Genomic DNA, 72,089 nt, shown 5'->3' on the forward strand with positions numbered 1-72,089 from the left:
TTAAAAGACCATGTGACATCATTTGCAAGGGTAGACCACGTGTCCATGTTAGAGCCCAGAGCTCAACAATTGAAATTACATTAAAATTACAAAAATTAAGTTTACAAATGAGAAAAGATATACTCTTATCAATGGGCTTTCGCCTTGTTTTAAGGGTAAATGGTTTTAAAATGTTGGTCCCAAGTGGTTTTTAGGCAGAGATATTAATATTTCCATGCCAGACATACAAAGCTCATATGTTATATATATTTCATAGAGATGTGCATATCTCACACTACACTTTTCATTCGTAAAAATAACCACACTTGTGGACAATTAAAAGACTTGGGCAAAGACGGTGGAACCCAACCACATACCCTTGTAAATGAAATCACAGGCTCCTAAACCTTTGCCGTGCTGTGGGTGGAAATCCCATCAAATGGCTGCAGGAATCATGACCATGCGCGTACTATCCAGCCACTCTGAACACAATCGATCTCACACAGAGACGTAGGTGGGGGATGGATGTTCGTAGACACGTTGTAAAACACCACAACAGGGAGAACTGGCCATCCTTGAGGATTCTAATCCACCGATACGCAGTTGCTCACCCAGTGTGTACACGTTGTGACGGGCACGTGAACCACAAACCCAACTTTTCCCACAGCAAGACCCCCAGTGCTAAGAGGTCATACCCACACACTACTTCAGTGTCGCAAAATCAATGGCTTTAGCTATATTGGGTACAGATGGCGCAAGCCTGAAACACTCTTAAATCTACAGCAATGCCTAGGTTCGATACGAATGCCTTGTTAAACTGGGCTCCACAAGCTCATGTATTTGCAGGTTGAGCAGAATCAGAATATTTATTTATACTGTCGGAATCCAATGAGCTTATAAAACTATTTTTTGTAGACGTCCAGCAGAGCATCAGAACCGGCCACTATGTTGTCCGATGAAAACTTGAATGGTGGCACACCACCGCAGTGTACGCTACTCGATGGGATATCTTGCCATCCAGAGAAAGTAATGCCCAGCCCAAAGCCATGGAAGAAGCGTGTCACGACTACATGGGGAAGATGTGGGGGGGGGGGGGGGTTGCCACAAGGTTGTTTGAAATTTTCTAAAAATGGAAAAAAAAAATATTTATGAAAATTACATTTTGTAAAATTAGACCCAAAAATCGCCCCAATGGTTCCGATTTTGTCGACACCTTTGAAAACGTTTGTGCATCATATGATGTATCAATGATGTGATTGGCTTAAGATTACAGCCACACCAACCAGCACGGTGAAGCATGATCAAATCAGCCCCATGACTGAGACACCGCATGGGCAGGCTTTCATCCAGGAGTGGATTGACAAAGGGCTGAAAATTACATTTTCCGGGAGCGGTCATCTGTATACTACGAGCAACCTGCAATGTTTTCATAGGTGAACAACAAAGTGGGCACCCAATACTGCTCATTGAAATCTCGATGCTACCAAACAGCTACAATGCAGCCTTGTGTAACTAGGCATTCTTATATCTTCAGAACGTTAGGCTACATGCGTCCCCCGTAAGCATATCCCTTGCCAAACACACTGCTGGGTTTTTTCGTCCAAAAAACTTGGAATTTCTAATTCGGGGTATTTTATTTTCTCAATAAACCACACACATGCAATCCAGATCTCATTTGTGGAGAGGTCGCAGGCTCACGAATGCCTGCTTGTGGCCAGATAATAAGATTTCTCACAATCTTAAAATTTAATTCAGTTCCAATTTAATTTTAAAAATACATCTCTTACACGGGCTGTTTTTCACTGATGTGTTTTGTAGACCACTGTCTGGTCTGCCATGGCTGCTGTATGTTCTGTAACTCCCGGCTTTTACATCCATGTTATGTAGTAAGAAAGTGAGCTTTTGGACACTGTGAACAAATATTCTTAACGCCATTAAACTGTAATGCACATACTTTCCTCTCGAAGCCTAGCACTGCGCTTTAACCTGGGTTCACACTTCAGCCATTAGTTGACCAATGAGGTTGCATGCAACCGAATCATGTAGACGTCTATGCAATCCAGTCGTGAGCACTTGTGCAATTGGTTCCTGACAGCAGAGACTGCTTTCAAGCAGTCTGAAGCTGTGTATTTCATCGTACGCTGCACATTTGGAACTTCTTGATGCTACAATCCTGTAAAAATGTCCTTTTTGCTCAATCGCTTTGCTCAGATGTGGACAAAACGTTTGCAGGCGATAGAGTCGTGCAATTTCAACATCGATTTGTTCGCACAACCTATGGCTTGAGGTGTGCACTCCTTTTTTAGACTGCCTCTTGGGGTTGGGGTAGATGGGCTGGAGATGTCTGTATAACCTCCCAGCAAGTATCTCAAGACACCAGGCCTTTACAAAACACAGAAGCCAGACAGAGATGGGGAACACCGGCCAGCCTGCCACGGTAAATCACACATCAGATGTAAACCAAACAAAGAAATGTAATCGTAAAATATCAAGTGGCACTGATAAACCAGTCTCAACTACTGAATTCAGGTAGACAGCAAACATCTTAATAGCTGGCTAGCCAAATCATGAGCCAGCGAGATTATCAACCGGCAAATCAGACAGCAAGCAGGTGGTTAGCTAACCAACCAGTCAGCCAAACAATCCAGACAAGCTTCCAACTGCCAAACCAACCAGCGATCCAACGAGTGAACGAGCCAAAGCCAGCACATGCAGCCAGCCGGGGAACAATCCAACCCGCCAAGTTCAAGAGGCAATCCATCCATCCCAAGCCCGAGCGCGAACGACAACTCCGTAAGGTTGCTCCGTCATCTTCTGCTGCCGACCACAAACACTTTAATATAAGCCACTCAAGCCAAGTGTGCACAGGCACCACTAATTGTACACATACAGGCACACCTCCTTAACGACTTCGCATGACTGTACCTTTCCAAACGAGCACAAACACAACTCTCTCAACGACCCAGCTTGGAGCATACTTTCTGAATGCATTATCCAAAAAAAACCACTTATTCTGATGCTATCCTGAACACCCCCTTCCCCCCGTCCCATTGACGCAAATCCATTGAAGCTAGCCACCCGGACAGATGTCTATGTGAACACAGCTATCGAAAAAAACCTCTCCACCTGAACCACTAGTTTGCTATGCCACTCCTCCACGAAATCACATTTTGCTACGAGCCTATTCTCAACACGGCTACTTTTGAACGCACCTTCATGTGAACAGATCGTGCTGTGACTATCTCTCCTCGTTAAAACATCTCCCCATAACACTAGTGTCAGCACACCTAGCTATGAGCACACCACCTTTATGAGAACAAACCTATGAATACCATCTATGCGAACACACCTCTCAATACTAGCCTGAGCACACCTAACTATGGACACACCATCATGTCAATATATCTATTAAGACACCTCCGTATGAACACCCGTTCAACCAGACTCCCCACGACGATGTCAACAGTTGCTGCGTTCTGAAATAATAGTGCCCACCGTCCATCCAAGGCTTGCCCTACTAGCTCAATACAGGCCAACGTGAACGTTTATCACGCAACAATACTGCTCACATCGTGTCCCCCGCATTACCCCCCCCCCCCACCACGATGGGAAAGGCTTCATGGGATAAATCCCACGAGATTTCTGGAAGCCGCCTACTTCCACCGAGTCCCGAGACAGCCTCATCCTTGGTTTCCAACCGCAACACTACCCACAACCCTACTCCACCAACACCACTGCCACGAATGGGCATTTCATCCTGATTATTGTCGAAAAAGATTAACCGTGTTCATGAACACACGCGCGCGCACGCACGCACACACTCACACGGCAGGTCAAAATAATCGTATCCTTATGCTCAAAATGGCTAAAAGAGATGCTCATCTCGAGTGGGAGACCTGAGCTAGAAGTGTCAATTACACATTAATATGGTAGGGGACAAGTTTTTTTTTTCCTAATATATATGTACGAGATGGGCACAAAATTCTGCTGGTCAGAGTAAAGTGTGGTGCCGATGTATAGCGCCAATCCCTGTTATCACAAGTGTATAAAATATGCAGATATCCGCCCAGCGGATTTTTTTTTTCTAAACCAATAAAAATTTGCATGATTGTTGTTGTTGTTGAAAATGAATGCACGCGACTCCACGTTGACGTGCATGGGGGAGGGGGGAGTGTGTAACACCCCGTCCGGGTGTGTACATAGATAGTCGGGGGGGGGGCATGCCTGTGTCACAATGTGCATGCGGCTGCAGTGTCGACCTGAATGTACCCTGAATGTGCAGAAAGGGTGGGGTGGGGGGAGGAATATCTGCCAACATATGTGTTGGTCTCGGGTGTAATGCACGTCAAGGTCTGCGGGTACGTGTCTTGCACACGTCAGCATGCGTGCAATTCTAATGAAACACCGGTGTATGCCTTTGTTTTTTTAAAGAACAACCCGCTGTGTTTCAGTAGATAATGAGCGTACACAATATTTAGCATGTAAATAAAATGTGAAACCTAAAGATTATAACACCGGCAAACAGAAATTCGGTATTCCGCATTCTGATCACGTCAAGATTTATGGTTTTGCAAAGTTTGCAATTCCATGCCCATCCCCTACATAAACATGCACATATACAAAAGTAGGTAACCACACACACTTATGTATACACACAAATATAGAAATGGTATGTATATATATACCAACATATGTAGAGAATATGCCGCATATATATACGGGTATATACTGCTGTAGAAAAGGGACAAATCCAATTTTGAATTGGGAGACGATAAAAACCACAGCGCCCAGTGCACGTATTTCAATATACAGGGACTCCTCGATTTAAGAACGAGTTAGGTTCCAGAGGTCTGTTCGTAAGTCGATTTGTTCGTAAGTCCAACTTTACTCCTGTCGATTCCAAACATGTTGTACGGCGTGTACACTAAACACGGGGCATGGCTTTAAAAGTTGTATAATCTCCTCTAGACGTAAATGCCACTGGTTCTTCATGTTCTGCAGATGCCACCACCGCCATCTATTGCGCAGCGGTTAAACTTACGACTCTCAGTCCGAACAGGCAACTGGACATACGGACAGGTTTGTCCGTATCTCTGAAAGCTCATAAGTCAAATGTTCGTAAGTAGAGGAGTCCCTGCATCGAACTAAAGTATCATCACAAGGAGGCAGCGTAAAAGGAACAGGAAATGCCCACGTTGCCCAAGATTTTGAGAACGTAACACATTGCTCTCCAAGTCTGTTATTGTTAGCAATTCATAATGTGGCCAAAAACCTCAAGGGAATTACATGGTCAAGATGAAATAAAATCCTCGAAACATGGGAATCCTGCAAGATGTTGCAGATTTCCTGGGTACGATCCAAACACACACATGCCTCTCGTACAAATTTAACCCTCACCTCTCGTGACCCGTGGATAAGCTCGGCTGTACAGGGCCAAATGCGAAAGAGCAACGGGAGGATTCATCCCCTTTCTAACATTTTCGAAAAAATGATACAGTATACATAGCACGCGCGCACACACACACACGCATTTATACATTACATGTATATGCATATACTCCCGACATCTAACATCATGAATAATAAAATATACGTAATGTAAAATGGCATTAACTTCACGTTGTATTATTCTCGCTAATGCAGCATTATCTTAAAATCATGCCTAATATCCCATGAAATATATTCTATATGTGCACACTACAAACTGTACATTACAATGAGCAGAGCTGAGCCTGGGAGACGAGTGGCGTGGCCAACACAGGGACTTTCACACGAAGCAAGGAGAAAACGCGCGTGTGTGAGTGAGTCTCAGTGCACAAGGGGGGGGGGGGGGGTTTCCACCTTTTTGGTTGACCAAAGCCAGAACCCACAAGGTGCAAGCTGCGCAAACACAGGTCCAGCTGCGTAGCACGGTTGACGACGTACGGCGAGAAAGAAGTTCTCACACACATGTACGAGGCACTGCGGCCAGCAATGCAATTTGGTTAGAGACGCATTATCAGACCCATCATGCCGGTGCCGCATCAAATCTGCAAGGGTCGAGATTGTGAACTGGCCAGATTCAAAACCAGAGAGATGGAAACTATTGTGCACCGATCACTCAAACCTGTAAGAGTTTTGAAAAAATTATTTTCAATTCCAGTTTTTTATATAAAACTTTTCTTTCTAAACACCGGGGCAAACAATGACATCTACCTTCACCTTTCTGAACAACGGATACAGTAGTAAGCATGAAACGATTCACACTTGGCCCCCTCTCTCTCTCCATACCACTTCAATTGTATGACTTGTGGAGGCATCATCAAAAAGGTCTTGGCTTCACAAAAGAAAATTCATTATCTTGTACTGTCCATGTCTTTTGTACTGTCGTTTGTATCATTTCATTTGTACCGCGTCTACATTGTCTCCATTGCAGTTTGTATATTAATACTACAAACAAGAAAGAACAATCGAGACCTTGCCAAAGCACTAAAGCAGACCGCCCGTCTCCGTGGTTCCATCGTTACGGTTTGTACGGTACTATTAGTCTCATTTACAAAATCTGAACTGTCTGTTGTCATTTTAAACTTGTGGCTTATTTGTTCTATTAGCTATAAATGAAACTTGGATGAACTGCGGGCTACGAATCGAACGTAAAAAATATTCCAAAATGCACAAGTCAATGCACGTATCGCAAACTTAAGAATTCGAATCGACGAATCTATGAAATGTTACATCCATTCCAGGAGCCTACTTCCCCAATTGTGCCACCCCCTCACCGCAAAACAATTTTCCTTTATCCTCACATATCTCTTCCCCTGACAGCAGGCCAGACAGAACCCCAGACAGACGGCCATAGAGAGAACCCGAGCAAGACAATGGGCATAAAAGGACACTCCCCCTATACACCAAGTGAAAGAGGACGACACACAATCCTGGCACAAACACTACGTCTAACACACGACCCTCCCAGATGCCAGGCAAAACAATGCAGCCCTCCGAGACACCAGGTCTAAAGGGAATCTTCTCGAAACACAAGGCCAGACGAGCAGTCACAGTACACGAGGCCACACATTGACCCCCATCTCACTGGACATCAGGCCAACTCAGGTCCTATGGAACACCAGGCCAGACATCATGCACGTTTACAAGGACACACATGGCCACAATGGGTTTTCCTCGAGCCACTTAGAAAGGGGACTTCTAAGACACCAAAGACAGAGCAGCCTGTCCTAGACATGCACACTGCAGGAACTGTGGTTGGCAGGCTGGCAAGTAGAATCGCAGAGCAGCAGCAGCACTCCATCCATTAGACACAGGACACAGTGTTACAGCAAGACAAATAACTATTTATATATAATATATAGTGTGTGTGTATATATAAGGCACTGGGACTGAACATTAACTCCACCTCTTGAGTGAGAAGGTGAGAGTGAGGAGGAGAAAAGGGAACGAGTAGGGAGGGGGTTGGAGAGACGCGAGTGCAATGGGGGGTTGGGGGGGGGGGGTTGCGTGGAGAGGGGGGGTGGGTAATTTTCCCCACCGCCCCTGCATTCAACAGTTGCCCCCGGTCAAAACATTTGCAAGGACCCCCCCCCCCGCCCACCCCAAAACCCCCCACAACTCCATTCTCCCCTCACCACTATAAGTGCGCTTTTGCATTCCGCGCAAGTGAGCTAAAACGAGCTAACACGGGTTTACACAACTGCGTACACAAAACCAACGCATTACGACCATACCCAAGCTATGATTCTGCAACACCAGTATATATACTAGGTCATGTTTTTTCTTCCAAAAATCAAAAAACAGCACGCACGCACACACACGCGGACGCATATAATAACGTCAATAATGATAAACCAAACGGCACTATTTTTGTGTAAGAGTGTACGCGCACTCGTACACACACTTCAAGCATAATAAACATGATCGGATCGCCTACAAAAAAATGCACGGCACACCACCACCAAAAACACACCGGTAAAACCTAGAGCCGACACAGTGACACCGAGTAATACACGATTAGCACACCACACCGGGTGACGACAAACACATACACACGCGAGGGCTTCATAAAAACCAGCCCCGTGTAAAACTTAATTACAATTAAGAAGATTTAGTTAATTAGTAAAACGATCACGTGAAGACAATAGTAAAAGTTTTAAAAAACGTAACAAATAAAATACAGGCCACAATCGCTGGCCTCCGCAGCTCCCACACGCATAGTAACTAGCCCACAGCACAACTGGACATGTTAACACAGAACGGTCGGCTCCAGCCATGATTAAGCATAACCTCTGCAACCTCTAACACCTAAGCAAAAACTTCGGACTCCTAAATGCTATACGAATACATTTCAGCCTCTTTAATTATTGACGTCTACACCTTAAGGCCTATAAAGCAGCTCTAAGTTTTTGTTAAATCTTTACTGTATAGCCACCCGTACTGAAAACTTTAAATGTATAACGTCCAAAACTTAACACCGGTCCTGTAACCCCAAGCTTACCTGACTATGCTCACAGCCGACACAAACAGAACTGGCCTTCGTTATTTTATCCAACACGCGCGTAAAGTACAGGGGAGGGGGGTCGGCCAGGGGATCGATGACTCTCTTAAAATTCTCTACCCGGGTCGGGTGTCACATGTACAACTCGGTTTCATATAGCGTCGAAATACAAAAAAGGGGGTCGCAATCCGTACGCTGCACCCAATTGCGCGCGGGCGCGCATCGCGGGAAGGCACCGCTGGCCGAGTGAAATCAGCTCACGCGCCATTCCGATCGGCGACGCCCACCATGCCTTACCACACTTTAGTCTATTGCCTGTCACGTAGTCTCGATGCATGTAACAAATGCCTATTGCTCTCTTACCACCACATGGGTCGCTTAATACGTACATACATACAAACACGCACGCACTCACTCACACACGCAGACAAACACTTACAGCAGTTAAGTTGTTCTTCCAGACACACACTGCGTGCAATAGAGAACAAAACGGCACGTAACGTCTAACATGATAGAACGTGTACTTTGAATATTGAGAAGGGTATGGTTGGACCAACCCCCCAAACACTTAATCAACGGAGAGTTTTGTTTAACATTTTTGAAATTAAAAACTAGTAAAAGCCATTAGGTTTTAAATAACAATTATCACCAATACAGAGTAAATCCATCAACGCTCTTTAAAGTAAAAGGAAGTCACCAATCAAAACAGAATTTCAGTATCTACACGAGCATAGACAGTGGACACACAACAAAACATCCCTTTACAGCCTAAGTAGACCTTGGGACGAGTGCTATGAGGGAGGTTCTATTGAGGCCAGCATGGCATATAAATCGGTGGTGTTGGTGGTGTTCAGAACCACACATCCGCTTATAATAGTTCCCAGAGTGCTGGTGTTGGCCAATATACACTGGCTGATTCAATTATGTTTAAGCGGACCAATTGTAGACCAGGGTTAGGTATCGCACCCTTTGTCGTTCCCCCGCACCTCCGATTAGCACGGTCGGCTACGTACGGTGCGAAAGAAGTTCAACATACATACACACATGCACACAAGCAACAGACAATAGTAACGACACACACTCAAAACACAATCAACCTCCCCAAACTTTAAAAAACACAAATACCGCACACACTTGACACACAAATTCGTAACGGAACAGCGAAGTACAAAGCATTGCCATGGCACTGCTTTAAGAAGGCCAACCATGGCAAGTTAGCTTCGATATAAAAACAAACAAAAATTTGTTCAAGCACATACAATACACACCACATCTAGAGATAAATGTGTATTTTGACGCTATAAAAAATTGTATTGCATACATAGAGTTCTGCATTTTTGTCATTGTTATAAAATTTTTGTCGTTAAATGCTTACTCTGATGAAAAAGATAAAAATGCAGTCTTGAATGGGGTTGCATTAATGATCAAATTTGTTCAATACAATTTTCTTTCACGACAGAAAGTGCACATTGGCAGCGGCTTGCATGTTGAGTGTGAAAAATTATTTTCACTTTTCACGAAATTACAAAGTTCGTGAAAGCACGACTCATAAGTCAATATTGTAAAATATCAGCTCGTAAAACGTTGCATTACGTTTAAAAGTACATACATGATTAAAACCTGTTAAAGTCAGAGTTGAAAATACATATTTCTTATTTGAATTCCCCCAAAAATATTTTCTTGGGAGAAACATTTGGTAAATATTACTGCGTGGCCTTAAGGTCAATGCGTCCACAAAGGTTACTTTTTTTTTAAACCAAAACAGAGCCCAGTTCCATTCTTTGGCAGTTTCTTAGGGAGCATTACTCAGAAGCTCTGCTGTAAACCTATTCGTACCAAGTGGGCACTGGGTGCTACTGCAATAGTGTAAATAAAAAATGTGAAAAACACCCTCTGGTAATCACGAGCCACGGCTACAAAGCAGGAAAATTAAATTAATGGAAAAGGTCTCTCATGGGCCTTAATAAGTTATATTAAAATACATATCTTTTGACAATGCAGAACTCTAGGTAAACAAATGCACATTCCCAGATGTAAACCTCATTCTGTATCACGGAGGAACAGATCATTCAAATCCTAGTTGAATGTTGAATTTCGATGGGATCCAGCATCTTCGTACCCCGACCCCTACCCCCCTCCCCCCACCCCACAAACCTCTGTAATAAAAATTCGGAGACGCCACTCGCTCAGCCCCACAAGATCATCACATGTAGGTGAACGTGCCGATCTTGCCGGGGCTGAGCGGGTAGCCCGTGTAGATTGCCGAGCCCTGCGATGCGCCTAGGTACGGGGCCCTCACTGGCAAAGCGGCAAAGTGCGGCGAGGGCAGAACGCGGTGACCGATGGCCACCAGGGCCCCCGGGAAACCACCGCCAGGGCCAGCGCAGCCACGACCCTGGGGGGGTGCAGCAGGGCCCCCGGCGGAAGGATGCGGGGGCCCCACCAGGTGGGCCGCGTAGGTGTAGAGGTGCGTCTGTGCGGGCGGCGGCGGGGGAGGTGCTGCCAGGTGGGTGTGCAGCGCGTGCGGGGGGCTCGCGTGCGGGAAGCAGTAGGGAGCGATGTACGCCTGCTGGCGACGGGCGCTTATGCCCGACGGGGGCTAAGAAGGAACACACACGCACATGTACGTACACAGTCAAATACACGGGGACAGAGATAAGCATTAACAACAGCAGCAGCAGCAACGAGAGCCACCATTCACAACAGCACCTTGTGCCAAGTTTGGTGTACTATGTATTTCACAATTAAAAACTAAAGCAAGGATGCAAAAAACACACACGCACGCACAGCCATGCGCAAGAACAAAGCTCATTATGCATTGGACAAGAGTCCAGGGTTCCCCGAGCCACCAGGGAACTTCTCTTTGTTACAGCTCTCACCTGGCTGAGGTTCAAGGGCTGCTGCTGGTGCTGATTGTGGCTTCCCCGGTGAGGAAGGCCATGCTGCCCAGCCCCCGGCAAACCTAACCTGACTCCCCGGCCCCCAACACCACATGCATCTGTTGGCACGCACACACACATATACAATGACACCCAATTTAGTCTTAGACTAAGGCGCTTCAAATGTATCTTTTGGCAGGCAACATAATAAAATAAGCGTGTTCTGGTGAGCCACGCGATGTCATGTCAGGTGTATAGATGTTATCACTTAACACGGCACCGTGATGTCACAACATCTGTGCATGTGACCAATCATCTGGATCGCTTATCTACAAATCACTGTTTCATCTCTGACTCTTGGTGTTATCTTTCATCTCACTCATCCTAATCTCTTTACGTGTAGGCGAGCTAAGACCGATCATAGCTCGGTGGGTCCATTCCGGGAGCTCTCACGAGCCACATCTTGGAAGCGGGTCACCACTTGAAGAAGGTTGGGGGCAAGTGCTGTTGGCAAGGAACTATTACAAATAGCCCAGTTGGATACCAAGCATGAGCCAAACGCAACATGCGTCGGCCAAGCTTGTCTCCGCGGAAGTGGTGCTGATGCACAGCACCGACTGCGCACTTTACGTAACACAGAGCTGTATAACTTATTAGCCATGCGAGAGGACATCAGGACAGTAAAACGTGTTTGTAAGGCAGACCTGGGATGCAAAGATCATACGTAACATGAATGTCAATTCAGAAAAAAAGAAAACAATCTTCCTCGGCATAGAAAACAATTTCACGATAAAACATTAACTGCTTGAAAACAATCAGTATAATACTATTGATGTATTGGAAGAGGTTTGTAATTGCATTTATAACTTGAGAACTTAGACGCCAAAAGAATGGCATACAATTACTATTTTTACACTGAGTTTGTTCTTTGAAAGGGCAAATGTAACCTCACCTGGAAAATGGGCACATTTAATATGGAGTGATGGTGGAATAACATAAACAATTCTAATCGGTCATTCCATCAATAATGTTTTGAAAAACAAACGTCTTTCATTATTTCAACAATAGAATGATGATTGTTTGTAATTAATTTCCTCGTTTAAGCTAACATAAGCAAACCAGCAATTCCATTTTATTGACGATACATTTCACATTTTAGATTTGGGCGATGATGACATCACACAAAGGCCCCCTTTACTCTTGCAAATAACGTCACAATGATCTCTTTCATCCACTTCACACCCTACGGGTGATTGTAGATATTGAACCGTTTTTTTCTTTGACAGGTAAGGCCCACTGAGATATAAATCTCTTTTTTTCGAAGCGACCTGGCGACAAATGATAGCTCAGCGAAGTGAATTATCGCGAGGAAATATATCACAGCCAAATAATCTCAACGCATTTTGATTACAAATGTGGAGGGAAAACCCGGAGGGCACGCGATCACGGGGAGAGAGAAGATGCAAAATTCCAAATATACCAGGCGAGGTAGTTAACAGCTCACCACCCTGGCGCCTGTACATGGTGCAGCACCGTACGTACCGAGAGTGATCTTGTCTGTGTGCTGGTGCTGCAGGGGCTGCACCATGGCTGAGGGGGGCGCTAGCTTCCTGTACCCCCAGTCCCCTGCGGGCGACGGACGGCCAGCGGGTGATGGGGAGCCACTCTCGGGGGAGTCGCACACCGTCACACAGCCGATAGGGGTCTGCTGGTGGCCGTTGGCTTGGCTGCAGACAGATTAAAGGGAACGAGTGCACAACACACGTGTCCACGCCATGAGTACAAGTGCATTGACAAAGATCCCCTTACAGACTGTTGGGGCAAGTGCTGTTAGCGTGCACCTATGAAGGCTGTCATGGCACACAAGGGGGTGGTGGTCTCCAGCACCAGTGACGATGTTTACACATTGTGCCAGGTACTCAATTGAGACCGAGTCGACATAGGGGAGAAGCCCAGGACCAGTTCAGGTATTCATCACTGGTGTTGGCCGTGAGCGGGAATCGAACAACTGTACGTTTAAACAACAACAGCTCAGGCGCTGGTCCGACAGCCCGCACCTGCACGTGCGCTCCTCCCTTTCCGTGTCCGTGTCGCTGCTGATGGTGATGACGCTGGTGCTGGGGCTGGGCGTGTCCGTGATGACGATGGTGTGGGCGCCCCGGTGGGCCCCGGGCGGGGCGCACCACACTGCGCCAGAGCTGCTGCCCTGGGACGGGGGGCTCCCGCGCACCACCGTGCAGTGCGGGAGGAGCGCGGTGGCAGAGGATCCCGAGGGGGCCAGAGGGGGCGTCGGCGGGGAGCAGTTCTCCTTGTTGCTTCGCTTGTGCTCCCCCCCGGTTTGGCTGCAGGCAGCACTGCGCACGCGCAGAACGCAGAGTGCAGAACGGAAGGCACGTGAACGCAGAAACGCAATACGATTTTACTTCGTGTCTCAAGAAGCAATGTTAAAGTTGCACACAGGGCTTGGGAATCTATCGGCCGTGGGCTCTATCCGATCCACAACTTCATGTCACCCAGTCTTGCCGCTACACGACACGCTAGTTTGAAACAGCCCGCAAATGGTATTTGTCTGTCAATGCATCTTAGCCGCACTAATTGGGTAACAGAGGGGAATATTTCTGACCTGACAAACTCGTGTTTGTAATTTTAGCATGCTCAGGTCACTTCCGTCACTGCCAGGGCCTTGTGTTAGTAAATGAAAGTGCGAATTAGCCACGGGAAAGAAAATGTTCCCCAGCAGCCCTGTTTATAGATAAGCAGTCAGTCATAGTCAGAGAAAACGAGGTCCTATTCTTCTCTTCCCAAACACACATGGACGTGTGTCGGTGCAGCTGAGTGCAACCTGTACGTATATTCAGTACGTTGTCCACGTGCACACACGTGTGCACGTGTAACAGTACATGTCAACTTTTCAGGGAGAGAGTTCTTGCATGCTTGCTTTTCACGCACTTGTAGACACCTGCTTGCTATTGCATGCACCTGTGTATGTGTACCTGTGCGGTTCTGCATGTGCTACCTGTAAGTAAGGTACATGTTAACGTATACAAATGCTAGTGTACTTGCATATACATATGCTGAATATCGGGCGTACAAGCTTGTGTACATTCACGTGTGTGCACTCACCGGCAAGACTTGGGCTTGTGCTTGCGTGTGCCGTGAACCAGCGATGGGGGCTGCTGGGGCTGCTGGTGCTGCTGGTGGTGGTGCTGCTGTTGGTGCCGCTGTTGCTGGTGCTGATGCTGCTGCTGTTGGTGCTGATGCTGCTGCTGCTGTTGGTGCTGATGCTGCTGCTGCTGCTGCTGGTGTTGATGCTGCTGCTGTTGCTGCTGCATCACGTGTGGCCCTGCCACGCCCCCGACCCCGACAGCCACACCGAGGGGGGGTCCTCCAGGGAGCGTGACGCGCCCTGCCAGGATCGGTGGCTGCTGCACCAGCGCCCCGTACGACGCTCGGTGCGGGTGAGGTGCCCTGTACAGAACATGCAGCAGGAGGAAGTCAAGTTGAGACTGGAAGTGTGTTTACTTGCCGAATGCAACAATATTTCTTGCCAGCCAATTTGCCTTTCATAATTTGGATGCTGTTTTTTTCCCTCCTGAGAAATCTCCTATTTGATAACCAGTCTCTCCCACTGAAAGGCAATGGGTGAATGATTGGCTAATCCTAGTCTTGTGGTCAAGCAATACGACCACAATATCTGGAAGTACATCGTTTTGAAAATATATTGTTTTTTGGTTGCTTGAAACAAAACTTTACAACATTGATACGAGTGAAAATACAGCAAGTTTGCAACCAGTAGGATCAGATTAGATTAGAACTCTAGAGATCAAGTTAGCCTCATTTGCAAGAGTGAACCGAGGTATCTGGCTGCAGCAGGAGCAAAACACAATTATCAAATAAAAGTGACCTCACATTCGTCAATAGTACTGCCTTATTAAAAGGGAAAAAGAGATCAATATTTAGTATTCTTTATACGTAATATAGTATAATATTACACGTGATGAATAACACAGACACTCAGTGATACAAGAAGCAGAAAGGATAAATATAAATTCAACGAAATAAGAAATAAAAGACAGAATTCCAAGATAGAGTTAAGAATCTAGAGACAATGACCAGTCTATTAAGTATCTACTCTACAGCTTTTTAACATGAAATTATTTTTAGATAACAGCTTCAAAAGCGGATGTAGGATAGGCTGCACTTGGGAATGTTTAAAATGAAATTTCTTTCTGCAATAAAAAATGTGCTACAAATTGAGTGTTTTACAACTTTATAGCCTATTTAGGTTTTTACACTAATCTGGAGCGTTGAACTCTTGCTGCCCAGTGATACATGTAGAGATAAATATGACGCAAGCGCCCAAGCAGCGGGCTAAGGGAATGCGATGATATGCGGCCGTTAGGGGTCACTGTTGTCTGTGTTGAAAGTTCCCTTCCGCAGGTGCAAAGAAAGAAATGCTGTGAATGATGACCGACGCATGCGCCAAAGCGACATTCAGAAAAAAAAAATGCAAACCGCTTTGTGGAAAGTGAGCAGTAATTTATATAAGGAATGGCTAACACTGTCGAAAAATGTGGATTTCCATCACTGCAGCAAGACAATTTCTCATGGAGATGAGAAGTTTCCAATGACTGCTTCTGCAAAGGGACACCAACATTCTTGAGTTTGGCACGACGTGGTAGTGCAGAGTATTGGTACAGTATGGTTTTGTGCAGTGGCAAATGATACACATGCTGTTGTAGTGTGTAGGGTTGTGTGATATGTTAATGCTATGGTATAGACGATATGAAAACCGTGATAATTGTATCGTTAGTTTTGTTAAAATACCGTCATATCGTTAAAATTCATACCAAATAGTTTTGTTAAAAATGACATCGCGGCAATACTAGGGGTGTGGCATGATGTGTGAAGTGACGTAATGAGGTGAGGTTACCTCCAGTCGGTGAGGGACTCGGCGAGAACCGGAGGAGGTGGGGGAGCGGCCAACTGCTGCCAGGTTGGCAGGAGAATCTGCTGGGCTCCGCTGGGCCATGCCTGCACAGCATCCAAATACAACACGACCACAATAACACACATCACCACAGTCAGATAGACATTCAAATTCCAATCACAATTGCACACATAGCCAGAATGACAATAACAGTCATACCTACATTCACAACTACAAAAACACAATGACAACTACACAAATGACCACCTAAAAAGATATACACAATCAACATTACACAAGTACTCGCACTTATATACATGGCCACAATTAAACACTCAATTATGAATGCACATAACCACAATACTGGTGCACAAATCGACACAAACGACAACTAAGCATAACCACACATAATATCAATCATCCACATTTAAATGCTTGACGACATAAGAGATTGATGCCGTCAAGAATGGATTGACCACATCAGAGATTGGTGCCAGAAATATGTGCACCACTTGACCATATTGGTACAAGACAGAGGAAAGTGGAAACGAAATCTACAGTGGAGACCTCTGGGCCATCTGCCCACAGACTGTGATGATGATGATGACATTCAAATGCACCATCGCAATTGCACACACCACTTCAAAAAATAATCACATGCAAGACTGTGCGAGCGTGCGTGCTGGTGTCCTCACTGTGCCAGTGTGCAGCGTGGCGCGGGGAGGCGGGTACGCAGGAAGCACCAGGGTGCCGCCGACCTGTGCCAACAGCCCTCCCTGGGCCAAGAGACCCCCTCCCTGAGGCGCCAGCGTAAGCGGCTGGGCTTGGCTCACGACCGAGAAGCCGGGCGGCTTGCTGGGGGAGGCCTGCAGGCCTGCGTGCACACACACAAAGATCCCCGTATAGCCTGAACAGACTGTTGGGGCAAGTGCTGTTAGCGAGCACCAATCAAGGCTGGCACGGCACACGAGGGGGTGGATGGCCAGCACCACGCCCGGCCGCCTTTGTCTCCCTAGTGGCGATGTTTACACACTGCACCAGGTACTAATTTTGAGGCCGAGTCGAACAAGGGGAGGCCCACGAATTGTTCTGATAATCGTCACTGGAGTTGGCCGTGAGCAAACTCGTACCACAGCGCGACAACCACTCCACCCCCAAACACACTAAATCAAAAGGCCCACATGTTCGGTAATTTTAATTTCATAGCTAAAAAGCATTATTTTATCATTTATAACAGTCATACAATATTTTTCAGCCTTACACATACACAAAAACAATACTGAAACCTACTCTTCCACTACCTGTCATCAGATCACCTATAATTTGCCTGAAGTCATCAGATCTCAGAAGCTGTATGTATGTTGGAGCGTCTTTAGCACTGTACATAGCCAACCGTGCTAATTGGAGGTGCGGGAAGCTAAGCAGGGATTTGGGCCCGGATACTGGTTGGAAGGGTGGATATACGTTGTGGGCAACAGAGGCCGGTGTAGCAAAAGCCATTATTGTACTAGACTTATTTTCCCACATCTATGCTCCCCATCTTCACCAATCCATACTGGCCAGCATGGTTAAGCCCTGTTGAATAACTCCCATGACCTGCACTGTTTGGGGGGAGGCCCCCCATAACAAAGGGCTGCTGGGAGGCCTTCATCCGGCAGCCCTTTGTCAATCTCCTGCTGGATGGGGGCCTCCTCAATGCCATGTCAGTCACGGACGTTGTTTGACCATACTGGTCCGTAGAAGTTGGTGAGAAGGCGGAGGGTACACAACCAGTTCAAGTGTAACTCACCCCTGCTGTTAGCCATGGGCAGGAATCCAACTCAGGTTAAAGGGTTAAAAGTGCAGTGCATGAACCATTGCGACACCCCTTGTTCAATTACTCCAGCATAAAAAAACAAAATAAACTACTTCGCAGTAATTTAAATAATCTTTACGGCAATAATGACGACTTGTGCCGCAAGTCAGAAAATTAGTACAGAATGACAGTGGTGGTGGCAACGCTCACCGGTGAAGGTAGGAGGCGGACACACAATGAGTGTCTGCTGGTAGGTGTCGTGGCGCGGTGGGTACTGAGGGGGGCCTGCGGGGCCCAGCGTCACACCGCCCCGCGCCACCGGCTGATAGAGGGCGGACGGGTAGCCCAGCAGGGAGCCGACCTCCGGGCTCAGCAAGGACAACGTGGCCCCACCAGCTGACTGAGGCCCGGCCGCCTACATGCAACACACGGGCGCACCATATAAAACCCGTCACAAACCACGTGTAGAAACTCGTTTAAACCACACGGCACGGCACAATTGTCAAAATGATGGCTTTAACTTGTGCATGTTCTCTAATACGTGCTCCTCTTTCTGTCTCCCCGTGTAATGCCAAGAATACATCTCTCAGTTTAACACCTAGGCTTTCGCGACCAATATTATCCGAAGAGGTTTTTGGGTTAGATCGCGTAAATATATAATGAAATTCTCCATGCTACTTTTTTTAGTTTTGAGATTTTGTTCCATTCTCTTTGTCAAGCGTCCATCTTTCTGATCCATGTGATAGCAGGTAATACACACCGACTACAAACATTCCTATTTAGACACATTGGTAGGTTCCTTTGGTTTATTATCAAGTTCGGGTTTATCAAAGCACTCAAACCTGCTCTCATCTGCTTTTGGCAAGTGTCCCGAGTTATATTAAAAAAGGCCAGTTAAGAGTTAAAAAGCATGCAGGTAAAGAAAAACATTCATAACACATATTAAGATAAACGAAAAACATGCATGAAATTAATTGAAAAATTCTTAAGAATCAAGTATAACATAAGGATAAACGTTTAAAGCAGTTGCATTTAGGAAACCTAATCATTTAGAATCAAAATTAGCTTCACCGTGAACTGCTTTTGAGACGCAATTGGAATTCAAAGTTATTCCAAAAAATGTATCAGACATGAAAATATCTATTGACCAAAACTGTTATAAACCCTTGGAACGGAACGTTGTGGAACATCTCAACGTTGCGTACATACGAGTGTAATGTGAGGATATATCCGGGTCGCTGACGGATCACAACTCGTCACGATGATTGGCTCTGCCAGTCCTGGTCCATAGCCAATGGGAGGAAGCCTAAGGGCATGGCCCTGACGTAATGGGAAGGTGACAGCTGTAAGTAGAGAATTGGTTCTGCTGGCTTTAGCCACAGCCAATGGGGAGACGAGTCAGGGGCGTGGTCCCGGGAGCCTACGATGGAGTCTGGAAGATTCCGTAGAGGCTAACCAGGATTGGTGGAAAGGTAACAACGTGACCCAGGTATTAAATAGGAGTGGAGACGAACAACACGTGGTCAGAACTGGAACGAACGGAGGAAGAGTCCACGCGAGAGCGGGGGTCCAGGCTGCCACGTGGCTGCGCGCGTCTCTCTCTCTATCCCTCTCACGCTGTCTGTCAGCAGCGTGAAGGAGTGTTGTAAAGAAAGACAACTAAAGACCGGATTCCAGAAGTCGCTTCCACGACCTTTATTACACAAGCGGGAAGGCGTGGCCAGTCGGTGCGGTCTGCAAGGTAACTTGGCGTTGACCTTGTGGCATGCGCTCACCTGTGTGTGCATGGTATTGAAGGTGACCGTGAGGTTTGTTGACGGTCCCTGTGCCACCTGCGCGAGGAATGGGGCCTTGCTGGGCCCCAGCTCGTACAGTTGCAGCCGCCGCTTACACACCTCCATGTTCTGAAAGCACGACTTGATGCTGCGCACGGGGTGAAACGGCAATAACAACAAAAACAAACACATCGTCATTTCACCCCTATGTATTTAAGTGTATTTTGATTTAAAGCTTACGTGACTGCAGGGATTCATATTCTTGGTTCTTTCGGTAAAGTCACGTAGAAGGGAAATAGTAAAATAGAAATATAAAATAATAAAAATTCTCACGACGTATCGACTGCAACACAAGCAATCATCACCTGATCATCACCTGATGATGATTGCTTGTGTTGCAGTCAAAACGTCGTGAGAATTTGTATTGTTGAATATTTTTATTATTTTATTATTTCCCTTCTACGTGACTTTACCGAAAAAACCAAGAATACATATTTAAGTGTACTTTATTGTTTAAACGTTATTTTACGTTTGTTTTCTGAAGGGTTCTCTTTAGAGTCTCCTGCAGGAAGGTACTGTCAGATTTTGTCATAAGCATATATTGCATGCGTGCATATGTCATTTCTACGTCTACAGGCAACACAAGAAAAATACTTATTGCTATAAACCTGGGATCAATATCAGCATTGGAAATACTCCTCCAACAAATGAAGTTTCACTCTGCAAACTTTAGCATTTGAAAAAACAATCGAAATGTCAAGTAATTTTTTTTTTTAAGAATTGAAAACGTGCAGACGGTTTCATACATAATGAATCAAGTCACAAATCAATTATTCATGATCGTTCACCAGCTATTCAGGTCTATGTATGCCTAAAGGGTAGTTGGGTGTGTAACAATGACAGCATTATACAAGCATTACAAAAATAGGCTCGACACAAAAAGACCGGCTGGCTTAGGCGTCCGGTGCACTGAACTGGCTTCGCCGGTCCTCAGTTCAAATTCAGGTAGCGAGTTGACCCAGTGATTAAACTGCGTTGTCATTGTGCAGTAAGTTTCCAGTTCCACCCCACTCCCCGATGACTGCATATATACATCCACTACCACACTGAAATTTGAATTTTTGCTTAATTTAGCTCGTCTAGCTCTGACAGTTACGAACATCCATTTGGCAGCAATGTGACAAACATTTAGGGTAAAAGGTAACTTGAACAGCACTCAAGAGGAGTTCTGTTATGATCTGCTTCCGTGAGCAATTTCCTAATGCATGAAGTTGCAAGGCTCTGCAAAAGTTACGAATGGATTCCACATCTCGTGCCATGACGAATATAGCAGTGAGAATACAACTGGGAAAACACAATAAACCCTTTGACAGCACCTATGTGCTCATTATGTGAGCATGGTATCGTGAATAATAAAATTATGAGTATTACTATATTTCTTTTGCCATGTTATACTGCTGTGTTATGTTAAAATTACTTCACTGTATATATGTGTAGTTCACATAATTTCATTATGCCAACACATTATATCATTACCCCTTTACGTAAATAATTATATGACACTTATTTACTCAGGAATCTTAGGTTTCAGTGGAAGCACCCGAGGCTCATTCGACCAAGTGAAAACATTCAGGATTCCTAAGGCTTTTATGAAAACGGGATCATATTTAGTCTGAATGGGATCGGATTGCATCCAAGAGTGGCAGCACCATGAATCACGGTGTCGCTATACGACTCCTCCTTTGTTACGGGTGCTGTGTAGGGAGCCGTGGGTGATGGGAGGTCGTATTGCACTGTTGTTGATAGCTTTGAGTATACCGACAGGGGAATTTGGTGGTGGTTGTCCTATTGTACGAAGGACGGCATTGCATCGTTCAAAGGACAGGTATGAAGTAGCGTCATAACGTGTATAAATTAATTAACTCCTAACACTGGATGGCAAATGGTTGGCATAAATGATTCCTAAATAAGTGGATCAAAAGTGGCACCTGCGCAACCCTGTAACCTGAAACTCTGTTACCTGGTTGTATAATCGGACCATGGAAACATTCGACGAGCACCTAAAGAGCATTTGATTAATTTCTAAAATCCCCAAAAAAACTAATCATTAAGATCACGTAGATAGGTTCCAATCTACGTGACTTCACCGAAAGACCCAAGAATACGAATTCCTGCAGTCACGAAAGCTTTAAGTAAAAAAAACTGTTAAGAAAAAACAGATGCCCCACCATCCAGGAATCTTATATTTACAGATATTAACAGAGGGCAGAGTCTTGCACATCATGCCAATGACAGCACCAAGACTGACTGATTTTAACTCGGGAAAATGTGCGACTTATATAAGAGAGTTAGACCAAAGCCAGAACCAATCCAAGTTTATTCTGTGGACAAACTCCCATATAAACTGTGTATCTGCTGTTAGCAAGCCTATTAAATGCTAGCACGGTGCATGATGGGGTCGTTGTGGCTGAGATGACAACCTTGCTACCTTTGTCTCGCCAGAGCTGATGTTTACACACCGCACTAGGTACTCATTTATGTATGTTATGCATGTTGAACTTCATTCGCACCGTACGCAGCCTAGCCAACCGTGCTAATTGGAGGTGCTGGGTAAAGGCCGAGTCGCGTCTGGGATCGCTCGCATGGTCACTGCGTACTGGTTGGTGCGGGGGAAGTCGACAAGGTGGGTCATGGTGACGAAGGGATGCGCCAGTGTCTCCAGCGGCGATATGCGCTTGTCGGCGTCCATCGTCAGCATGCGGCGCAGCAGCTCGATGAACTGACGCCGGTCGGCTTTCTCCGCCAGCACGTCGCTGCCCTCCAGGTCCGACGCTGGGTTCACCTGCAGGCACAACATCGGCCCATTCGGATGCATGAGCACAACAGCTGCCATTCACCACGAAGCGGCAGCGACGTCACCGCAGCACGTGTGCAAGGCTAGGTGCATGTTTGGACCACAAGATGTATCGAAGGGTCATTCGCAAGTTCCAGCGTTGAGACTAATGATGGTGTGGCAGCCAGAGGAGTGAACACACGAGAGAATATCCACTGCGGAGATGAAAGCATGAAATAAGCTCATGTTTTACGACAAGACCTTGAGAAGATTGTGGCAGCTTGTGGAGGCCTTCATCCAGCAGCGGATTGATCATGGCTGATAATGAAGACGAAGGACCTGCCGGCTAATGATGATGTGAAAGAATATCAGCCTATGCCTTACTTAGGCACGAATGTGAAAGCACACAGTTCCCTGTTCCACGTACCACCACACTTCCCCCAAAACCAAACACCTTTTCCACTCACCTGGCCCATGTCCTCCAGGCAGTTAAACATGTATTTCCTTGCCTCTTTAGATTTGATTCCCGTTTCTGCCTCGTGCTCCTCTGGGGACTGTACAGACAAACACCCATGCACGCCCGTCAAACAGATATTTGCATCTCCGAGTTCATTATGTGCGTGCGATCAGGGGTGAGTGAGCCAAGTGAAGCCGTGTGCGGTTGCAGTTGTAGGCATATAATTAAAAAAAGCTGATATGATGTTTCAAACTATAACAGATGTACTTGTAACTTTCAAGCCAGTCTGCCTGTGCTCAAACCTTGTTTAAGCCAGGTTGGATTGCATAAGGAGCTCACCAATGCTAGGAAAACAAACCAAAAAGTTTAACTTCTGGAAAAAACGATTCTCAAAGCTTGGCGATACCAACTACTTACTTGTCCAAAACGTTATTTTTGCCAAACAGAAAACACCATATGAAAACAGCAGTGGCATTACGCTACTTTTTTTCCATCACCATTTCATATCGGACCTGAACATTCCTGTACCGGCCCAGCAACAAATATAAACCTGCCGACACAAGCTGCCGGTTCTCCTATGCCCAAAACAAACGAAGACCCTGTGGCCTTGGCCTGCTCCAGCTCCTTCCCATCCTCCCCGTTCTAATGCCCCCCCCCACCCCACTCACTCTTTAACGCCATGGGGTCTGGTGACAGACACAGGGAGAACTGTCCCTTCAGTGGGCAGTAATCCAGGTTGTGATTGAGGGAGGGGTGGATTATACACATTGCTTTTATAAATTATTTTGTGCGACTGTATTGGCAGCGGTGCACATGCACAAATAGCCGAATACATGTCAATAACACTGCCTTAAAATAAAAATATCAAATGAAAAAGAGATATTAGGCAGCAAGTTATAATAGGCAACATTTCAGGCAATTGTCCTTCATAGCACAGGCGTGCCAAGAAGGTTAATTGCCGAAGCTTGTTATGTAGTTTGATCATGGGACCTCCCTTTCCAGTGTCAAAATAGAAGAATAGGTTTTACCCTTGCTGGCAATAAAACAGAAAGAACCAAAGAATATAAATAAAACAGGTGTTAAGATGTTAAAACACCAAACAGAAACCCCTTTGCAAGGAATCATGTCTGCATTAACCACATGTACTTGTGGTGAACATGCAAACAAAAAAACATGCTCTGGTTGTATGTGATACATTGTCTTTGAAACAGTTTGGTCCAACACTGTTTGAGACTATAATCTAAAGAAATCTGTCTAGTGTGGACCAATTACTTTCAAAGACAACGCATCATAATAATATGGTCCCAAACACAGTTGGACCCACAACCTGGATGATCTGCTCACGGATAAATGGGAATGTAACTGTATCTGTACAACTAAGTCGTTGCGCACGCACCTTGATCCTCCACAGAGGGTATCCTGCTCCCGTCTCGCGCTGGAAGAACCGCCCCGTCTTGGTGCCGGCACTGAGCAACTGCTCCGGTGGGAGGCCTTGAGTTGCAGAAATGTAGCGGATCTGTGAGGTTGCAAGCACATTACCATCAATCATCAGCAGCAGGCGTGGACCAATCCACTCATGGATGAAGGCTTTCATCCATCATCGCAATCCCTCCTGGTAGTTAGTGGTCCAGGTGGAAGTTCTGGTGATCAAGCCCCAATACCAGCCAGCAGGCATTGGCAAAAACCTCCACCGTAACATATTACATAGATATTGGCCAATGCGTTTCAATGGTGATTCTACAAGGTTGGACAGGCCCCACCTGCCCTTAATTCTGACGTGACAATGGCAACAGCATCACATCCCTCCGCTCACCCCACGATTTCACAAATCCTGAAATCCAATGAAGAACAGTATTTGATGTTAAGAATGGAATTGTGATTCCAGGCAAGGAATCGTTGCTAACCACCCAGCTATAAAAGCCCCCCCCCCCCCCAAGTGAATTATCCCAACTGACATTAAGCGATCCAAGGGTCTAGTCACTTCAGCACCCAGCCATTCACTTACCAGTCACCCATGGATCCAGTCACCCAGGTAACGGCCATCTATAGACCCAGCCATCTTTGGACATACCACCGTATAGCCAGACACCCAAGTACTCTACTGCAAGAACTCGACCACCCAAAGAGCAAGCTTTCAAGGACCCGGCCACTCAGGGACGATCTACTCAAGGTGCTCAGGAGAGGCTGACCTGGTCATACTCAGAGGCGCCAGGGTAGAGAGGCCAGCCGAGGAAAAGCTCCGCTATGACACAGCCGAGTGACCACATGTCGATGGCTTCGCAGAATGGCAGACCCAGAATGATTTCCGGAGCCCTGAGGACATATAGATGTAGTTCGCAAGAGATCACACACCTGCATATTATCCAATACTAAATATGCATCAGGAGCAGGGGCTGTCATTATGCTTTTTTCTAATCAATCGTCTAGATAGACATTTTACATTTGTAGAAATATGTAAAAAAACCACACAAAGCACTCACCACCCCTTAGCTAAAGAAACGTACACTAACTTACTAAGATTAAGACTCATGTACAAAAGGACCCTTTCTCACCTGTAGACTTCCCCAATCTCTCCTAAGCCTAACCCCCACCTCGCCCCGTTCCCTCCTTTCCCCACCTGTAGTAACGAGACTGCAGGTAGGTGGAACACACGGCCTTGGAGACGTGGCTGGCCGAGCCGAAGTCAATGACCTTGACGCGGTAGGGCTGACGCACGGGGTCCACCAGCATGATGTTCTCCGGCTTCAGGTCAGCGTGAATGAGACCCAGGCTCTTGAGCTTCATGAGTGCGCTGGCCACCTGCTGCAGCACGGGTCGGATGTACTTGAGGGGCAGCGGGCTGAAGTTGTTCTGCTTCAGGAAGTCGTAGAGGTTCTGCTCCAGCATCTCGAAGACGAGGCACGTGTGGCTCTTATGCTGGAAACACTCGTGCGCGCGCACAAAGTTGTAGTCATCGGCGCTTTCCGAGCTCAGGCGCGCGAGGATGCCCACCTCCACCTGGGCACGGGGAGCACATTGGGAACATAGAGGGAGGCAGTTATATAGTCTCTGTGAAAGACAAACTTACATCTGAAGTCAAATACCCCCCTCTGCAGTAACCAGGATTCTTCAACTGTATTTTTCAGTTGACCACATAATACATTTAGTGTGCGTTGGTGGGTCACCTGACATATCATTCACACAATGACATTGTGATGCCATACATCATCATGACATCACAACATCTGTACCTTTGTCTTAAAAGTCTGTTATTGTTCGCATTTTTTCTTGCTTTTATCCAAATCTCTTGTCTACAACTCTCTCATCTCTATTTCCTGCTTATTGCTCTTTCATCTCTCTGTATCTTTGTAATCACTTAACGTTGGACACGGTGGAAGCAAAAGCCGATATGAGGGGAAAAGAGGGCAGCCAGGCTCACCTGGCCCTGTCGAGCGTAAGACGGGTGGTTCTTCAGGATCTTGATGGCCACGATCTCGCTGGTGCCGCGCTTCCAGCATTTCACCACCTGGCCGAACGTACCGCGCCCCAGAAACTCCAGCACCTGCACGGGGAGGGGTGGGAACACGTCACGTGAATGGTCCTCATTACCATAAGCATTACACGCCAGTCGACATGCCCCCCATCTCAAATAAGCACGACACGGTTCCCATCTCTGTGAGCGGTCGAGGCAGTGGTAGAACCGACACGTTTGCATGGTGGAAACAATTCCTTACTTTTGGCAACCCAATGTCTATCAAGTCAGCAATGTCATCATGAGCCAGGATCAATCCACTGCTGGATGAAGGCCTCCTCAAGCCTTTGCCATCTCTCATATTGTACCAACGAACATATTTATCTTTACTCTTGCACACCGACCACGTTCCCTTCCTGTGACATGATATGCGCAATCTAATTTATGTAAATACTCAGTTTATAACCCAAGGAGTTATAATGATGCATCTGGGATGGCCCTGGATGAGATTTAAACTCACATGCTACATTTCCACCAGTGGTAACCAGCTTCACAACCGAGATGCAGCCAAAGGAAATTACTTCACACCAAAAATATATATCGTGCACGTTCACTTCTAACTGAAATGTTACGCGGTCTAACCACGTCTCAACCAGGGCCCTTATTTTTACATTAGAGCGATGATGACCTAAGGAAGTCTTCTCTATTGGGCAATCATTGAATATTACGCAAACAGTGGTCCAACACTTGTTCTCAGACCACTGAGCCATACCTCATAGCTGTTGGTCATGGAGCGCAGGACCTCGTGCTGCACCAGTGTGTAGTCCCCATCCGCGGCTGGCCCCCCGGCCTTCCCTCCGCCACCCCCGGGCACCGTTCCACCTCCACCTGCATTGCTCTGCAGCAGCGGTGGCGCTGCATGCAGGGGTGGCTCCTCGCCGACCATCAGCACGCTGCTGCCACCTCCTCTCCCGCCACCTGTGCAACCACTGCCGCCCCCCATTGCGCCACCACCACCACCGCCGGCGGTGGTGGCAGCAGCAGCAGCAGCGGCGGCAGCGGCACAAGCGTCCAGCTCCTCGCTCTTACGCTTGAGCCCGCAGCGCGTGTAGGTGTCCAGCAGGCTGACTGTGCTGCGCCGCATCAGGCTGTGTGTGGGGCCCCCACCCGCAGCTCCCGGCACAGCTGCCCCACCTGGTAAGGCCCCTGCCCCTCCGACTGGTGGGCCTGGTCCACCGATGCCGCCCGCGAGTGGCCCCGAGCCTCCGCCGTCGTGTGGAAGGAGCGACGAGCCGGGGTTGCTGGCAGTGGCGGCAGCAGCAGCAGCAGCACCAACGGGCCGGAAGGCCGGGTGTCCGTGGTGCTGGTGCTGGTACTTACGGCGGTACGCGGCGGCGCCGTCATGGCAGCCGTAACCGCTGGACTCCACCTTGAGCTTCTTGGCGCTGAAGAAGGCTCCCAAGTGTGGGGAGAACACCTGCACCTGGGAAGCCATGCCTTGGGAGTGGGGATCCACAGTGTAGAGGCAAATATCAGTCACATGGCACTACGATTGTGAAGCATCAGAAATAACAAACATGCTTTCAACAATAACTCTCTTCTGATATGAAAGATTCCCAGATAAACCACATTCTCATTCAGCCACATGCCCGATGGGCTGCACGCATGCAGAATTTATTTTTTTGGGGTGAGGCTTGCGGCAAACATGCCATGCCTCCAACAATGTGCAACGCTTGCTCCAGTGCAATTACCCCTCTTGGCCCATTCTTCTCCATGCACTCTCCCACTCTACTCCTACGTTCCCCTTTTCCACAATTGATTTGTTTGTTCGCGTTGGTCCATTTATATAGCATGAACTGTTTATTCCCAGATTGGTCCAACCCACCCAGTTAGTGTAGATTCAAGTCTGGTATATAATCCAATGGTGAAATATGAGTGCATATATACAGCATAACACTTCGAATTTCATAATGCTCTTTGAGTAAGCGGATAAGAAATTATAATTGTTTATCAGCAGCCTAAGGTTTTGAAAATGAAATTGACAGTATAAAATAAAGTACATTTTGATAATGATGTTGTTGCTGCAGCTAAGTTCCCAAGTTTCTGAGCGTAACGTCCACTCCATGCGATACGCTATGAGGTACAGGGCTTCCATACTTGAAGCTTAAGGAACCCAAGTGACTTTGGCCAAATATAGGCTTGACAGATAACTCTTCTATTATGGCACTTTGTTCATCCACAACAACGGTGAATAATTATATGGCGCATGTTTCACGATGCTGTACGATAAATAAATGGTGTTATGGCCTCTGCAAAAGAGGGCAGTCGGGAAAAAACATTTTCTGGACCGTACCACACTCCAATGTCTATGCTCCCTCCTCAATCAACCTCCAAAAAACTCAAAAAGAAGTAGTAATCATGCCCCACATAAAATACCACAAACAGCTGAGATGATTGCGATATAATTCACCGTTTAAACCGTCCATCAGTGGACAACTAATAACAGGTTTCCAACCAAAAAATATAGTAATTACATCTTTGGAAAATTATTTAATTACCTACACGTGTCATGACCAGTTGTTTATAATCTGTTTATTGGTTTATTTTAACAACACGCAAAGATGTGCATTGCATGCACAAAAGCTCCCACCATGTGTTTATCAGCAATTTAATGTAAATATCGTATTATCAATCCAGCATTCCAACATCAAACCCTACCGTTTAGCCCCTGAAACTCACCCTCTATCAATAATCAACTGTGCTTTCATCAGCGATAGTCATTGCTAGCTTATGAGCCAAGAATGTGCAGGGAGAGATGTTGTGTGGTGGCGTCTCTGGCGGGGTTATTCCTGTCTTGGAACAGAAGCTGCCCCCCTCAGAGATGCCGCATTTAAGCCTTGGGGATAAATCTCTCTCTCTCTCAAGGGACTCGGCGCTGCTGTTGGGGGCAGTTATCCAAAACCTGTGATTATACAGACTTCAAAGGCAGTAGAGCTAAGTGATTTCCAGTCCGATAATATTCCTCCAACACCGTTGGCTGCAACCCATATTTTGGGCATTTCTCAACTGTTGTCAAATGTTGATACCCACATGAAAATGTTTAACCAGGTAACCTTTGGCAAATGCCGAGTTAAAGAGAGTAGACTGGCAATGCTAGCTAATTCTACAGAACTCAAAAACGCGAGGCTCGCTACGTTATGTATAAAGCAAAGATATTATGGTCGGTGCTGCTGCCATGAAGCACTGACACCAAGGCACACACTAACACTATGGTTTTACATACATGTTAGTTTAAAATTTGTACGTGACAAACAATAGAACCCAAGGTGACATTTTCTAACGTTGTGCAGCATTATGCGATTTTACCGACAATACCTTGCATGTGTGCAGGACAGCCTAATATTATTGTGCAAATTATTACAAAAAAATATTCTTTCAAAATCATGTTGTAATTGTTTATTGGACTATTTATCCTTAACATAAGCAATGTTAAGAGTAAATAGTCCTGTGGATGCCAGCAACGACTACCAAACATGTTTTTTTTTATCAAGGTACAAACCGTTATTTTCAAATTGAATGGCATAAAAGCGTATTTAAAATATCTAACATTCATAATGGAGACATGATGTTCAGACAGAATGTCAACTCGTTAAAAAAATTCCATTTCTAATAAGAATGAATACTTATACCGTTACCTTCATGTTTAAACGTACTATATAACCACACACGCACACATACACACACGTATAGATCCCAAAGCCACTGACATCGACACATACATATACAAGATGAAGATCATCTGATACAGGGAAGTGCAATTAGTGTGTAGCTGTTGAGACTGACAGAGCACTTAAGGCATTGGCATAATGAGCACCACTCTCCGATGTCTTTGTGTGCCCCACCTGCACCAATATTTACATACCAGAGCATGTACTCAATTTGGCAAAACAAACAAGAGATAGACCAGATGCGGAGTGGTGGCAGAGTAATTAGTACACTGCGCTAATAACCCGTAGCCGAGCTGAGTGTTGACACCCAGCCACGGCTAACATCAGTGAGGAGTGATATCTGAAATGGAATTGGGTTCTTCCCTTCACAACACTGCAACAATGACCAGCGAGGTGAAGTATGGCCAAACAACCACCATCACTGACCAAGCATTGTGAGGCCTTCATCCAGCAGAGATTCGACAAAGAGTTGTAAATTATTATTTAAATATAAAAGGGAAATTTGTGAATCTGTGTGTCTGTTCAAAATGTTTTGCATACTTCCCGACATGCAAACTTGAAATTTGCCATGCGAGTACTTTCCAGACTGTACACCATGCAAAAATTATAAAAATAGACTTTTGTATTTTTGGAGGGGGGGGGGATGACCATGATGTGTGTGGCGACAATCGATATCTGGTGAGCGTTTGTGGCATCGATTAAACGGGAATAGGTCGATTCTAAAGAAATCTACAACCTTCGATTCCTTTGCGCGATCTAAAGAATCGAATCTTGGCGCGCGAGAATAAGTTTTTATTTCCACCGCGCGTGGTTTTTATTTTAATTTTTATTAATGCGGTAATGATCAAAGTTTTTTTTTCATTTGTGTCTGTTATGTTTTTAAGTTTTGAGAAGTTTTTCAATATTTTTTTCCCCCGGGCAACGCCAGGTGCTTCCCGCTAGTTATTTATAAACCAAGTTCAGATCACTGCCACTGCCAATGTGCATGGTGTGAAAGCAAACCCTGGTCGTTAGGGATCCCAGCACAATGCAAAAACCACCATGTATACCCGAGGAGGGAGCCATCGCCCTTACATCACACGTACATGCATTATAAAGATATCCATTATAGCCTTAACAAACTTTTTGGGGCAAGTGATGAAAGCGAGCATCTATGAAGGCCGGCACGGCACATGAGGGGGTGGTGAGTGCCCAGCACCATGCCCGACCGCCTTTGCCTCCCTAGTAGGCGATGTTGACACACCACACCAGGAACTAATTTGAGCAGACGTAGGGAAGGCCCAGGACCAGTTCAAATAAGTTGGCCATAAGCACAAATCGAACTCTGGTCACCGGGTATGTAGCGCAGCGTGCTAACCGCTACACTACCACTGTCCAAACCCACACACACATTATGCAACCTTGTGATATTCCATGCCAGGACTTAACCATCACATGGCAGGGTTGTCAATTTCAAGGACAGTACCATTCATTATTTTGGGATTATTCGGACGGGACAGGCTACTGAATTCCCACGAGACAGCTGCTGTTACATTCGACCAAATTACTGATTTTACACTAAAGAACACCATTGCAAGCTGGTACCCTATAAACACTCAGAGCTCCTGCTATTATATTATAGCAGATGCAACTACACTAGAGATTATCTTAAGGTCACAACTAAAGCAGGTTAAGTTACATTTTATTTTACACTTGTTGGTACCACTGGAGGTGGAAAACCTTAACTGTTTTTGGAAAATCCCTATAATAGACAATCCTCTTCTTTCCTATAGCAGGGTGTTATGTGCAATGCTGATATGTTCATGTCAAGGTTGGTGAGACAGAAGACAGCTTCAAGAGTAGCCTGCTGCATATCTAAAATGCTGCCAGTAAATAAAACAAGTGGGCAGTGGTTGAAAAAAACTTAGCATTCAACTATCACACGTTTCAAAACTCTTGCTTTTCCATCCTGTCATATGAAAAAAGAACAATTGCGCTATTATGCTCGAAACAGGCTACTGATATTATACTTGAGATAGCCATAATAAGCTTAACAGTTATTGCCCAACTGCTAAATAATTGAGAGGATCACAACCACATACGCGACACAAAAATAACACAAATAATTTATTACGTAAGATTAGAATCAAATGCATTCATTTAGCTAAACTCCAGCACTGAGAATAAAACATTGACTTGACTTTCATGACAAACATTGCTATCTGTGGCAGGGTGGGTAGAAAGGTGCTGCTCCCTACTGTGTGGAACAGAGGTCATTTGAAGGAATTTCATAGTGAGCTCTGTGATATCCACTTCCGTCCCATCATTCTCTAACATTTAGGGTTACAATGCTCTGTGAGAGGTCTGAATGGATGCTTCATCTCGTGGCAGGTTGCCGACAGCGCAATCAGAATACCATTTGGGGATAAGATAAAAAGAAAATTATATGAAAATAAAACGCACAATAAAGAAGCATTCAGTGGAGAAAAAGTAAACAAATGTGTAGGCCATGCAATCAGATGCAATAAAAACCAATGGCATTTAGTAAAACCCTAAAATGTGATGTAGATTTGGAAGTAGATGCCTAGTAGAAGATTATTATAGACAATAGGTGGAGTAGACGGGAAGGAGCTCAACAATGGTTGAGATGTAGTTTTCAGAAATGTGGGACATGAGATCTACAAGATTAAATGGAGTGAGAATATGCATCGAAGACAATGAGACACTGCTGAATTGAATGCACTAGTGAATGGTTAGTCCGTGCGTAGCCTTGGGGACAGTTGTATTGTGGACACTTTTACAAGCATTACAAAGGAGTCTGCAAGCAGCTTTCCGAATTATGTGTACAACCATCTAAGCCCTGGGACAGCTGGACAGCCTTGTCGTTAGCAAGTGCTGCCTCAAAGCCAGTTTTGAAACATTTCCAGCACTGCTGAATACAAAATACAGAAGCAGATTTCATTAGAACAATGTTCAGGCCACTCAAAGGGAGACAATTCCACAGTGGTGAGATGTTCACTACCTCGCCTGTTATACAGGAGGTTGTGAGTTTAATCCCGACCCTCACGCCTGCATATTTGGAGTTTGCGTGTTCTCCCCGTGGTTGTGTAGATTTTTCTCCAGAGCCCCCAGCTGTTCGCTTGAAATTTAGAAACACTTCGCCGAGCTATAATTTGTGGCCAGGTCGCTTCTGAAGACGAGCAATATAGCTCAGTGGGCCTTACCTGGTAAAATATAAAAGTGTCGATTAAAGTTGTTTAGTTTGAATTCTAAATTCCCATTGCATGAGCTATTTTCTCAATATTAAGATCACTTTGAATTCCCACACAGTGGTACTCAATTTATGACCCAGTAGTTATGATTGAATGTAAGATGACAATGCCCAAGTCAAACTAGTTTTGAGTCATTAAAGTGATGTAAACCCCAATTTCCTGCGTTCAGAATGCACTTAAAATGAATTGTGCTGTCCCTGTGCGCATAGAAATAAACTCTTTTCCCTGTCACCTGTCAAAACATTTAGCCCTAAATATAATATGCTGGACTATATATCAGATACACATGGGTTATGTAACCATCTGCTACCACCGGATTGTAACTTTCATGGTCTAAGAAAACTAAAAGTTGGCCAAATTTCAAACGACTTCGTAGAAAGCTTTCAAGGCTTTGAAAACAAATTTGAACGTGTTTAACCCTCTGCCAATGCCACTGCTGGATGAGCACCTCCCCACGCCACGTCGTTCATGGGGATTATAGACGTACACGTTGTTCATGAGGATTATAGGCATACAAAATGCCCAATTTTGCCACACTTCCAGCTGCTGCCCGCCACATGACTCATTATTGATTTATCGCACATAATTGCATCTCCAGAATGCACAGTCAGCTACTAAGCTGGTACTAAAGATGCGATATTATTTGTAAGCGCAGGTTAATATATAATAGAGTTTGAATAAAATTATTAATAAACCACAACCACTATTTTGTCTCATGAACCATAATGACTTTGTAGGATAGGGTTTGGATGGGCCAGCCACCATTTATGACATCAATGCACCTCCTTACTAAGTTATGGAAACAAATGGCTACAGCAATGACCTGGCTCACATAAACTGGGAATCTAAATTATAAACGTGTCCTGGTATTCTTGTAGCTTAACACTGCTACAGGTCACCCTGCATTGTATGCCAAGTTAGCCACACAAAGTAACAAACTCTTGACACTTTACCTCAGTACTTTTAACATTTTATTGTAGTGACGTTCACTCAAGCATAAATTGTCCTAGCTTTAAATGACAACACATCTTTGTATTAATGTAGATTTTAGCTTATTTATGAGTAATAAAGGGTGAAGAGTTCACGAAACCGTTTAAGGTATCATGGCAATATGAAACCAAGTTCACTTTCATAACAATCTCCAGTTCAAGAAACGTCCTGTTTACTTCCACAAAAATAACTGTGTAAAGCGACCTCCAAAGTACCATATTGTAATTGTTTTCATATTTTAAACCTTGCGGTTAGTGGTAATACTGCTGTCGTGTTTCTATGTGAAAATGACTTTTTATTGAAAAGTGAACGGAAATAACAGAAACAGCCCTGGGGAAAGTGTAGAGGTTGACATCACTACACATTCACAATAACCTCTTCATCAGTTCAAAACAAATTTGCCCATCATTTTATGAGTATCTGTCATTTTCAAGGAATAGCAGAGAAGCCCGTTTTGTTTGTGTGTACTGTATATATAGTCATCTCAATCAGTCAACCCACGGCACCTGGGTCTGTCTCGTGACCTCCTGGTCGACACTTCATGTGGCCTCAAGGTGCACATGGCCTGGCACAGGTGCCATGGTGATGTCACCGCCACTTAGTTGTGAATGGCGGTTGTTGTTATACATTTTTAATGTTGTAAATTTTAAATTAAAGCTTCGTGCCCTCCTTGATAAATAGGGTAATCCAATGTAACATTAATATACAGACATATCAGTTACTTAGCAGTACACATCTTTGTTGTAGCATTGTAAACACTGAAATATATAAGATGGCCTTTCAAGTAAATCTGCCCAACACAAACTTGCAAACGATTAAGCCAAAAAGGTTTTGATAGAAAAACCCAAGTGTCTAAGAATAGCAACGTCTCCCCTTATTTCAATTGTATTTACTCACCTCCGTTTTGGACTTAAGACATATCACCAGCCCGTGATAGTTTAACACATCGAAGTGTTTTCATCCTGAAAGGTGCACTTGATAAAGCTTATCTAATGTTGGCAGACCTGGCCCAGTGGTGAAAATCACACATTCCTATTGTCAGGGGCCAATCTACATAGAGAACCAACATTGCTATATTATTGTGCATTAACCTTCACTCATCAGTGGACAAATCTTGGCTGATGATGATTACATATAGCATTTCATATTTGCACTTTGTATGATCACGCCAGCCTTGAAAAAGATCAATACACGCACCCACACATATACTTTATGCTGGGGCCGGGCCGCGTATGCTTTAGTACTTTTCACAACCGCACATACTAAACATACCAGCATTTACCACTAAAAAGTGGGCGACGTCACTTTTGCTGCTTTGCCAAGTTTGATGCACAGCAAGGCCACATAGCGAGGCGAAGGGGCAGTTAACCAGGAAGCCATCGCACGGTACAGTAGTGGGGGAGCTGACAAACGGGTATAGCTAAAACCCAAATACTGGGTGTCTTACCATAGCCGTGTGCTGTGTTTCAGCTGCCTGATTTGCTGCTATATAAACACGCACTCGTATATACACAACAACATTGTATATTCATTATTTTTTTCAAGAAAAAAATGCATTCGTATTCACATACCGTGTAAAGTAAGTTCACTGCAAGGTACAGGATAACAAAGGCAAACAATAAACTAAAAGAAATTATAAGGAAATACATGAAAGACCGGTTGAGGTTGGGTTCACACAGGATACAAAAGAGGGAATATTAGACGAAGGCAAGACAGGATACTGCTCATGGATGATGGGAGAAAATCTTGGTTCACGTTTGGAATAATACTGCAGTATGATGCCTGCTGATTTGACATCCAAGATTCGTATGTTCCTTTGGGGACAAAGAAGAATAAAATACGATCTCACATCGCTGAGAATGTAGATCAATTCAATAGTTGTTGCTGGAATAAATTAGTGTGATGTGTGAACCTAACAAATGTCACAGGTCACGCTTGCAAGGTATGCTGTGAAGGCATAAAGAGCCATAACCATGAGTTAATTAGTCTGCTGGTGCAGCAAGAGGACCGTCATCTGCACATATGAACTCGCAGGTGCATCATCTCGCAAGTTTGTATAAGCAGATGACAGTCCTTATTGCACAGGGCACAAACCTTGAGAATATTGCCCAATACTCTAACATCAGATCTAATGAATTTGGAGGGATATTTCCATCACTGGAGACTCTGTCCAAATCTCTCCAAAATTACCACAAGTGTGCTTTCCACCTGAACAATCATGCAGCATATGCTGCTCTTCTTGTGTCCTGTTGTGGTAGCCAAGTGGGCGATGACCCCACTCCAAGATATCTAGGGGTTATATCTCAGCTGACGCCCAATCACTAATCGACTCGGTGATAGAGTACTGCACTACAGCCTGGTTTGGCAGCTCTTACAACACTGTTAGATGCGCAGGTAAATAACACAATGCACATCATAACAAGAACACTGACACCAACACCAATTGTCTGGCTTCCTGTTCTGGCAAACATTCTACCACCAAATATCCACATAGACATGCGATATGCAAGGGAGCCGACACGTTTTCTTGCAACAACAACTACCACCTACACATTAACCGAGACCTCAACAATGTACTTTCGCTGCCAACTCAAGTTCCAATCGCCCCTTCTGGAATCGTGCTGTCAGCATTCTAGAATCTGACCCAGATCCAGAAGAATGCTGGCGAAAGGAGTGGAACACGGACATCCAGAATAAGCACCCAATTCGAGACACAAATATTGCACCTCCTGGATTTAAAATTGGTCGAAGACACCAGTGCACCATCCACAGTATCATATCATCAACAAGCTGATGTGCAAATCTCCTTCATAAATAGAAAACTAATGGCCAGCCACAGTGATATTGTGGATATGCAACCAAGGACCATATAGTAAACCACTGTAGTCTGCACCCATTAACTGTAGAAATAGCAAAAACAATTTTTTTGCATTCTGACCACAAGCATTATGGTTAATGCAGACATGATTTCTTGTAAAAGGTTTCAGTTTGGTGTTTCAACATCTTAACACCTGTTTTGTTGCCAAAAAAAAGGGGAAACATCTATTATCATGTCCACATACTCTTCTCCATTGGTGGCTCTGAAGTCAATGATGGAAAATCCACAATACCACAGCATAGTAAATCTGTCAACAATATTTTAACTTTGAAACTTCCCATTGTGGTCATGCACTAACTAGAATCACCCAGCGAGATGTACTTTATATACATGTATGCCTTTTGGTCAATCCACTGCTAGATGAAGTGCCTCCCATACTGTGAACATTATGCTGGTTGACCGTACCTCACTACGCTGGTCAGTGTGGGGTGGTAAAGGCAGGGAGCATAGGCATTGTAGCACAGTACAGTAACAATGGATTTTTCTACACTGCCCTTTGATGATAATGTATTCCTGTAACAGTCTAGAACACCTCAAACTGTTTGTTGCATGACAGTCGGCCGTTCAATCACTTGCCAGGCTCAAACCTGTTTAGCTTCTGATGTCTGACGGGATCGCACACATTCCAAGTAAAATTTATACAACTTTGATTATTTTAAAAAATACCATAAAGTGTCGAAAAGACTTCCTCTTCTCAACGTTAAGCTATTCTTTATCCCGGGTGATTTTATTTATTAAAAGCCTTCCACTCCCATCACTCCTCCACACACATCTCTTTGGACATATTCTGCCGGTTGTATATATAAATATCAACCCTATTCAATGAACTTCCTGGGAACAACCCTGAAAACCCCTGATGAATATGTTCTTCCGCTGTTGTCGATGGTTGCATAACCTTCCCCCAATTTTGTATAACAAAGTTCAGCCTTTGGGTAATGCATAAATAGACGGCCACCCTACAACACCACATCAGACATGGAAGCTGTATGACCACACAGTTCACCGTGCTGGTCAGGGCGGGTTGTTGAAGAAAGCATCGCCGAGTCCTGGACTGATTCAGAGTTTGCTCGCCACTGATGTTAGACCGAGCCAGGAATCAAACTTTTGTGGTAGGGATTATAACGCAGTGCGCTAACCAATACACCATTTCTCCCCTGCCACCCAATATTGCGTAGCATCTTCAAAAAGTTAGGTATTAAAATATATTGAGTACAGTAACTAAATATGAATGCATCTCAAGACGTGGAAAAACCATATGGATTTAAATAGCCGACGTAATCCCTCACGATCCTACGAGGCAACGATCCACCTAGCAACCCACACACAGTATAATTTTGTCGCTCCATCTCTCTATCTGGTGGACGTTAACTCGGCTGCATTTTATCCACTGGCCGTCACTACCCTTGCTAATCTTAAACATCAGTCGGCATCCCTTGGAGCGATGTCCTACCCCAAAGCCCACTTTTCTTAACAATATGAATTATATCTTTACATCTGAGGATGTTCTCTAATCCATGTGTTCGTCATCACTTATCCAAATGCTATTCGAAGCATGCATCCCTCCATGCTTCTTTACGATATTCTGCAAAGTTTGCTGTAGGCGTAAGCTTCATATACAAAAGTTGACACTGCATGCAACGTGAAAGAAAACATTGGCCACAAAGGGGAGTGAGCAGAGTCAGAGGCACGCACGAAATCATCACCACAAACCCCGTTGGGCGGGAGCATTGAATTGGCTTGGATGTTGGGACATCTATAAATAACATGGTACCGTTGTTTGTATACACGTCATGTCGTCATCAGATACAATTCGATGGGCTATGGAAAATATGGATTTCCTCCACATTAATTCAGCTAGGCTGTTTTGTTATACCCCCCAATAGAATTTCACATTAACACCTGCGAAAGTGCCCAGTCTTACAAACTTTTCGCGTTAACGTTAGTTTTTGCCCCAAATATCATTGCGAACGATACAAATAATACATTATACAACGCGTTCTCATCAACTACAAACACATATACAACCAAATAACGTTAACATGCTACTGGTCTCACACGATGCTACTGTTGACATTTTACTGCGTTCATTGTTGGAGATGCTTACTAGTCATGTGCTTCTTTCGCTCTTAAGAACTCTCAATTTCTAAAATTTCGAACAGATTTTTAATTACTACACATTACTTTCCTTTGTGTCCCAGAGTCCCCTTTCGTAATTGTTTTCAAGACGTGTGCTTTAATTAAAAACAGGCTCTTGATCTCAATGGCTTCTCACCTGGTCCCACAATAAATGCCCTCTCAGCTGCTCTGCACATGATACACAAAATACAGTCTCACAGCGCGAGTAGCACACATCCTTACCCCACGTATACCCACACAAAGCAGATAGAGTGTGCACGTTTCGAGATCTGCATTTTGGAAATCATCGTTAAAAGCTGCCCAAGAGTTCATGAAATCACCGCGAAGCCGCCTTTGTCGAGCCCGAGATGGTGCGGCCTTGAGTCACCCGGGGGCCCACGCGGCTCCGCGCCGGGCGGGGAAAACAGGCAAGACCGGGGATGAGGCGTGGGTAACTCGAGCTGGTGGAGACCCGAGAACGAGGGACCCCACCCCCCCAACCGAACACGTAGAACCCAACTCGAGCACATAGGAACCTGTTCCGAGCCCTTTAAACCCATCCTGTTGGACAAAGGGAGCCCTCAGGACAGGCGTGTTGTGACCGGAATACCGGGTCCTTACTCCGAGACCGGGTGCCTGCCTCCACCGAGGCCTCCGCCGTGAGAACGGTGGTGGGTGGAGTGATGAGGTGGAGAGAGAGAGAGATGATGGGAGTAATCACCTTCGTAGATGGGGGCCATGGGAAGAGGAGCCCGCGGAACGGACGAGATGCGCCCCGATCATTGCGCGCTCGGGCCCGGCCGCGCTGCTCCTGCTGCTGCTGCCATCTTGGCTCCGCGTCCCTCAAGCGTCTCCCTCCTCCTCCTCGTCTCTCTCTCTCTCGTCTCGTTCCCTTCACCCTCTTGTCTCGCTCTGTCTCCGTGTCCCCCTCCTTGTGTCTCGCTTTTGGGAACAATCTCACCGCGTCCCTCGCCGCGAGCGCTTTCGCTTCTCTCTCTTCTCGTCGACTCGAGCCCGGCGGCGCTCCGCCTCCGTCCGCCTATCCCCTTTCTCCCTCGGCGTTTTGTCTCGCTCTCGTTATCTCTCAATCTCTCCTCCTCCTCCTAACTCTGCCACCCTATCCGAACTCTCCCCGTTTCACTTTCTCTCCTTTTCCTTTCTCCGTCGTCTCTCCCACCACCCCACCAACCACCGCCAACGCCGTCGTCTCCTCCTCCTCCACCCCCACCCCCCGCACGGCTCCGCGCTCTCACTGCTCGGGACGTCAACAACTCTCCTCCGCCCCCCACAGCCCCGCCCCTCATCACCCGCCCCTCCCCCTCTCCTCACTCCCCCTCACCTCCTCCCCCCACAGCCCCGCCCCTCATCGCCCCCCACCCCCTCTTCTCCTCCCCCCACAGCCCCGCCCCTCATTGCCCCGCCCCTCATCGCCCCCTTCTCCCTCTCCTCCACCCCCCACAGCCCCGCCCCTCATCACCCACCCCCTCACCTCCTCCCCCCACAGCCCCGCCCTTCATCACCCCCCCGCAAAGCACCGCCCCTCTTCCCCCACAGCCCCCACTCCTCATCCCTCTCAGCCCCTCCCCTCACTACCCCCCCTCTCATTGTCCCCCCCCCGAGCCCCTCCCAACACCCTCCACCCCCTCTCTGTCATCGCAGGCAGAGACAAAGACCCCCCCCCCCCAGTACAGCCTCAACAGACTTCTAGGACAAGTGCTGTTAGCACGTCACACGAGGGGGTGGGTGGTCAGCACCACGCCCGGCCGCCTTTGACTCTCGATTGGTGATGCTTACACAACGCACCAGGTGCTCATTTGAGGCTGAGTCGACCATCACCACACACACCACACACACCACTCCCTCGTCACACGCCTTGCCGTGTGTGAGCACATATAGATACTGTATACACCTGAACAGCAGCAGCCACTCCTACCTACCGCACAACACACGACACGTATTTTTACTGCACAATGCACTGTGTACACACACACACCAACTACATCCTACCACACCCTGCGTTGTGTACACACACACCACACATACATGCATGTGTGTGTACATACACGTATGTGTGGCGGGGAGCCAATCTCAAAATTGTATACTTTTTTTTTTAAAGAGAGAAGTACATTAATGAAAAAAACACATTCAATGTATGTTTTTCAGTGGGGGAGGAGGCAATGCCCACCATGGCACTCTCCCCACCCCTGGTTACGCCACAGTGCCAGCCCTCTACCAGCCCTTTTCTGGCTCAAGTTCAGTATCCACAGTTGATGTTCCCATGATCAATGAGTCATGAGACTCTGTGGGCTTTGGCTCTTCCAATTATGTCCCCTCCCCACATCAGCCAAAGGTGTTTGACCATACTTCGCCGTGCTGGTCAGTGCAGGTTGGTGAAGGGGTGGCAGGATCGGTTCATATATCACTTGCTACTTTTAGTCGTGGCCAAGAATCAAACGAAGGTTGTTAGGTTCAAATCACAATACGTACTTCATTATGAAGGGCATAATTAAGTTCTTCTAAAAACAAAATTAGTTGGTACTTCGTCCGCGCAAAAGTTTCACAATTTGGGTTTGCATCCTGTTCTACCAGGGGCTATAAAAGCTGTTCACAGTCCTAAACCACACTGTGGCATACAGGCTATAACATAAAAAGGGAAGTTTGTTTCTTTATTTTTTCATTTTTAGTACTAATTTTGCAAAGTGGTAATTTCAGGCTTTAATTACCCGAATGTTAATGTTATTCAAACATTTTACTTAAAATATCTCAAAATTGTCATGAGATGTTCAGCTGGGTATCACGAGCATGTTGAAAATTATTAGCAGACCAAGGATATGATCTTGAGGACCACCGGGGAAATTTAGAATTTGAAGTTGGTGACATCGAAGATGACAGGTAAGACTGAACCCGGGACTGGAGCGTACCAGAAACAGCAATACAATATTGTAAGTCGACTCAGGTTTTAAATGAGTACTGTACCTAATGCGGTGTGTAACCATCAGTACTGGGGATATAAAGGCAGCCGGGGCTGCTATGGTCGTGACGGCCTTAATAAACTAAAAACTTTATTTTATTTTACCAGGTAAGGCCCATTGAGCTATGTAGCTCTTTTTCAGAAGCAACCTGTCCAAAAATGATAGCTCAACGAAGTGGCGTATCGTATTATGGCTTATCGTGTTTAAATATAGAGGAGCCAAATGCTCTGAACGCGTGATGATGTTGATTCTAAATGTGGAGGGGGAAAACCCCGGAGAAAAACCCACGCGACCACTGGGAGAGACACGCAAACTCCAACTACCTCTCCTGGTAAACAGGAGGTGAAAGTCTCGCCACCGTGGCGCCCCAATAAGTGCTCGCAACAATCCTTCCCTTGACGGTCTAGTGTGTAGGCTATATGGAGGTGGGGCGTTGGTTATTTGTGTACGTACAGTATTTAAATACCTTCCCCGTGCTACTCTGTGTAGTGGTTAGCGCGCTGCGCTACGAATCCGGTCACCCGAGTTTGATTCTCGCTCACGGCCAACATTCGCGACGATTATCAGAACCGGTCCTGGGCCTTCCCCTAGGTAGGCTCAGCCTCAAATGAGTACCTGGTGCGGTGTAGAAAAAAAACATCGCCACTGGGGAGACAAAGGCGGTCGGGCGTGGTGCTGGCCACCCCCCCCCCCCCCCTCTCGTGTGCCGTTCCGGCCTTCATAGGTGCTTCTCGCTGACAGCACTTGCCCCAACAGTCTGTCAAGGCTATACGGGGGATCTTTGTCTTTGCAGCAGCCCCTCCCCTCGGCGCCCATTCTTTTGCCCCCTGCCCCAGCACTCCCTTCCCCCCCACTTCCGCTCCAATCCCCTCGCCCCCGCCCCCCCTTTGCCCCCCCCACCCCATTTCCCTAACCCCCACCCACCCTCTTCTCCATTGATCTCTCTTGTCACAACACGCCTGACTCTGCTGATGAGACGCATAATGTCGAAACCGGTGCACGGTGTGCTCGTGTTCAAAACGATCCTCCTGAAATGACGCAGTCCCAGAAGGCCGCATGACTAATGGCAAAGGAGATTGACTGAAGACGAACGGCTTCAATTCGTTTTTTATTACGTATGCTGAAGAAGGCAGCTGTAATCTTAAAATACATTCATTTCAAGTGAGAATTCATGCACGCATTCGCCTTAATGGAAATCAGTTTGAGCAAATGTTGAACAAAAAATGTAAATAACCCCTATGTTACGTGTTAAAATAAATATAATAACCCTACGTGGTCTGACTGTTGGGACACCCTCAATTTTGTTGTTTCGTGTGCAATCGAAGTCGGTTTTCCGTATCTGTCGGTGCACAATTTTGATGTAGCGACGTCCCATCCGAATCGGAACATTCCCAGCGCACATTCATAAATGACTGTGTTTTATCAATCCACTGCCGGATGATGGTCCTCCGGGTTTGACGAGGTCGGTTCGCTCTGGTGAAGAGGTGCGGATTCCCAAAGACCGATTTCAAACATCACGCGCCAGAATAGATGTTAGCCGCGGACGGGAATCGAACTCTGTTGACTGGGCTACAGAGATCAGGGCGCTAATCACTGCGCCACCGCTCGTCCTTCATTTCCATTAGTTTATATTGCGAAAGGTCTATGAACTTTTCACTCGTTGTTCCATTTGCATACATCTCTGGGGTATTGTGTACAGAGTAATACTCCATTCAAATGTTAAATGAAATGCTTATGCCACGAACAGCAGAATATAGTTAATATGAACTACGGTAAATCCTGTTTCAGAGGTCTGCAAATAAATGCATACAAGTCTTTTTTTCATTATTAATCAAAACTTATTTGGCAAGCATCGAGGTTCTATTCGTCACGTGTTATTTAAGGGCATCGCTTCAACTCCGTGATGTTGACATCACAGTAACATCTCCTGTGACCTTTTGATTTAAAGCTTTCGTGACTGCAGGGATTCATATTCTTGGTTCTTTCGGTAAAGTCACGTAGAAGGGAAACAATAAAATAATAAAATATAAAACAATAAAATTCTCACGACGTTTCGATTGCAACACGAGCAATCATCATCAGGTGTGAAACCACAGCAAGAACATTTTCTTGCCGTGTTTTTCACACCTGATGAATTTTATTGTTTTATATTTTTATTATTGTATTGTTTCCCTTCTACGTAACATTACCAAAAGAACCAAGAATATCTCCTGTTACCCTTCATTCCACTATCAACAACAAAAAGTACACGTGCACCCTCGGTAAACAACGCTGGGCCAACGTTGGTCCAACAGTTCCAGTAACATGCCAACGTTAGCTCAACGTTGGCATGTTTACTGGGCATCTACAGTCCTCTGTCAATCCACTGCCCGAGGAGGGAAAGCTTTTCCACGCCATGCGGATCGCAGGGGTTGTTTTAGCCATACTTCACGACGCTGGTCAATGTGAGTTTGTGTGGGCGGGGAGGGGGTACGTGGGATCAGAGCAGTACTGTCCTGCAGTTGCCATCTGCTGGTCACCACGCAACAAAGCACCAAGTCACTCGTGACAACTTGGATGGTATCCAAATGCATCCCTACTTAGCTTATGAGCTCTGGCGAGTGTCGGCGTATTCTGGGTGGTTTCGTCACAGAGGTCGCAACCGGGTACCCGATACCCGTGCCCTACCCGATACCCGGCTACCCGTACCCGGCCAGGTACGAGTACGGGTACCCGTTTGCGACCCTGGTGCGGCCGGGTACGGGTAGGCCGTGAGTCACTGGCGAGTAACCGTTTGTCACTCATTTCGGGTAGGGTACGGGTAGGGTACGGGTACCCATTTGCGACCCTGGTGCGGCCGGGTACGGGTACGGGTAAGGAATCAAAACCTGTTTGCGACCTCTGTTTCGTTATAAGCCAGCACGATCACAAAATAGCATTTATCACTCATCTCCTCTTATACGTTAAGTAATAATTACAAGTATTAACTCTGAAAGTCACAGTCTCCGAAACGAATATTCAGGAGGGTCCTACTGCACTATGATGTGTGTCCAATTCCGTTAATGACTGTGGTTTCGTGTGGAAGGAAACCAGAGAAAACCCGCAAAGCGTACGGGAGGGTGGCACTCAGCACTCTCATCTCATGCCCTGGTGGTCACACATTTAAGTACTATCCAGGTTCAGGCCTGCTTGACTCTTTCATGATCCCATGAGGTCAGGCACATTCAGGGTGCTTTGAACATACGTTGAAACATTATACTTCCCTTTTTAATTTTGATTTGAAGCTTTCGTGACTGCCTCACAGCGCAGTTGGCAGCGCAGCAGCTTGTGTCACACATAGACATGACATTAACGTACTAATCCCCATAATCTCCCTGCCTAACCTCTCCCATCAACATAGTGCTAATCTCCCATTAACACTGTTGTTGTGCGCATATGCGGGAATGATACTCTTATGTGGCGACGGAAGCTCATTTCATGATAATCTCTCTCTATAATCTCTCTTTCCCTAATCTCCCGCATTAACACAACTGACGTGCTTGCGTCCGGGGATGGAATTCCTTCCAGCGCAGACCCTGCTTGCTTGCCCATCGCCACATAAATAACCTCTTATTGTAACAGCTCTCTCGCTGGTTCAGCAGTTCTACTGCTGGATAATTTTTTCCGCCTGAAGACGACCGCATGTGTTGCGATCGTAACGTCGTGATATATTATTCTCTTTTTAAGGTCGCACTGCAATTGAAGAATGCGTTGCGTTAATAATGGGAGGCTTCAATGCAAGGGTAGGTAAAAGGTGCAGAGATCAGACGATGATTGACAATTTGGCGTGGCAGTGAGGCACGAGATAGGAGAACGTCTATTACATTTGCAACCAGCAGTGATGTGAAGATAATGGACTCATTTCCCGAAAATAAGTGTGGAAAAATCGCCATATAGTAGCCGAAACTGAAAAATTTGAACTGAATTTTGTCTTTATTATCGCAGATAAAACCTCGTTGTAGGCTTCATAGATTACAGGAAGGTGGACCTCTTGTCAGCGCATGTTATCTGCAGTCAGCTGCGTGGAATCTTTGACACGGTGAAGCTAAAGATTCCCAAAGTGTGACAAAAAAATCCAGTTAAGCATTGAGGCCAGGTTTGCAGTTCTTGCATACATATACAGAAGAATGGCCACCCATATTCTGGTATTTTTTTCCAACGATTGCATTTTCAAAAAGGCGAGTTGTTGCTGCATGAGAAACATGTATCGTTGTACATGCATTTCAAATGTTCTTGCACATTTTTGTAAAATGTAGGCAAATTTCGATTTAAAGCTTTCGTGACTGCAGGGATTCATCTTCTTGGTTCTTTCGGTAAAGTCACGTAGAAGAGAAATAATAAAATAATATTTAAAAAACATAAAATAATTCTCACGACGTTTCGGCCACAACGCAAGCATCCGGTAAATTTAGGTACATTTAACTCTATAATTTGGCCTAGTGTCCGACTGTGATTGAGCATCATCATCATCATCCATTATCTATCCACAACGGTGCTGGATGAAGGTCTCCCCAAGCCATTGCCATTTCTCATCTCTCACGAGGCTGACGGTGCAATCCACTGAGCTTCTGCCCACGAGCCAGTAGCGGTGACGAGCGTGCGGGCAGGCGATTCCCCGCGCCACCACTCCCACCCCCCCAAAGCTACGAGTTGGCCCCCTTGACAACCACAATGTGAGATATATTTTCAACAACAATGTAAAACAAACACAAAACATATGTAACGACGCGGTTAAGCAAGATGAGCTGCGATATATACCCTAGGTGCGACCGTGCGAGACAATTCAAATATTGGGGCCACACCTGACCGATAGCCCACCCCCCTCCACCTGAGCTGACAATGTCGTAGTTACTACTCCACTAACACGAGCTGACCTCATCGCTCCATCTCCGTGGTGGACGATTTTCTGGGCGCGTTTCCTCTCCCTCGGCTGCCACTCACTCATTCGTCGCGACCACCGCCGACCATCAGGACGAAATGCCATCAAGTCTTTTCCGTTCATGCTCGGCAGTGGCCTTGGCTTGTTCTCGAAAATGTCACAAGAAGGCAGGAGGAGTCAGAATGGGAAGCCCTGTAAAACCGGCCCAATGCAGTGTCTTATTGACCACTGAAATAGGCTTCCCATCTCTCTCCCATGCATAGTCGCTCAATTTAGCAGCCTACAGATGTTATTTATAGCCTCCTCGGCATGCGTGCGTGTGGGTCATTTATTTTCATCCCGCTCATATTCGTGGGTGTTACTTTGAGACTGTTATGAAGATGCGGGGCTTATGCATATATACACGTGCATGTTTATTGTTGCTGCTCATAAATTCTGATTGCAAATGTATGTGTAAATCACAGTCATGCTTAGTACCAGATGGGCACCACTTGCGGTGTTAAGGCAACGTTCTCAAACAAACCCATTGAGAATCGTAAAAGATTTCCCGTATTGCAAGGGCGACCTGGGTTAAAATGGTACAGACGCATATTTACTTAATGCGGACATTTTGCACTTGGTAATACACATACGTTTGACTATTTAAAAAAAAAGTATGCGTTAGTACACATTAAAGCACTGTTGTAATATTCATCTTCTTGGTTCTTTCGGTAAAGTCACGTAGAAGGGAAATAATAAAATAATAAATAATAAAACAATAAAATACAATTCTCACGTTTCAGACGCTGTCTTTCCGACAGACGTGTTCTTCACCTGACGGCTGCTTGCGTTGTGGCCGAAACGTCGTGAGAATTGTATTTTATTGTAAAAATTTTATTATTTTATTATTTCCCTTCTACGTGACTTTACCGAAAGGATCAAGAAGATGAATCCCTGCAGTCACGAAAGCTTTAAATGTTGTAATATTGTTTTGTACTGTTCGTGTTGTCCAGTTGAAACGCTGTAGACAAAGGGACAGAACACTAGGGGGCGATACTCGATATGCAACGGTTATGAACATCTCGAGGTCGGTCAGCAGTCCGCAGCAAGCCATGTTCCGTAATGCGGCACTCAAGCCTGCAGGGCACCATCATCAGCCATGATCAATCTCTTGGCTGCCACCGTCATGATTTCGCCCAATGGCCATCATCCTGATAAACGACATATCCCACTTCAGTTTTCGTCCGTAAAAAATAAATAATCTAAATGTCTTTAACCTGCGTATGTTCTCAACTCGATGCATTCTGCTTTCTCTCAATGCAGCTTACAGCCTTTGTTCCATTTTCTTCAAGGTCCGTGTTTCTAATGCAGTGTATCAGTTGTTCGCCAGTAGAACCCACACACAAGATATGCTGCCCACAAATCGTAAAGCAGCTTCTCAAGGACATTGACTCGTTAACATTTTCAGGAAAGTGTTTTAAGCAAAGTAAATCTATTTATTATTTTCACCTACATGACTTTACCGAAAGAACCAAAGAGTATGGATCATTGCAGTCACGAAAACTTCAAATCTAGAATTAAATCTATGGAATTCTACCAATATCTAAAGCGAATCGAAAATAGTTTAGATTTATAAATGCATAGAAACATTGTGAAAGAATGAAACCTAGCATCATGTATTAGGATTAAAAACTTTATTCAGTACAATCAAAACAATGCCATTTCTGACAAAGATTGGCAAAGTGCCTCAATAAAACAAGCGGTATAATAAAATCACGTTGTTTAAAAAATATATTTGTAAAACGAAATCAACAATTTCTTGTGCAAAATCTAAGATTGGCTTTAAAAAGTCTACAATGTGTATCACGATATACTGTGGGCACAAACGCAGGCACACGAGGCTCATATCAAGCATCAACTGTGTAAATTCACAGAGTACTGGGGAAGTTCAATCTTAAGGCACATTTCTACGGCATCTTAACGCAAGTGATAAACCTAAAGAGCGTTAGTTTACTATTTAATTAGTGTGCAATTAATGCTTTGTTTCCATAACTAATGTCGGTGAATAGGCCTGAGAGCAGTATATCCCCCCACGGCGGTCCAAGTAGGCCGCAGAGCCCATTTTTTTGGAAGACACTACCATTTTCAGCTGGTCGATTCTGTTGTCATCAGATGTAAACGAAACGCATGCCATATCACCAACCTCACTCAACCAACAAGAGTACTGGTGTTAAAACTGTACAGTGGAAACTTTTAAAGCAGATGATGATTTACAGCCCTTCATCAATCGATAACATCACCATGCTGGCCAGAGTGGGTTGGCAAAGAGGGGCAAGAGTTCAGGACTGGATCATCTATCACTCACCACCTGTGTTCACTATCGAGGGGAATTGAACTCCGAGACGCAAGCAAAGTGCATTGCGCGATGTGCCAACCACTGCGCCACAACTTCACCCCAAATAAAATTAGATATATACTTAAAATATCCTAACCTCAACTATGGGAACATTAGACTTTATCGAAAAATATTCATTAAGATTGCGTCCGATTCGCCACCACCACCCACCAGGGGCAAGGTGATGTAAATTGAGGGAGTAGGGAGTGATACATAGGAATGTGAGAGAATGAGGCTGGATGACCCAGGGAATCTAACTTGGTCTGGCTCATCTGAGCTCGGGTACAGCAGTATGTAGGTTGAACTTCTTTCGCACCGTACGTAGCCAACCGTGCTAGTCGCAAGTGCGGAGGAAGGACAACGAACTAAAGACAAAAAAGCTGTTCAGGCACCAGGAAAGGTTTTGGCCCAGATAGAACCGGTAGGCATAAACGTGTGTTGAGCTATAATCCCAATGACCTGGTTTCCATTTCTTTTTTAGTGCTGGTGTGGGCGTCTCCTCGGTTGCCTCATTTTAAATTAAGTACTGTCCGGATTACGCTCACAAACACCAGAGCTGGGGAGGAGAATGTGGCCCCCACATGCATGACGTTTGATGTATCACCTCATGAACTGTGCAGGCCTTATTAGAACCTTGCAAACAGCAATTTTACCATCAATGCGTAAAGCTTTTCACGGGATCTGAAGTTCTTTTGCAGGCAAAGACACGTTGTGTGTATATAATGAATGTCTTTGCACTGTTCACACTCACACCAGTTGTCCCTCCAGACTTTAAGGCTAAATGAGGAATAAAAGTACGAGAGCATTGTGCAGAGAGAGGAAGATATGTCTATACGATGTAATTATCTGTGCATGTGTGCAGGAAGGAGTGCATGTGAATGCTTGCGTGACTACAAGTGAGAAAGTTGTGTGTGTGTGTATGACTACAGCAAGAGAATGTACGTGTGTGCATTCATGTGTGCATATCCAGTGTAGAAACTGGGCTTAATATCTGTTGGGTCTGTCTGGGTCAATGACACGGAATATTTCCGGACATCCAGTATACCTCTTAGTCTGACTCCTCTGACTCCTCCATTTTTATCAGGGACCCAGAACAAATTAAGTGAGAAATTAAGCCCTGGGTAGAGAGCGGTGTGATTTGTGCACGTGTATTCAAGCAGTTATTACAGATGGGGTGCATGGTGTAATGGGATGCATGGTGGTGTGTACTCAGGTCTTTATATTCCCGCCTGCTTGTACCCAGGTGATATGTTCTTGTAGAGCAGACAGGCGAGGAGCAGCACCAACAACTGACAATGGGAGACAAGGAGAGACAATGTTCTTTGAGCGACACCAAGGAAAATCTGGAACAGGAGTTTTAGATAAAAATTTATAAAAATATGAACCAGTGGGACAAGTGGACGTTTGCTCAATAATCACTCATCGCCGTATTTATTTATAGTCCGTTTAAATCGCAACTTACAAAGCATATGTAAAATGCTGTTAACATTAATGTATGCGTAAATCAAGTGAACCAATCCCAACAGACACGTGAAAAAAAAATAAAGGTGTGAATGACTCATAGCCTCAATCCCACATATTTCTCTGATCTCATTTCCCTTGTATTTTCCCTGCAGGGCTTTTCTCCAAAACTCTCATCATCAAACGCCACACATGATGAGAGGGAGGTTTTGCTTTCTCCTCTGTTGTTCCTACAAGTCTGGAGCACCATGAAACTTGCGTTCCATATATTTGATGTTATGTATTCTTTATACAACCTATCACACCCCAAGGAATGCTGCCTTGGTATAACGCATTGCACACTGGACTTGCAATTGAGAGGTCACCAAATTCGATCTCACAGCATGGCAGATGAAACAATGAACACGTTCCTTAAATCTCACTCTGCCCTTGTCCATCCAGCAGTTTTAATGAGAACACACCAGTTACTTTGGTCGTATAAATTGTGGGTGATGCCACCTATTCAAAGGCATCTAGACAGTTTGGAAAGGGGCTCTCGAAAGCTCGCTATAGTCGAGGCCCTTTTCTAGCGGTGTCGCAAGCAAGTAATTGCATTACCACCCCTTTACATTACATCGAGTTGTGGCACGGTGGTTAGCACACCACACATAAACCCTCATTCTAAGTAAAATTCTTGGGTATGGCTAACAGGAGTGGCTAGTGATATACTTAGGGCACTATGTTATCCTGTTCTTCATTATCAAATAAAAGTTTCCAAAATAAATCCATCCTGCCCTCTTTCTTTATTTTGATCCCAGTCCACATACAATAATTGCCCTACATAGGCACGCACACTTTTGTGTTTTCTAGTTGCGTCCCTCCGAAAATTATAGTTTGTTTGTTAAGCGAACGTATATGGATGAATTCAATCGCGTTCAGTCAAGCATTACAATGGTAACGTTTATAGGACCAGTCCAGACCTAAAAAAATATATTTAAACTTTAAACGCCACTGGACTGTATACCAATGTTGAGAATTATTAGTGGAAAATAACCTCTTGCCAATAAACCAAAACTCCAGGCTACTTGCTGTATGCTTAGAACTTGATCAAAAAACCGTGGCTTCCAAAATAGGTATAGAAGATATGACGGTAGATCAAAAACAGAGGAAGTTGTGGGTGTATGTATGCTTGTTGAACTTATTTCGCACCGTACATGGCCAACTGTGTTGATCAAAGGTGCCGGGGAAGGACAACAAACTAAATAAAAAAGCAATTCGCAAGAAAGTAGTTTTCAATCTGGATTTAGAAGTGCATAGTTCAAGTGGCTTGCTAATATCAGAAGGAAGAAGCGCATCTGAAAGCGTGCGACGTAGTGACCGTTCGATGCCTAGCCAAAAACAGCCGCGAAAATGACCGGAGCTCGTGTCATGGTTTATGCTCCTTGACGAGATCGGCAAGGTATTGTGATTCATTTGTGGCAAGCACTTCGTGTGCAACAAGTGCGACCTTTTAATGTAATCGATCGACAACCAGAAGCCAATGCAGTTTGGCGAGCACTGGACGGACATGGTAAGATCCTGCAGTACCCGTCTCGACACGTGCCAACGAGTTTTGTGTGTTACCTCAAACGCTGCTATGGCCACGCAGATTGCGAGGATGACAGACATGTTGGCTTGCAGCCAATCCTTGATGTGCATTTCGCACCCCTGTGGAACACAAATACACACGAGCTTGTAAATACCCACGCACACATTCACACATAGGCACAGAGGGGATAGTAACCTTCATAACCCATAGGCTGCTGGACAAGTGTTGTTATTTCATATTCTTATTCAGGTCAGCTTGCCACACAAGAGGGTGGATGGGTGAGCTTCACGTGCAGTCATCGTTATCCACCAATGCTGATGATGGGCACGTGGTTTGATTTTAAGACTGTTTGCCTCGATGTCCAAGAATCAAATTGCACCATTGGCACCTCCGAACCCAGGTTGCTGGCATCGCAAAGGGAACAAACTACAATTGCACGCCTCTCATTTTTCTTGGCATTTTCACATTTCCACACATTCCACATTGTCAGACGCATGAACACACAATCATAAACAGAGGGTTTGCAATGTGAAATAGAGGCATCACTAGATGCTCTGCCAGAAAAGCAACACAAACTACACATGAAGTGAGGCATACAGAGACACAGAACACAAATACAATACATAAACACGTTGACATGAGACCCAAACCAAATCATAAGCAATGAGGAAAAGCAGTGAACCTTAAGCACAGACATACACAGTGGGCGAGACAGTGAGATGAAGGCCATTCAAGACTGTAGGTGGAACAGACTCAGGAATTATTCTCATCCTGATGTTTTCAATCATGCACAAGACTAGTTAACAACGAAAAGTCACCCATTCAATAAGAACAGGCTGGTATCAGCTGACATTAAAGCTTATGCTGCCCTCTAGTGGATATAGGATTGCATCATCTATTTGCAGTCATGTTTTTTAAAAAAATCTACACAAAAGGTCATAAGGTCGCACAGGAGTCATCCTCAATACCATAAGTCTGTGATTCTTTGCAGTCAGAATGAGTCGTTACTGACTTTGTACTATAAAAATATCTCATGTGCGGTGGCTGACAGACTGACCCATTAATGAGGTTTTTCTTATTATTATATTTGGGGTCTAGATATTGTCCGATTCAGATTGAGTGTTTTTAGGACACAAAGCCACTGCAGATATGGCTTTGTAACTGTTGCTTTTTAGTAGTGTATGGCCATATACAGATGCATGGGTATGCATTGGGAAAAAGAGACAGTTACAGAGGAACAATTGCCCCTTACCTGCTCGGAAATAGCAGAGGGAGCAGATGCAGGCCACGGGAAGCAGAAGTCTGTGTTATTCTTGTCTGCATGGACGAGACTACGGTTTTGGAAGCAGCTGCAGGGATAGGTGATATCCGGGTATGTTGCCTGGTCACAAATGTAGAAGTTGTCCTTCCAGTTTTCGGTGCCGTTCAGTCCACAGCAGTTAAACTGTGTAATGGTAGGAGAGAACAGATGCGTTTCATCAGTTATGGACAGCGTCACAATTAGGACGCACAGTTCGGACACTTTAAAGATTGCACATCAGCTGCTTTTTGCAGTGGGTTTCAGTTCGAATTCAAGAGGGTGCCCTAATTAACACCTCGCCTTGTATACAGGTCGTGGGTTCGATCCAGACCCTGACGCCTGCAGCATATTTGGAGTTTGCATTTTCTTACCGTGGTCGCGTGGATTTTTCAATGGAAAAAAAAGTCGTGAGACCCAGTGAGGCTTTTCTAGGTAAATGAGTGTAAAATGCAATAATAAATAATTTGTATAATCATCAGCCAACAACGACTGTAATTCAGATATAAATTATTTGTATACCGCTCTTGATGAGAGAGAAATGCTCGTGAAATTTCACGGCGTCGGATGTACTCCGACAAACTGACTTTTTCACCTATGCTTGGATGGTGCTGATGGTGCATTCAGTTTCATGTGTGCGTAAAACTATCGTCATATTCCACTATAAGCCATATTTTCGAAAACTATAGATAATAAATTTCAAAGTGACACCGTAAGATATATTCGAATGATTTAAACATTTTGACTGAGTTTTCCTAATTTATGGGCCTATACTTTCACATAATATTCCAAATTGACTTTATTTACAGACAATGGAACAATGGTTTTTACTTGAAGATAAATTAAGTGGTCTTAAACCCTCGATATTTTAACTGGAGACACTTTTTAATACATTTCCTGCAAAAGGCACATGTTAAGCATTGGGAATTGAACCGGCGACCCTGAACCAAATCAGCACGATAACCAATATATATCTGACTGCTGCACTGTTCAATCCCCAGTATAAGCGGTATTACTTTACAAATTAAGTTATAAATGTTCTCGATGGGGGGGGGGGTGATTTATACTCTTTACACAAAATCCACAAAGCTTTGGCTTTCAGACAAAATAAGCCACCACTTTTTCAGATACAAATTTTATACCCATAACATGGCTTGTGTGATGCTATATGACAAAGGGTGACGAGCCTAAGAACTCTTTCTCGTGGTCTTCCAAGACGATACCATCTGATTCGATATTCCCCCAAGTTACGAAAGTTGGAAGATAGTACAGACGGGGCACCATCTTCAAAGACTCTCCGCCATAATAAAACACAATCCACCACTTCTCCAATCATGGAATAAGATGGAGCCGATGAGCCAAATATTTCCATTTCTGTGTGGATTTTTTTGCAGGCTCATTCCCTGCCTTTGAAAATATTTTAAACTAGATTCATGCTTAAGATTGATCCATTATTTTAAATGCCCAAATTGGTCATCCTAAAAACCATCTACTTTTAAATAATAACAATAATAATTTTCACTTCTAAAGCACCTTTCACCCGGAGGTCCCAAGGAGCTGTACAAAACATGCATGCAGTGAGTATTCATTCCGAGAAATTATAGCACTGATGTTTCTGTCAAGCTATAGACTTATTAAAAAGCTAAGTTAAGTTCTCAGATGCAGAGATTTTGATTATCTCAGCCCAGTAACAAATTAAATAACAAAAAGATTACAGAATTGAAATTAGTTTTTCTAACTCAAGTAAGTCTAATTCAACTATCATGTTGAGTGGAGGTGTGCGAAGTCAAGCGTAAGTTGCTCAACATAACTTTTACTTCTGCTGTAAAAACGGGGGAAAATACTTCCTTGTGCCCAAATAGATTCGTAACAACTGAGATGTAATTACTCAATAAACATGCCATTATTTTTAAACCCTCAGCCTCTGCATTCTTTCCTCTACAGTGTCAGTGGAAGAGCCCATGTGACAAGGCTGTCCCATATGCCTGACTGACCCTGCGCCGCTTGAGCCAAGGGTCTCGTGTCGCTGCTAAGTTGCCGAGCGATGACCCCTGAACCCCAGGATTTCACACCTTCTGCTGGATGCTGTCCCACAGGCTCCATGTGTGCAGGGGATCCTCCGTGCTCAAATTCCGATAGGATTTGATGATGTTAAATGCGACGCCGTTGAGCTTGTCATTGATCTGCATGACAACACGCATGCACGCCGCACACGGTCAAGTACAGAGATGTGCGGTGACGTGAGGTGATGTATGATGGTGTCTGGTTGTGTTTTTTTTTCCCAAATTGTATTCTAGTTGTGCTCTCGACATCATGCTAAGAAACAGAATCCATTAAGAACTTTCCTAGAAGCGTTTGTCGCATGACAGTCTCAAAGCTGGAATTATCGAAATCGAGTTCAGAATCAATTTTAAATGTGCTTATTGTTTTTGCACAATCTTTGGTGACTGCTGAGACCAACAACTAGCAGCAGGCAGCAGTAGTAGCTCGTGGTACCAGCTTGAGATTGAGAAAAATGGAACCTTGGGTTTCTCAGCTTCAAGAAACATCTGAAGTTTAACTGGATAATTGGAACGTGGCTTAATTGGCTTCATCAGCTTCATGTAGCTTCACAGAAATGTTCTGATGAAAGGCTGGCAATGGTGCACATTGTTTTTATTACGAATCTAACTACAAAACATTCCTCTGTATTTCAATTATTTATTAAAAGCACATTCACAACGTTACTTGAAATTTGGTGGAGCTTTACATACCCCATCAACTGGAGCCTCAAGTAACTACTATCAAGGAGTTAGGTGTGATGGGGAGAGTAGAATAGGAGTGTGATATGAAGAGGTGAATAACAGGGAGCGCGGTGTGATGAAAGGATAATGTAACCCAATGAATGCCCATAAAAAATGGCTTCTGTGCTATGTAGTAATAGTTGTAGTTCATCATGAACACATTGTATTTTTGTGCAGTGTGTATATGGCAAAGAGGACGTAGTTAGTATGTTGTGTGCAAAATATGTTTGGCTCTCTGGGTGGTCAGCGAAGCTATGGACAGCCGAGAGATATGGCTTGGCAAGAAATGAGATACATTAGTGAGATGAAAGAGAAGTAACAGGAGAGAAATGAGAGAGCTGTAGACAACAGAAACAGAACAGTGATATGAAAGAAAGAAAGACAAGATTAATTATAGACTTAAAGAAAAGGAGTACAGATTAGCAGTCACATGTACTGACGCTATGATGTCAGATGACCCACCAACACACAATGTAAATGAAAGTTGACCAACCCTGGTGTATAGTGTTCAAGATACGCATGTAGCATTGACAATGTGTGAGATAGGTAGGTACGTATGTATGTATGTTGATGGCACATCGTTTGGTGTGAAAGCACTCACTTTATCCTTGTTGATGTAAACGACAGTCCCTATCGCCACTTGGGCCACGAGCAGTCCCACCAGACATATAAAGTACTGCATAATGAAGCGAGCACAGAGAAAATGGCAAATAAGCACCACTCTATAGACATGAAATAAAAATACAGGCCACAAAACACAGCGCACGAAACTGTGCACAGTACGACATGCAACAACCACAAAATCAGACGCAAATATAAGGCACAGCACACAATAAATTATGGAACAGAACAAAGAACATATGATGGCAAAAGCGATACAGCCTTGTGTCAATTTAAAGCAGGAAAGGAAGCCTCCCATGCCATGGTCGATCATGCAAGTTTGTTTTTATCATACTTCACCATGCTGTGTGCTAGTTAGCGAAAGGGAGGGCGCAAGATATATCGCTTGCCATTGATGTTAGCCATTGGCCACCAAACTTAAGTTGATGGGTTCATAAAGCGAAGTGTACTGGCCACTGCGACACCTCTCCACCCCAAATGAGAATTACCACTCCGGATATGAATCACAGAAAACATGACATGCACAGCAGCAGGCTGTGATAAAGGGCACGTGACACACAGCCAGGCCCACTGAGATCTTGAGCACGTAGTTAACATGTGAAAAAAACATAATTTACAGACAAATAAAGGAGCACTGTTTTGTGTTTAATTACAGAAGCCAACTGAAGTGACTACAGAAGCAGTTCTGCAGCATCATCTTACAAGGACATTCCCTGATTTGATTTAACGACCTATTGGACAGGAGTGTTCCATGTTTCTTGGATATTTGTAATCCTCCTGAAGTGCAATAAAAAATACTTGACAAAAAACTTGTTAATCTTGTGTAAGCTAATATAATATTCATTACAAGTTTGGAATTTTATTCCAGGATCTCAGTGGTATTGGCTCTAACCATTAGTCTCTTAACCAAACCCGGCCAACTCAGTGGAGTAATGGCAGCTGTGCTGTGCCACACCGTGGCATTAGTGTAGTCTCACTCACCACAGCAAGTAGACAGCGCACTTCCTTGCTGGCACCCAAGCAGCCAAAGAGTGACACCAGGCATGTGATGCTGCCTATGCCAACAAGGGCATACGCTGGAATGGTGAGTTCAACGTTGCCGTCAATTACTGCAAGGTAGAGGCAGAAGGTTTCGAGAATGAGCTCAGAATGTGTGAACACGTAGTGTTATACTGGTAGGAACCCACTGTATCCGTCCGTCGTGCAGGAAGGGGCTGGGTAGGGAGGGTGGGGCTGGGTGGGGAGGGGAGGGTGGGTAGGGGCTCGGTGGGGAGGGTGGGGAGGGTGGGGCTGGGTGGGGAGGGTGGGGCTGGGTCGGGGGTGGGATGGGTGGGCTGGGTGGGGCTGCATGGGGCTGGGTGGGGAGGGGCTGGTCACCCCGTGGTGCCCTTAATAAACTCAACGTTTAACCTACTCACGCCGGCTTGTGCCCGCCCTCATAGTCGGGCATATTTGCGGAATACACCATGCCGCCGTTGACCCTGGCCATTGACCAAGCAACCCAACGTTCCTACCAGCTCCCTCCGCAGGAATGTGTTGTATTGTTTGTTTAGTTTGGTGATTTTAACACTGTCCCTCATGCCAGGTGTCCCGTGTCCTATATATTTGTTTACAATTTGCTCACACACACGTGCATGCATGTATATAGGGTAGTCAATGTGTTTGTATCATGGTGTTTGTAGTATGAGGTGTGTATCATGCCAACAGAACTTCCCCCAACAGTACGTGCAGGCTATATGGGGGATCTTTGTCTTGTTGTGTATCATGTTGAGTGTGTGTGCATGTAGTACCATCATTTTGGTTTGGCCAGAAAACATTACGACAGCCTGCGCCCCTCGTGTATGAGAAGGAGTGAATGTGTAAACATGCAAATGCTTTTTTACGCATGCTGGCATGGTCCTTACGAGTGCATAAATGCATACTGTTGGACCTGCCGACGAATGGTATCTACTATGTCAAGATTGGCTTCTTTAGCAGAGGGCTCAAAAAAGTTGCCCGCCATTTGCTACTGACAGTTGAGAGATAGCAGCCCTTTAACATTAAAGGACGGAGGAGGACCAACATTCACAAGGAGCAGAGTGTCCAGCATCTAAAATAAAGCAAGGTGACATGGGAGCACACCGGGTGCATCTGTCCATTGTCTAAGTTAGTTCACACACCTGGGTCTGTCCATTGACCTCCTGCCAGTGAACCTTTAAAACATAACAGTCTCAAAAGTTGTGACGTCACTTATTGATAAATAGCCATTGTTGTACGAATGTAATGTACTGTTTTAGGGCTCACCCACGGTGTTGATAAAGCTTTGCTGGTCGTATACGATCCACAGGCCAAAGCCCATTATGATCAAGCCGAGCACCTGCATGTGTGTACAAATAGGTTAGTTCCACAAATCAGGCAAACTCAAGTCACAATTCAAAATCGTACTAATAACTATGCAGTGTCGTTTTGAAGGTAATTCATTATACTTTCATAAAAAAATCTTCTTTTCTGGAATTTTTCTGGTTTGAAACACACCCGAATCTGAATGCACATCACCATTTCAGTCGATGAAAAAGTGGGTCGGTTGAAGTACATCCAACACCCATGACACTAGACATAGTATGTAGTGTCATCCTCATAACTGAGGATTGCTGTCCGGGACAGATGCTTTCAGTCATACTATGGCCAAGTAAAAAGGCATTTCATGATTATACTTATATTATACTTATATCAACCACTGCAACTTTGCTAAGCTTGGACAACAGCAAACTTGCATTCAAAGGCAAGGTACCCCGACAGGATGCGAGGGGAGACACTCGGGCAATGACGGGACTGGGATGGCCAGACAATTAGCAATGTCCTGTCTCTATGATGCGATGTTCATCATTGTTTGCATAAAGTTTTGAACCAAAGTTGGAGGTTATTTACAGCCAGTGTTATTTTAATAGACGAGTTCTGAGATTGTAGTTACCAAGTTCCGAAGTAAGCACACTCACCTCTTTACTGGACATCTGTGAATTAAAAAGCTTCATAGCTCATCGGATTTCTCCAGGATAACTAAAGCTTCTCATTCTGATTCTGTGAAGTCTGTACTGTATACTTTGTGTTCCTTTGATCCCACTGTAGTTAATTGGGCCACTGTAGCCCCTAACACCTGAGTGGGTCCCACGACCTCGTCTGCGAGCTTGTAAACCATGCGGACTATTGCCCCGAGTCGAAGATGAAATCCAGGTAGGGGAGCAGAAACAAACACTCCACAAAATATCTCGGCAGAAGCGCATTAAATAATTAAATGTTGTGCTGCCATACTCTTATATAAGCGCAAAACTTTATCTGTGATGAACACTGCACTTTCCGTCGCTTTCATGCAAGGGGCGCTGCAAATCTACGCGCCCCCTGCATGAACGACGGAGGCACAGGGACAGACGTTCGATTACGTTGCAATCGATCTGCAGACGGCGGTCTTCTCGCACGGCCATCTCTATGTCGCCTTATCTCGATCCCGCAATCCCAAACAGGTGAAAGTCTGCATCGAACCGAACCCCAAGCAAGGCCATCGACTTAACGACGAGAGAAAATTCACACGAAATGTCCTTTACAATTAAGTCTTCCAGATGTAAAATGAAATAAGCTTTAAATGAAGAAATACAATTATCTAAATATAAACATAATACAATTCAAAGAGGTTTCATTTTAAAACTTCAAAACGGAGCATCGGGTGCTTGCGTGAATGCGTCGTTCGAGTGCAATTTGTTTTGTGACTTTCCTGGCCGAAGGCCACAGGCGACCCCGAACAACCCCTAGTTTCCTGATAATCTATCTCGCAGTCTGCTTTCTGTACCCACTGCAGTCATTATCACTTCATTATCACATGTTATCGCGTGTTTTGCCACAATAATCTGAGGTTTAATGCTGACTTGATCCCTCGCAAAATGTATCTATTTGGCGTTTGAACATCTTAACACATCTGTTTTATTGCCAGAAAGGGTAAAAAAAAATATTGTTATTTTTCGATTTAAAGCTTTCGTGACTGCAGGGATTCATCTTCTTGGTTCTTTCGGTTCAAGTTCATTTATTAGGTATAGCCCTGTGAGCCATTCGGCTCTTGAATCGGGTGCAACCGCAACAAACAGAAAACAAAAACATTAAAAAGAAAACATCTTAAAGTGCCTATGTGCAAACAGAAAATCCACGAAAAGACAGCAAAATATTGCAGAAAAAGCACCGTACACCAACACTGTGTGCAAAAATCCCAGTGGGATGAAAGCCAAACAACAACAACCACACGACAACTTAAATTAAGGCCATCAGTCTAACTCTGTACTACAACAAACATGGCCAAACCAAAAAACTTTTCGAAAATCACCAAAATAAAGCCATAAAAGCAATGAAACAGTGATCATAGGAACTGTGACCGAATTTTCACAATAAACGACGTCAACAACATGTACTACCAAACTCTGCAGCCATAGCTGGCAGCATGAGTCACTCCACAACACGTAGAAGAGAAATAATAAAATAATAAAAATAAAACATTTTTTTAATTTCCCTTCTACGCGACTTTACCGAAAGAACCAAGAAGACCTATTGTTATTTTTCATCATTTTGGACACTGCCAACAAAAGGTTCCCACAGACACCTCGATGCCCAATAAATCGGGCATCATTTCAGCCACATCATCACCATGGCTCTCATCCCATGGCGACCCACCAACCCCGTCCTCAATGTCCCTCGTATCACGAGCGTCCATGCCCAAAGCCTACGACCGCCTCTTCGCAAGCACTTACAAAGAAGAGGACATTGAAGATGATGATGAGGTAGCGCGTGGCGTACAGGCAGCCCCGGGACGCCATCGCGAAGTCTTCCGAGTGGAAATTTCCTGTAGAAGAAGAAGACGACAAATACAGCGTGAGGAGAGGCGACGGCGAAGGGGCTTTGGTCGTAGTGGTGATGATGATGAGGGAAGAGGAGAGACGTACAGCAGCGTATGAAGGGACTTTCTTTCGCGCCGTACGTAGCCCAACCGTGTTAATCGTAGAGGTGCGAGCGAGGGGGGGGGTGAAGGACAACAAACTAAACACAAAAATAGATAGAGAAATAAAGAGACGAAGATGATGATGAGGAATGAGGAAAAACGAGGTTGTACCTGGCACCACAGTTCCGTGTTACTTCGTTGCCCAGGAGAGTTGCGGAAACCCAAAGCGCCCTCAGGGCGACTTCAACAACCAACTCACGCGCAGTGTGCACTGGTCCAGATGTCTTGTGACCACCCCCCTACCGGAATTAATTGACGCCCTAAGTGTTTTTGTTTTCTTTTCCACATTCATTTCCGTTTTAAATAAACCTTATGTATTTTATTATTATTATATTTTAGATAATTTAATGTGTGGGGGGAGAGGGTGGGAGGAGGTCACAAGACATCTGGACCACCCTGTGTGTGCAGTGCCAGAGTCAGTGACGTGTGGCAAGGCGTGACAAAAGTTGCGCAATGTTGCCTAGGGTATTTGTGGGGGAATTGTCAGTCAGAATCTTTATTTAGACTGGAGGAGCTATAAAGCTATTTTTCATGTAAAATGTGATGTGCTGTATAGTCTAATGCGAATGATCATTACACTGTGGGTGGCATGCGTGAATACCCATTCAGTGTTGATGTGGAGCGGTGTTCTTCATTGCACATTTGTGAAGAACACTGATGTGGAGTGTTGACTAGTTTCAATCGATGCATATACCTACGCTTATTCCAATAAGATGTATTTCACTCCACCTGAGCCTCACTGCTGATGATGACGAGCATGAGGATTAAAACCTGCTACGAGTTCGCCTGTTTGGCGTGTTTGCACACATGATGGAAAACACAGTCGTTGAATGTCAAGCCAATAGGTTAAAGCAAGCAAATTAGACTGGTTTTGTTTGACCTGGGTCTCATCAGCAGGATCAGGTTTGCTATACAAATGCTGATAGATTAGCAGATGCCCTTGGGAAGAAACATTATATGTCCTGCAAATAATGGCCACCTTTTCTATCACAAAGGGCAAAGATGTCAATAGTTATAGAGTGCAATTATTAGTCTCACTGGGAAGCGTCGTTTAAAATTTGAGTATTGAGGCTCTCTGGTCACTGCATTGCAGGTACACAGACCCGCTACAAAAAACTTGGACTTTTAATATTCCGGGAATACTTACACATTTCCCAGGTCAACTACAGTACAGTACATCAAGAACAGGATGATCATACAGGTTTGACAGTCTGAACCATGATATCCAAGTCTCAGAAATGAAGCAGCTCGGTCTACAGGATGTGATTTGTGTTCTTGACCCAGCCAATGCATTATATTGTGCAATGCCAACATCTCCCTTTGCCAATTACTAGTAATTAGCACACTCATCACCCTTGCCCCAAAACCTTGCCCCACACCCTTCATCAGTTTTTTTCCATTCCTGTGCCCGAATGTGTGGAAAAACTAATTGATGGCAGCGATATTTGTAAGTAATTTGCCAATGTTTCACGAGGAGATTTGGAATATATATATTTTTTTATCAATGTGGGTGTTTGGCGGGTAGGTCAAATTGATGGTGGTGTAAACTTAATTTGGAGCTTTCGTGACTGCAGGAATTATTCTTTGTTTTTTTCGGTAAAGTCACGTATAAAGATAAAATAATAAATTAAATTAAATACTAGCATACTACGTTTCGATTGCAACACAAGCAATCATCATCAGGTATAAATTAAATAGAAACACAAATCTAGTATTCTTAGAAATGTAATGTAATACAACAGAGAGTCGGATAACATAACAGTCAACACCCTACCTGGTTGATTACGTTCTTCCTGAGAATGCTAAATTTGAGAGAGAGATAAAACACAGAACCAGAGACATATAGACAGACATATAAGCAGACAGATATCACAGAGATACATAGATAGAGAGAACAAACATAGGCACACAGAGAAATCACGCCTCCGTGTCGAGACCTTATTTGCTGAATAGCATGAGTACCGTAGGCCACCTAACATGTGTGTTTTTACCTGGTAAGAAAAAAAAAGTTTCGTTTTATTTGTATACAGTATATTTTAATAGATTTGTTCACTTTTCCTATACTTTATACTTATTGTGTTTTTTTATTGCTGCTTGTTGTTGTAACGTTCTGATCTGAACTCCGATTGGACATCTGTGAAAAGAGCTTTATAGCTCATCGGATTCCTCCAGTATAAATATTCAGATTTTGCTGTTTGGTAGCCGATCGAGCTAATGGGTTGCCGTGTCGTTAGATGGCCATAAATGACGTCACGCGATTTTTGACGATTTTTGACCCCCCCCCCCTCATCACACGGCGTCACAAAAAGTCAGACCCCCCCGTTAAATATGACGTCACAAAGCTGTGCCCCCCACAAATAAAACATGCTTCAAATCGCTTTAAACTATTGTTATTGTAGTGCGTATTTAATGTGGCGCTGCACTCTGATATTGTGGGAGAAAACATTTATTAAAAAGTATATTTAATTAAGTAGAACGTGTCTATATTTATTTTAAGTTGCGCATTTTGATGTGACGTTACATTTCTCAAACCCCCCCCCCCCCCTCGTCACACACCGTCACAAATATCTGACCCCCCCCCCCTAGGTGCGTGACGTCATTTATGGACGGCCCCCTATCGATCTAATGGAGTTGCCGTGCCGTTCAGTGGCCTTCCCGACCTAACGGGGTTGCCGAGCTTCTGGGCGTGTTCAACGGCATCACGTGGCCGCCCGTTCGGTGACGTCATCGCTTTCGGGGCTGTCGTCACAGATGACGTCAGACAGGGGGCGGGGCGAGAGAAAGAAAAAACTTCGGAAAAGGGAATCAGTGGCAACAAGAAGTCGCTCGTCGATATCATCGATAGAACCCAAAAAAATAAGTTTTTTAAACATATTTACACAACATTTTAGTTGTATTCCTCTTCCAAGCGTCTTCGTTCGGGTCCTCCACTTCTCTCGTCGACCATGAGGTGGCGCTGGTGCATCGCGGGATGGAGGCGCCGATGGAATCGTCGATCGTCGTCCGTAGCTCCCGCCGTCTCCTCCTCCGTCTCCTCCGCTAAGGTCCCGTGATGAGCTTGGGCCGCCCTCCATCCCTCCATCCCTCCCTTCTTCTCCACCCACCCACCACCCCAACGCACGAGGCAAACGCGGCGTCCCAGCTCTCTGTGTGCGTGTGACATTGATCGGCCAACGGGGAGCGACGTTTCGATGGCACCTCCCAACATCGGGGGTCGTCTTCTTTTGGTGGGAGTTCATATTCTTGGTTCTTTCGGTAAAGTCACGTAGAAGGGAAATAATAAAATCATATAAATATAAAACAATACAAATTCTCACGACGTTTCGACTGCAACACAAGCAATCATTATCACACCTGATGAGAATTTTTTATTTAATGTTTTTATTATTTTATTATTTCCCTTCTACGTGACTTTACCGAAAGAACCGTGAATATGAATCCCTGCAGTCACGAAAGCTTTAAATAAACATTTGGTGGGAGTTGTTTCGCTTCGTGGGTTGTTACGTACCCGTTATATATTAATATACAAAAAAATCTGGCTTGCCCCGTTAGTTTTACAAGTTACATGTAAAAAAATCGTGTAAAACAGGGCAATTATTTCAATAAAAATGGTCATTAAAAAGCGCCTTGCCGTGTTAACCGATTGGAGATGTCCGCTGGGTGCGCCGAGTTGGGTGCTTTATCAAATGTATTTTTATCAGGCATGTTTTATTTGACATAAAGTTGTAATTGTGAGCCATATCTATACGTACAGTAGGTTGTCTTCACTGTGTTCATACATATTTGAGGGGAGCGCTTGCATAATGGCAAGCGCACAGTGTTAGAGACCCCCGAGAAGACGAAGATTTCCTAAACCTTCAACGTGCACGGTTTGGTGAAGTATGGTCAAAGCAATCCCCTTGATCGACATGGCGTGGGGGGTGGCCTTCATCCAACAGCGGATTTACAAAGGTGGCTGTATTGTGCGTTAAATAATATATTGGCTTTCTTTTTTTCTTCCCCTCAGGCAAAAGTTGAAACTGGAGTGGAGGTCGTGGGAACGGGCCTAATGAAACCCTGTGGCGACACGGCAAGCAAGGCAGTGCAGGCACTGGCCAAGTGAGTTTTCTATACCCTAATGGAAACGTTTACTTTCATTCTATCTCAGTGGAGAAAATGTGTTTTTTTTTTCCGAGCTCACAGCCATCCATATGCAATTATATTAATGCGTGAACATATTTTGAGAAATTGCTCCCTTTCTGGAAATGGTTACACCTTACAATCATCATCATCAGTCTACTGATGCCATCGCGACAATGCCTTAGGGTTGTTTCGATGCCACAGTCCATCACAGCACATGAACTGCTCTGATGGCTCCATCTCTGCAGTGGTTGTCCTTTCTGGCACGTTTTATCATCAGTCACCCACCGGCCATCATCACTTATGGCATTGTGCCCTTCCTGAGCCCACTTTTGTTCGCAATGATGGCGCGGATTTGTGTTTGTGACGACAATTTATTTTGTATTTATCGTTACCAATTTATTTTTCATCCATTCATGAAAATGACAACTCTTCCTTTCCCAGGCTTTCCATGGCTGGGGGTCGTTTTCCACGGCTGGCCGACTTCCTCCAGGGCAACGGAGACGTTGAAAATATTCAGGTGTGCTGCTCCCACTGCCTGGGGTGGCATCGCATTCGGCACAAACTCAGTGCACACGCATTGTTCCACGTATGCTCGTCACACACCCCACCACACCTGGGGTCAATTATAATAATAATACAAATCAACCTTGATAACTGAATTATTTTCATTTGATGTTTCTTTTTTTAATGTAACATTGCATAGTTCTGATATTTGACCATCGCTCGTACCGCACACTTGCTTCGCCAGGTCGACAACCGTGACCTCCACCTGCTGTTGAGGGACGAGGCGTTATTTAACATCCCAGCGATCGCGGCAGCCAAGGTGATCGAGCGCCATGTCGCTAAGACGCCCGACGAACTTTCTTTCGAGGTGAGTGGCACCTGCGGTCGCCATTTGTTGCATATACGTTGCATGTCGCTTTCCCACCCACGTGGGCTCATGCGCAACTGAGGCCTGTGATATCCATGACACCAAAAGTCTCCTCCTGGACCCCCCCCTCCACACTGTGTCTATCTCAGGTTGGAGATATTGTATGCATCACTGAGATGCTGCCCAAGGAGGTGACCCTGTTTTGGAGGGGAAAACTTGGCTTTAAGGTGACACTTCGCATGGAATCACAGCTCAATATGCCACCGATATTGCACCACTTCATGGACACTTATATCAAGGAAATTATATTACAAGTACAATGTACACCTCACCAGTGACATTGTACTATGGCACTGTCATTGTACCTCTTCATGAGTGTCAGGGACACCAACACTGCTTCTGCAATGTACAAATGTGTATACGAATTTCCCCTCTCACAATCTCCCCCCTCCTCCGCAGATCGGGAATTTCCCCAGTGGCTCTGTTGAGCTTATCAACAGAGACACTCAACTGTCTGCCTTGGGATTGGATCATTCCACCAAACGAGGTAAATGCAGCCCACATGCCCCGAGCCCTCCACCCCCCTTTCCTTCATGCCACCAAAGTCACAAATATGAAACTCTTCTGTCACTCTGTTCCACACAGTAGAGGGCAGCAGTATCCCTCCAACCCAGCTCGAAGAGTCATATTTGCTGTATCACAGTGAAACCGATATATTTCATTCTCAGAACTGGAAGTTAGCCAAATTCAGTGCGGTGCCAAACTCATTGTGATGGGTTTAACTATACTATACTGGATAACTTGGGTTAAATCACAGCTTCCTCTACTCTATTCAAATGTAGGTTCAAGGCAGTACGAGCTCAGCACCCTAACCTCTGAACCACCTGGACACTTTCGTTTAATCTGTTTTAAATAGACAGCTTGTAATTATTGCTCAGACAATATGATTGTAAGTGCTTTTAACTGTATCTTGCCTCCCTCCTCCCACAGTTATTAAGATTCAGGAGAAAGTGTTCGGCGAAGACCTGGCTCGGCACCTGGGCAACTCGGCACATGATGGTGAGTGCTGCCCATCTGCTAAGCACTAAAATTTATCCTGCAAATCACTGCGTTATCTGCCATACCTTGCCTCCTGTGAAGCACTGAATCTTGGGGATACATGCGCCAATATGGCCGACCTTATTACTAGAATGGGGTGGAGCGGTGGCGCAGTGGTTTGCACTGTACGCTATGAGTCCGATTCCTAGCCGTAGCTAGCACATTAGTGGCCAGTGATATCTTAACTGGTATTATTATAAATAATTTGTAGTTTTGTGGTGATGGATTTTGGAGGGAAACATTTTATTCTGGCACGTGCATATGAGAATTTACTCTATTCAGTGAACTCCGTGCGATTCGGAACCGTGAGTGATTGGTCAACCATGTCCTTCGTGCAGTCCCACAGGTGCTGACGATCTGTACCGAGCTCATTGAGAAGCACGGCATCGTGAGCGGCATCTACCGCTGCTCCGGGCTCGCCACCGACATCAAGCAGCTCCGGTAATGCCATGCAACACTGGACCCCCACCACCATTATCACCACCACCACCACTACACACCACCACCATATGTACTTGTACAGCCATGTTGTCATCTACTGTTGGATGAGGGTCTTCCCACGCCGTGGAATATACATGCTCATAAAATATGCATGACGGTGCATGTAAAATTTATTCTTTTCAGTCCGTATCATGTAATTTATGAATGTCATTGTGGTGACATGCACCACAATGGCAAAACATTTCAATTCGGAAATCTAATCATGACTCTGCAGGAGGCCTTCATTCAGCAGTGTATAGACCATTGCTCATTATTATGAACTCGGTGGTTGTCCATCAGCACACTGACTAGACCCAACCCTATTCAGAGGCCGAGCTACGACAAGACTGAGCCCTCACTCCCCCACCCCCCACCTCCCCACTCACGCAGGAAGGAGTTCAACTCGGGGAAAGTGCCCGACTTGACGGAGATAGTGCAGAGAATTCACTGCTTCAGCAACCTCTGCAAGCTCTATTTCCGCGAGCTGCCTGACCCATTGCTCACCTACAAGCTATATGACAAATTTACCGTAAGCATGTGGTTATCGGCACACACACACACTCAAAACGCTCAAATGTACAACACACGGATAGATAGACACGTACAAGCATACTTTCCCATGTGCAGACACACACGTGCATACATTCATTCACACCCACGCATGCACCCACGCATAGGACAAACTAAGGTTGTCTAAAAGCTCTGTCCAATCGAATCATACTTATCATAGATTAAATACTGTGCGATGTTAGTAAACTACTATTATTAATTACACGTAATGTATCCAGATGAATACATATTTTAAAGCTTTAAAAAGTTATTGCAACACAGCTCAAACACACGTGGGGCAGGGCGTATCGCTTACTGCAGCCAGTGGTATAAATTCCATATTTCTATGACAGGGGCAAGTACATAAGAAGCAATTATTGCCTTCCCTGCAAAGGGACACTGCACCTTGGAGGCCGTCACGATGCCAACCTTAATACTTCACTAGGAAGCAAATTCACGAATATAGGTTTAACCACAAACGAGTTATTCAGTCCGTTGTGCTGCTGCTGTTTGTGTTCCTATCGGTGATGTGCGTTTCGTGCAATGGCGCAGGAGGCGTTGGTTGCCCCAACGGAGCACGAACAACTCCTCCGAATGCAGGATGTCATCCAGCTGCTGCCTGGACCTAACTACAGGTGCACTCACATTAACACACGTCCGCCAGCAACCAAAACACACACACGGCAAGTCCCGGCAACCAACAAAGACACACGGTGGGCCATACAAAGACGACATGGCACACGTGGTGACATACGCAATGTGGCGGTGCGTTTTTGACATTGCAGGACCCTGCAGCACCTGATGAGACACTTGTCGCTCCTGGAGTCGCATGCTGATAAAACCAAAATGACCAGCATGAACCTGTCCATCGTGTGGGGGCCCAACCTGCTCCGGTACGTGGCAGAAGCACCGCCTTCATTGGCACTGCCAGTGTCACTGCAACCTTTAACGCTACTGGCACCACCGCCACAACTGCCCATCTTCACCGCCATAATCACCACCACAACCACTCTCATCACAACAGCCATCAACACCACCATCACGGCACGTGCTTTGTGTCCATCAGCAGGCAGACGGTGGAGGGGGCAGTCTCTGACCCCAAGATGGTGGTAACAGAGATGTCTAGGCAGTCCATGGTCACCGAGTTCCTGCTGAAGCACACAGAGGAGCTATTTGGTGACTGCTGCAGACCCATCGCGTGTGAAAGTGCAGGTGATGCTCACCCCAACATAACTCTCCAAATTCCTCTTCCACTCGCCACCATCACTTACAATCCCTCGATCACTCACCGCTCTCTCAATCCCTTAACCATCCACTAGTATCACTCAATTCCTCTACCACTCACCACTCTGACACTCCCCATCCCTCTATACCACTCACCATTCACAGTGCACGGTGGTGACCTCTCTACATGTATTTTCCTGTTTGATTGTTTACAGGTGGCAATTCCCTTCTGAGCCCCGAGCCACTCGTGAGCTCCCCCTCCATCACGCTGTTGAGTTTGGAGGAGGCCCAAGCCCAGAAGGGAATTCAAACTGGCGTCGTTTTCGCCGATGCCATCACTGCAGTCACCAACGCCACCACCACTGCTGATACCACCGCTGCCGCCACCACTGCTGATACCACCGCTGCCGCCACCACTGCCATTGCCAATGCAGCAGGCAGCCGTGGCCCCGGCATGTAGCCGTTGGTCTGGTTGGTGGTTGGTGCGGTTGGAGCTGCCACCCGGCGTTCTTCTCGGCTCAACTGGACAGGGTTGTGCCCGAGAACTGGCGATAGCACCACCATGAGCATCGGCAATCGTTGCCGGACTTGGCTCACGGCGCAGTGCGCAGTGGTCGCAGGACTGAATTTCAGCGGCGTCTGGCCGAACCAAAAACGATTTGGCTCATGGCCACACCACTTGCTGCACCACATGCCTGCGTCGGTCTACCGAATGGACTTGTTGGAGCTGCCACAAAATGGTATAAAAGAAAAAGTAGAAATATTTATAAACATTTACATGGCTTCGAAGCCAGTGAATGTTTTTTTTTACAAATGTATTTTATACACTGAATTGTAAATATATTTGTGTTAAGTGCCGTGCGGTGAAATTATTTCTTGAAAGTCTTGTTACCTGAGGAAATATGTAAGCTAAATTATTATTTCTACAAAATTTTTTGTAAATTAAAAAGTATTTTATGGCTACATTTCTTGTGTTGTTTTGTTTATGCTACAAATATAAATATAGCAGTATACATCACTGATTATCAGATAGAATTACATGTCTCTATTTGAACAGAATAAGTGCACATTCATACATATGTAAAAATCACAATATAATGCAGCTCATTACACGGTGAATTTAACTTTGTCTGCATGAGAGTTTAATGTTTCTGTGCCTCAGTTCCTTTGGTATTTTCCCCAATATATTTCAGTCGGGGTCTCACTGATTTTA

At 45.1% G+C, this 72,089-nt stretch overlaps 2 protein-coding genes and 2 long non-coding RNA genes across 6 annotated transcripts; 2 read left to right on the forward strand and 2 right to left on the reverse strand.

Moving 5' to 3' along the window:
- Positions 1-10,609: 10,609 nt before the first annotated feature.
- Positions 10,610-40,410, reverse strand: LOC144718717 (homeodomain-interacting protein kinase 2-like). 2 transcript variants are annotated; one of them, XM_078594193.1, is made up of 17 exons: positions 40,268-40,410; positions 27,357-28,081; positions 26,552-26,674; positions 25,751-26,130; positions 25,323-25,446; positions 24,530-24,649; positions 23,144-23,230; positions 22,501-22,685; positions 19,844-19,991; positions 18,279-18,483; positions 16,969-17,147; positions 16,277-16,377; positions 14,467-14,811; positions 13,401-13,697; positions 12,886-13,070; positions 11,344-11,462; positions 10,610-11,063 (listed from the first exon to the last, which is right to left on the reverse strand). In XM_078594193.1, the coding sequence occupies exons 1-17, from the start codon at positions 40,284-40,286 to the stop codon at positions 10,668-10,670; spliced, it is 3,738 nt and encodes a 1,245-aa protein (XP_078450319.1). In that variant the 5' UTR covers positions 40,287-40,410; the 3' UTR covers positions 10,610-10,667. The 2 variants fall into 2 exon arrangements, with proteins under 2 accessions (XP_078450319.1, XP_078450318.1); XM_078594192.1 differs by having other exon boundaries at positions 16,969-17,189.
- An 8,663-nt stretch (positions 40,411-49,073) lies between these two features.
- Positions 49,074-62,744, reverse strand: LOC144718716 (CD82 antigen-like). Of its 2 annotated transcripts, none has more exons than XM_078594189.1 (9): positions 62,644-62,744; positions 62,285-62,376; positions 59,802-59,874; positions 58,500-58,627; positions 57,499-57,573; positions 56,187-56,297; positions 54,070-54,261; positions 52,853-52,936; positions 49,074-51,078 (listed from the first exon to the last, which is right to left on the reverse strand). In XM_078594189.1, the coding sequence occupies exons 2-9, from the start codon at positions 62,348-62,350 to the stop codon at positions 51,007-51,009; spliced, it is 801 nt and encodes a 266-aa protein (XP_078450315.1). In that variant the 5' UTR covers positions 62,351-62,376; positions 62,644-62,744; the 3' UTR covers positions 49,074-51,006. The 2 variants fall into 2 exon arrangements, with proteins under 2 accessions (XP_078450315.1, XP_078450316.1); XM_078594190.1 differs by lacking the exon at positions 62,644-62,744 and adding an exon at positions 62,477-62,561.
- A 2,489-nt stretch (positions 62,745-65,233) lies between these two features.
- LOC144719194 (uncharacterized) lies at positions 65,234-67,168 on the forward strand. The gene is made up of 3 exons (XR_013585557.1): positions 65,234-65,576; positions 66,539-66,630; positions 67,096-67,168. It is a non-coding gene; the product is annotated as an uncharacterized LOC144719194 (long non-coding RNA).
- A 243-nt stretch (positions 67,169-67,411) lies between these two features.
- LOC144719195 (uncharacterized) lies at positions 67,412-68,584 on the forward strand. Its single transcript, XR_013585558.1, has 4 exons — positions 67,412-67,525; positions 67,675-67,752; positions 67,985-68,072; positions 68,516-68,584. It is a non-coding gene; the product is annotated as an uncharacterized LOC144719195 (long non-coding RNA).
- Positions 68,585-72,089: the final 3,505 nt, after the last annotated feature.

This window comes from Lampetra planeri, chromosome 5, assembly GCF_965212315.1.
Source record: "Lampetra planeri chromosome 5, kcLamPlan1.2.h2, whole genome shotgun sequence".
NCBI classification, from domain to species: domain Eukaryota; kingdom Metazoa; phylum Chordata; class Hyperoartia; order Petromyzontiformes; family Petromyzontidae; genus Lampetra; species Lampetra planeri.

Excerpts from the sequence above, each read along its gene's own strand:
- LOC144718716 (XM_078594189.1), bottom strand. The coding sequence starts at position 62,350 with ATGGCGTCCCGGGGCTGCCTGTACGCCACGCGCTACCTCATCATCATC. Across the intron at positions 54,262-56,186 it reads GGGACAGCATCCAGCAGAAG|TTTAACTGCTGTGGACTGAA; the intron begins GTGTGAAATCCT and ends ACCATTACACAG. Across the intron at positions 51,079-52,852 it reads TGGCCATAGCAGCGTTTGAG|TTGTTGGTGCTGCTCCTCGC; the intron begins GTAACACACAAA and ends TCCCATTGTCAG.
- LOC144718717 (XM_078594192.1), bottom strand. Across the intron at positions 19,992-22,500 it reads GACTTCCCCCGCACCAACCA|CATCAAGTCGTGCTTTCAGA; the intron begins GTACGCAGTGAC and ends CCCCGTGCGCAG. Across the intron at positions 16,378-16,968 it reads CCACGCTGCACACTGGCACA|GCATGGCCCAGCGGAGCCCA; the intron begins GTGAGGACACCA and ends GATGCTGTGCAG.